Source organism: Mirounga angustirostris, unplaced genomic scaffold (assembly GCF_029215605.1).
Source record: "Mirounga angustirostris isolate CCGP_5_RB_7025 unplaced genomic scaffold, mMirAng1.0.hap1 SCAF_9, whole genome shotgun sequence".
Classification (NCBI taxonomy): Eukaryota; Metazoa; Chordata; class Mammalia; order Carnivora; family Phocidae; genus Mirounga; species Mirounga angustirostris.
The window spans coordinates 84,498,489-84,570,577 of NW_026991717.1; the positions used below are offsets into that span (position 1 = coordinate 84,498,489).

At 36.8% G+C, this 72,089-nt stretch overlaps 1 protein-coding gene across 17 annotated transcripts; it reads right to left on the reverse strand.

The window, feature by feature from the left end:
- Window positions 1-27,781: 27,781 nt before the first annotated feature.
- MBIP (MAP3K12 binding inhibitory protein 1) lies at window positions 27,782-50,619 on the reverse strand. Of its 17 annotated transcripts, XM_054513677.2 has the most exons (11): window positions 50,423-50,549; window positions 48,704-48,810; window positions 46,588-46,707; window positions 45,902-45,965; window positions 44,594-44,818; window positions 44,410-44,506; window positions 41,622-41,687; window positions 41,227-41,379; window positions 37,087-37,184; window positions 31,322-31,360; window positions 27,782-29,618 (listed from the first exon to the last, which is right to left on the reverse strand). In XM_054513677.2, the coding sequence occupies exons 3-11, from the start codon at window positions 46,602-46,604 to the stop codon at window positions 29,511-29,513; spliced, it is 867 nt and encodes a 288-aa protein (XP_054369652.1). In that variant the 5' UTR covers window positions 46,605-46,707; window positions 48,704-48,810; window positions 50,423-50,549; the 3' UTR covers window positions 27,782-29,510. The 17 variants fall into 17 exon arrangements, 16 of the variants coding, with proteins under 16 accessions (XP_054369652.1, XP_064427032.1, XP_054369653.1 ...); XM_064570962.1 differs by lacking the exons at window positions 45,902-45,965; window positions 48,704-48,810 and adding an exon at window positions 30,399-30,441 and having other exon boundaries at window positions 27,782-29,615; window positions 44,594-44,839; window positions 50,423-50,619; XM_054513678.2 differs by lacking the exon at window positions 48,704-48,810 and having other exon boundaries at window positions 50,468-50,607.
- Between the last annotated feature and the right edge of the window lie 21,470 nt (window positions 50,620-72,089).

A 72,089-nucleotide genomic window follows, 5' to 3' on the forward strand; every position in this document is an offset into this window, starting at 1 on the left:
AACAATGGTCTGCAGTCGGTCCTATGCCTCAGTGAGAAACAACAATGCAGGCCTCTTGACGAATGCTGGCGTTGCGAGTGGAATCTTGCAGTTCAACATGTCTGCTGAACAGAAGTTGGAAAAAGAAAAGATCATCTTGTAAACAATTAATTAATGTTTGTCATGAATTATCATTTTTACTTCCTTCTCAAGAGGCTCAAAGGGAATAAAAAGGCATTTTTGCAGGTGGTGGCATTCAAAGTAAGGGCAATCAAAGGTTTGAGAGCTGAGGCACAGCACTCTGAGTCTCTAAGGGTGAATGGTGCCAGGATTAGAGCACAGCGGGGGGCTGAGGGCTTCAGGTGTGAAGCTTAATGTTTGTGATCAGCAAAAAAAGTCTTGAATTTATCTAAACTGCTCTTCTGCTAACAGTACTTCTAGCACATAAATGTTCTGAAACTGACAAGTGTTCTCATTGCTCTTCTAATGCAAACATGATCTGCATTTGAAAGATTCATCCCTTTTGCCTAATTTAGAATGTGCATCACAAAGAGCGTTAGATGATGACCCCACAAAGAGATACACACACACACACACACACACTCTTCAGACGTGCATGCCTCATGTGAATACACACATGCAAACCGCCTCTTTCTTGCCTGGATCTTCTCTGAAGCTCCCAGCAAGGATCCTGCAGGATTTTCTGTCTATTCCTAAACCAGAAGTTGAAAACTAGAAGACTCAGTAGCCATCTGACCAGTGAGTTCCTGTGAATACTCTACAGGAATAATTCCTTTTCATTTGGTTTGGATAACTGCCTAGAATTTATTATGCTGCATTTTAATTTGCAGTCCTTCTCCTGCCTTCCCCCCACCCCTTCTATCAGTAGCGAGACATAGAAGGGTATCCAATATGTAGAAATTTTAAACACACACACACACACACACACAACCAATGATATTAAAATTTCATAAAGAATTCTAAGGAATGTTGGCAACCCCTAGAACCAGTAACCAAGGCAGGTGCTGTGGCTGGTTAGAAGGTTGCTAATGTCCCTGCAAATGTACCTGATTGCTTAATGAGTCCTCTCTATAACCGCTGCTGAACTCTAATACCCAATTTTCTCTCTCTGTATCATCGATAGATGCCACCTACTTGAAGAGCTCCAAATGATAAGACATGATTTAGTGAAAATTAGTCATAAGCAAAACTTGGAAGGACCAAGATGGATTTGAGATTCTTGAGCTAATTTTAACTTCAGCTTCCAAAATTATTCACCATTCCATAGTACCCACCCATTTTCTTTTCTGCATTTACATTTCATATTGCTTTTAGTACTCACTTACCATAGTCTGATAAACAGGTTCTTCGGACATCAAATCTCCTCTTTCTTACTGGAGGAACTGAGATGTCTAAGTTGACAAAGGGAAATGTAAGAACATGCTTGCCTCAGCTCCTTTGGAGCTAACAAAGCCTAGTGCCACTCTGAGCTTTGTGGCCACCATCCGAGACCGTGTCATGGTGTTTTCCCTTGAATCCAGGCATGTGATACAAACCTGTGGACTTAAATTTAGGAAAGGACCAATCTGGAATATTATCAGGTAAAAGACATGAAAGGAGTTTAAGAAGGTTTAGAAGAGAAAGGGACCTAGAAAGAAAACCAACACAACGTCTAAGACAGAATGGAGGTGAGGAGCCCCTTTCCTGAAATTTCTGGCAACTTCTGGTTTAATTTAATTTTGAAGAGTAAGGAAAATGACTTACCAGAAAAAGTAGATTAATTTATCATAATTATCACAGTTATTCAAACTCAGAAGTCTCCAAAGTATTGAGTTTGGCTCCACACTTTTTGTAAAGATGTTAAAATACCATTAAAAGCCTAATGCCAACTGCTTTAGAAACACATATAAAAATAGTGCAAATAGAAGTGCCTGGCTGCCTCGGTCAATGTAACTCTTGAGTCAGCATGCAATTCCTGATCTCAGGGTTGTGAGTTCGAGTCCCACATTGGGCATAGAGTTTACTTTAAAAAAAATCGTGCAAATAAACTAGAAATGATTGTGCTTAAACTGAAAAGAGAGTTCATGACCCCCATTACCTGGTATGGAAAGGAACACCTCAGGCTGACAGGTACTTGGGATTATTCCTAAGTCCCAGGATCCTGGACTTTTATCAGGGTCTATGGCTCTGCCTAGTGGCCTGGCCCATGCCCACACTGTCACTCTGAACCCATCTAATCTCCCCTGGCCCCTTGCTGAATGATGATCTGGACGTGGCACTATCTCCAAGACAGATAATTTGTTTGGGGAGAGGAAGCCCACCTTTATTCCGTGCTTGCCTCACGTGAAGCTTGATGTCACATGCTACCATTCATTCTGACCACTTTGTATGGTTGAGATGGCACTCTCTAGGGCTTAGTTGGAGGGGGTGGTGCAGCCAAAAAGAGTGAAAAATTTAAAGTCTGTGTGGCTTTTATTGGTATTGGATCAGTAATCTAGATCTAACGAGAAAGTGTTTTACTGTAGGATGTTTTTACAAAATTAAGAGCATTTAGCTTTAAAATAAATGGCATTGACAATCCAACTATTTAAAAAACTGTGCAAAGAAGTATTAGTCTAATTCCCTCTCCCAGCCAGAAATGACAAAAATAGATGGCAGTGGCTTTTCATACTCCTTTTTTTTTCAAAGTAAACAAATAGATTCCCCCAGGTGTTTAGCTGCAAGTTGCACTAACCCAGAGCAATATAGGTTGAAGGAGTATTCCTAGGAATATATCTACTTCCTTCTATAGCAGAAAAAGAGGGGTTTTGAAATAAAATCTTCCTTTAAATTGCTAATGAGTGCCACCCCCAACCACCCAAGAATGAGTTGATGGTGAATTAAAAATTACCACTTGAATGGCTCTCCTGGTTGGATCTGTCTTTTCCAAAGGGATTGACCTTTCTAGGACTCCTGTCTTCCTGAGAGGTCCCACCTACCTTGTTACTATTTTAAGGAGATCTGTGAAAGACTCCTTCTTTTGCTTCCCTACCCCCACCCCCATTATGCCACCACTGTGTGCTAGTGCTTGAAATTAATCAAGGGCCCCTTCTGGGAAAGAGATTCCTCTTTGAGAGAAACGGAACTGGACACTTCTCTGCCTTCCCGCGTCCTCTCGCCTTACCAGGCCCTGCTCCCCAAAGCTCCCCAGACAAAGCCCCAGAATTCTGGGGGAAGCTGCTAGAAGCCACAGACCTGTCTTTGCCAGACAGCTGCTGTTTGAACCCAGCTCTGACCGTAAAATCAAAAGTGGGTCCGAGGGAAGCGGTAAACACTGTGCAATGAGCCTTTTGAAGGCAGCTGATGCCTCATTTGGGGTGACATGTTGTGGCTGATGAGTGTGGATGATGTGGGGTTTTCGATAAGTGCCTCATCAGTATCCTCATCATGCCCGTGTTGCTCCGCCGCGGCGTGTGCCCTGACTTGATTGTAATTGCCCGAATCTGCTCCCGCTGCTCAGGCGCGCACAGTAATATGCAATAAAACAGCAAGAAGTGAATGTTAACCATCTGAGTTCTGACACGGCGGCTCTGCAGTTCAAGATCTCCATTAAGGACCAAAAAAAAAAAAAAGGCCTGTAAGAAAAGAAGGAATCGAAAAATTCCCAGGGTCTGCTTCTGTGATCAAAGGGAAAGTCCAGAAATTAAGGTGTTTAGCTTTCCTAGTCCTCACAGGTAAAGGCTAACAGATAGCTTGCTGGTATTTATAATTTAATTATTTTGACATCCCAGGTGCCCCTGCTTTGGCACATTCGCCCTAAGAGTGTGCAGTGCTGTTGCCTTTTCCCAAGTGTCCACATGGTCTACTTTCTTCGTGGGGGGGAGCCCTAGTCTCTCAGTGCCTGGGTATGCGGTGGGTTGTTTCAGATGCTGAATTCCTCAGACCCAATCTTCAGCAACTAGAAGAGGCAGACACCTGAAACAGTGCTTAAGCAAATCACCCATGGCTGACTGGCTTGGTTGTCAACATCACTAGCATGTAGAGTGACTGAAGTTGTCCCGTCTTGCTACCATTTCCACAAACCAGTGGAGACCTCATTCAGGACTTTGAGATGAAACTCTGATAGTGCCCCAGGCACCTGGGAAACCCACCTCTCGGAAGGTTAGATGAGCCCCAGGACTGCATTTAGTTTTCAATTGTAAGAAAGCCTCTGTCTGAAAAGGAGACATTGGTCAAGTGTGTGTGGAGTGAGCACCTTTCCTTTCTCAGATGAAGTGGGGGTGGTTGTATTTATTTTTAAAGAAATAAGTTAATTTTCATAGCTAAGTAAAAGATACCATTTTCAGTCTGAATTTTAGCATAGGTCTAATGATAAATATGCACACTTGAAAATGTTATTGGCATATTATAAACCTACTTTTTTTAGCCTTTTCTTCTACCCTGGAATGAACCACAATTGCTTGTCATTTGGGAGTAAAAGCTACTATCCAACCTCTTGTCTACTTAGAAGCATTTCTTAAAGCAACTCAAAGAAGATGTCATATTCTTTGCAGTTTCCTGTTAATTGAGTCCTTTGGAAGCCAGTGACAGTGCTAACTTCAGAATGAGATTTTAATTACATATGGAAACCTTTACCATTGTTTTTCATTTTAAACACAGTAGGGTTTGCTCAAAAGCATTTTTTTTCTCCCCATTTCCAGTAACACTGTCTTTTCAGAACTTTACAAATACTGTTTGTTCAAACTGGGTTTTCTCCTTGCTTTAAAAAAAAAAGCCTCACATCTGAAATTAATGAATTCAGCCGGCACTCTCACTTGCAAGCTCTATACAGATGGAGTTTCATTAACTGTTTGAATATCTGTATCAGTAACTGCTCAAGAGAAACAATTCCTGCCCACATGGATAATTAATAGAGCACTTCACAAGAAAAGACCATCTCTTACTGAAACTACCTGGCCCTTGCTTAGCAAATCTGTCAGGTTTCACTTTTTCCTGCCTATGCCAGTCCTTCCTAAAAGCAGCCGGAAAGCTCCTCTTCATTCGGAATGACTAACCGATTCCCTACAACTGCTACAGCAGCCCACCAGCTCTTGGGTATATTCCTGGTAGGTTCTGCTTGGGTCTGCACAGAGAGAATGTAATTACCTTGCCGCTGGTACCCTCAGTAATGCTGTAGGAGGCCGCCTTCTCTCCACCCGAAGGACATGCCCTCGCCTGCTGCTTGCCAGACCCTCTCTCTGATAATGGCTTCATCCATCTTTTATTATAAGGCAAGACTTAACCCTGAGTTTTTGGTTCAAATTCCCATGTAGGATCATTGCAGTCCAGCTCTTAAACATCCCCTTCCGCCCATCCTACCCTGCAAATTCAGGTAGAGAATTTCCATTTATTTCCTGCCTTCCCCAGGTGTGCAGTGTTAGCCGCACTGTGCTTTCTCACAGCTGCTGCTATTTATCCAAGGAGTGGCTGAATTTCAGGTGGGTGATTCCAGGACAGAGTTCTGGCTCTTCCAACTAACTTGGCATTCTATTGCAGTTTATAAAAGATATTCCCTTAACAGGTGACATACAAATAAAAGAGCTTTAGGGTTTTTAAACTCTTAAAGACAGACACATTAAATGAATATAATTCTAAAACAAGGTTTTTTTTTTTAAGATTTCATTTATTTGAGAGAGAGAATGAGCACAAGCAGGGTAGGAGGGAGGCAGAGGGAGAAGCAGGCTCCCCACTGAGAAGGAAGCTCTATGCGGGGCTCGATCCCAGGATCACGACCTGAGCCCAAGGCAGATGCTTAACCGACTGAGTTCCCCGGGAGCCCTTAAAACAAGGTTTAAAGAAGCTAATAGAGGGGCGCCCGGGGGGCTCAGTTGGTTCAGCCACTGTCTTCGGCTCAGGTCATGATCCCGGGGTCCTGGGATCGAGTCCTGCATCGGGTTCTTGCTCAGCGAGGAGCCTGCTTCTCCCTCTGCCTGACACTCCCCCTGCTTGTGCTCTCTCTCTCTCTGTCAAATAAATAAAATCTTTAAAAAAATAAAAAAATAAAGCTAAAAGAATAGTTATTAGAGAAGCAAGAATGGGAAAATGAGTAAATATATAATTTCCAGTGAAAATGAGTACCCTAAAGAAGGATGCTACAGGGAAGAAGTTAAAGCAGGAAATGTTATCAAATATATCAAATGTTACTTGGGCACTAGCAAATTTCTTCACAGAAACTGATGTTTGTGTTATTTTTTTTAGAAACTGATAATAAAGAATTTGCAAATAAGTGATTTATAAAATATTTTGCAGAGGGCGTTTATAAGGTTCTGTCCTTAACCAATATCAGTTGGTTAATATGATAACCCAAAGAAATGGTAAATTGAAAAGAAACTACATAGAACTTTCTAGATACAGAATATGTCTGAGTTTTAAAATGCTTATTCCTTCCAAGTATTGCATGTATGCGTGTGCTTACATAGTGTGTGTGTTCACATAAATCTAAGGTAAGAGTTTGCAAGAGAGTTTGCTCCCAAAAGTAGTTTTCTACTATGGCAATTAAGAAAAAATAGTGAAAGGAGGAAAGTGAATTTTGAAATACAAAAACGCTTTTGTTAAATGGCAGGTTTAATCAGTAAGAATGCATAAGTCAGCTTTTAGATGGTGTGTCTTAGAGAACTTGATTGGATTCAGGCTGGTAAGTTCCGGCTGTGAATTCTACATAAGTTGAAGGATGTGCAAAAACTGCAGCATCAACAGTTCATTTCAGAACTGTTCTAGAAAAAAAAAAACCTGCAGTAACATTTCAGCATTAATAGATGGGGTTGCCATGGGCACCAGAGAGCAGCTCAGGATCCGGACTACTCCCTGAGGTTACTTGTGGGGGATGGGCATAAGCAGGAGGCACAATATATGGGGTCTGGCATCATCAGCTGAACGGTAGTTTGTTCATTCCATGAGCCTCTACAAATGCTGTGTACTGTTGGTCAGGGGAAGAGAATGGCTCGGCTCACTATGCTTGTAATATGCTGGTAAAGTGAGAAATAATTGATGCCCTTGAAGTTACAAAGAGAGAAACTGAGGTTCCTTGCCCAGGTAATGTGAGAATCACTTGGTGATTGGATTCAGTTGCCCAGGTCTTAGTTCCACTCCCAAGTGCTGTAGCTTAGGGAAGTGACTGGCCAAGTGTCCTTCCTGATTGCAGGTTAGCTCAGGTCAGAATTAGCCCCAGGCTGTAAATATGGACAGAATCCGATAAGCTTATGCGCCCTGTGCCAAAACCAGCAAGAGTCAGGGAAGGATTTGGATTGCTCCAGAGTCAAATCTGAAATTTGAGTTTATTCAAGAAGAGGCTTAGGGTGGTCTGAATAAATCACCCCTCCTGATGGTTGGGACTTCCCACCACAGCCTTGGTCGACCCCAGATGGCCAGAAATATAATGTGTGTTCAGATTAGAACCACAATCCTGGCGTTGAAAAGAGCAGTTTAACTTACTATATTCGATTACATGAACATATAGAAGGAGCTTTCTTGATTAATGGTAAATTCATAAGAGAGAGTGTTAGTATTAGCATCATCAGGAGAGTGTCTTAAAGACAATGAAAATGGTGCTTGTTATCTGTGCAGCAGAGAAAATGAGCAAATATGGAAGTTGATGACTAAGATATTCCCATCTTTCCAAAACTTGGGTCAAAAGAAATTAGGCAAGGATCTGATTTTTATTCCTTTCTTTTAGCCAATAAGAATTTTTTTTAAAGAAAAAGAAATCCATGGAATAAACTAGAAATGTGCCTCTAGACAGACAAAGGGAATGCAAAATTAAATTCTTGATGTGAAAGGGAAGGCACAATGAAGCCTTCTAGATGAGATACCTTTGGAGAAAATTTCAATTTCACTGTTTTCTTTTCTTGCTTGCTTGCTTTATTTTTTTCACAGATATGCTCTGTGGAACACCTGAAAGCCTTTTTATTATTTCTTATTTTTTTTCTTTTACTATGTGGTATACATTCATTTTTTTTTATCTCCCTTCCAGTGTTGAAGCAGTTCCCATTTTTCTAGTTTTGTTTCTGACACCTAGCTGTGACCAACAATACCTTCCATTGAATCTTTTCTTTCACCTGCTCAGTTTTTCTTATTTTCCTCATCTCTCCTTTCCCTTCACCTCCTCCTTACCTCTTATTAACTCTTGCAGTTCCAGGTATAGTGTGACTCTAGTAAAGATACACTTCTCTCTCTCTCTCTCTTTTTTTTTTTTTTTTGCAAGCCTAACCTATTTTTCTACATACACCCAAATTTCTATCCATGATTCTAATTAACTAGATTTATGGATTTGGTCTTTTTAGCAAACAGGGAATTCCTCTATTAATTTATCATATATTACATAGTTTTGATTTTGTTATGAGGGTGTTTGTAAGATACTTTTTTTCCTTAGAAGAATAGAGCATATTGTAGTCTGGGCATAGAACAGCTCCATAAAATATTGTATAACCTTGCTAAGTCACTGACTTCTAATAATACTGGATTGTGATATGATTTGAAATTGACATGATGTCCTCTGTCATTTTTTTCATACGGTTTTTCTTATGCGAAGATGATGAGTATCCCATTGAGTGTCACTTATGTCAGGAAAACAGATCTTTAGGAAGCTAACCTTATGAGAGATGAACTAAAATTTTAAATTGCCAGATAATTTTAATATCTTAAGCTTTTCTTCCAGACACATAAATGGCTATGATATTTGGATACATTTATAATTTCTCACCATTAAAATCCCAAATTTATGAAGGAGAGTTATCTCATTTACAGTACCTTCCCTGTTTGTGAATATTTGCTTTTTTGTTGTATTCTTCCACAAGTTTATATTTTGATGTTTATTTTTCTATACAACACTCTGAAACATAAGGAAAAAAAATGTTCTTAAAAACCAGGGAGTTTGCTTGTGGATATGGAAGTTGTACGTTTCTTAAATAATATAAAGTCAGAAAAAAAATAAAAATAAAGTCAGAGATGTAAAATCCCAGTGTGATTATTTATCAGAAAAGAAGTTTTCCTTTACATCTACCCAGAGAGGTTTTTTTTTTAAACTTTGACTAAATATTCAGTTTGTATAACACAAGAGTCTGCGAGTTGAGGAGCTTATTGAAGCATTGATGAATGTGGCAGTATATTTTGTATGAATCAACAATGAAATTTTTTACACATTTAACTTGGAAATTTCTTTTTTGGTGGTCTTTTCCACTTGGAAGTAAGGCTTAAGGAGAGCACTTTTATTTTTTTCTCTTCCAAGGCAAAATTTGTTTTTAATACAACATAGAAGTGAATCTTTATTTTTTTAAAACATTTATAGAGGTAAAGCCATCAGTGAATGGAAACTTTGAAAAACTTAGGGAAAAACTTTCTGGATGTATCCCAGTGACAAAGGAAGGTTATTTTTGTGACAATACAGTCATTAATTACACCCAATTTACTTTAGGTCATTAAGTAGAGCAAATTTAACATAAATGAAATAATTCATCTTAAGCAAAAGACTATAATCAGAATTAAATTGAAATGTGAAATATTTAGGAAATCCTAGAAACTACTTAATGTAGGATTTTAAAAAACATTTTGAAAGTTACATTTTCCAAATTCAGAAAATGCATTAATTCAGCAGGCTCATGTACCCCTAAAAATCATGGATTTCAGAACTGATCTCCACCACACAATTCTAAAGTACTCACAAAGCCAAAAATAGTCATGCATCCAGAATATTTTTCATCCATCTCATATGATTTTTTTGATCCAAGTGTCATATTTAACATCAAAGTATGTATTTTTAAAAACTTATTAGAAAGTTATGGCAAATTATCTTTTTGTCTTAGGAACAGTTTCTTTTTTCATTTTAGTATTCCTGTATTTTCTTAGTTGTCACTTAAAGCATCAACTTTCATTTTCATCAGTTGGACTTAAAAAATAATATTTTTATTTCCACCACATTCCGGGAGGGATTTTTAGCAGAAATGAATAGCAGAGCCTGTGAGTTTGGAACATGGCTTTTCTTTTATTCATGAATTCGGAGGTATTGTTCCAGTAAAATATGCTTTCAGGATTGCTGAGGGTATCATATTCTCTTAATAGGCAACAGTAATTTTCTCCATCTACATTATGTCTCTCTGTGTCAGTCTAATAATTATATGCTATCTGTTTTGTGTCATTTCCTCCGGGATTCCCTGTCTACTGTGCACCACTTTTGACTGTTTCACTTCATTCAGTGTACTCTCTAATTGCCATATCAAAGGTTTACTTGAACTCATTTTTAAGTATAATGCATTTGACCATAAAATCATGCATTTGCAGTTGAGTATGCATTTATATCAAACTTATAGCTTAAATTTCACTGAGGAGAAAAGCCTCATATTTTAATGCAGGTTTTAAATGCAGATTTACTATAAAATAAGTGAATAATAATGCCAGGTTATTTTGGAAAGTGTTCTTTTATGCAGTCGCTGCATTTAATACAGTCACAAAATGGCTGCCCAACAGGTGGTCTTTTCAGAATGTTAAGCCACAACAATCAGAACAAAAAGGACACCAGAATCTAATGTTCTTCAGAATTTAAAAAGCTGTTCACTTTCTTTTGTTAATTTTCAGATTTAGCCATGTTCATTATTGTTGAGCCCCAAATGCAGGACATTCTTTTTTGACATTTTGCCCTAAATAGACACTGACCGAGGCTGACTCTCCAGCTAGCTGTTTTGTCACAAGCAAGCGGAAACTAGTTGTGAACAATGAGTGTGCATTCTTGGTACTTAAATGGCTAAGGAAAGGACCAGTTTTGACATGCTGCAAATCTGGCAAAACCTGGGTTAACAAAAGTGTGTTTGACAAAAGATAAAGTTTCTTTTCCTATATTTTCCCCAGAAGTAAGTATTTAATTATGTCCTAACACATTTTCTTCTTCTTTGCCTGGAGGATTATATGCCTTAGTGACAAGCTCATTCACCCTCTGAGGTTATCGTGTGGCATTATGGACCATACCATTCAAAAACCTTCTTAGGAAGAAACTATTCTTTAACCAATAATTATTCATGTAAGGGAAAAGGATTACAAAAATACATAATTTCATTGTGGAGTTAGCATTACACTGTGGTTTTAGCATTTTATAAGGTAAAGTTATTGGAACTTCACAGAAGATTGATAAATATTGCAATTTATTTTTCTAAGCAAAAGATGAAGCTATATTAAATACAAGAAGAAAAACATTTCAAAGGATTTGCATTTATAAATACTCAAGTGAATAAAAGAAAATAATTTTTATACTTAAATGTGAGACTTAAAGTACACCTTAGAGGAAGTTGTTGAACATCTTATCTTTCCCTGTAAAACCTGTAGCCTTTCAAATTGAAGTTTTAAATATTAATATGTACAGAACATGGCATTGCTCTTATTGCCAAAAAGCTAAATAATCCTTCACTTAGAGAAAGAGGCTAGTTACAGGTGTTCACGAGAAGGACATAAATATAGATCTTATGAATAAATCGAATTAATATATATTTAATAAATTTCCATTCATCTGCAATAAATACATAGGAAAGTTAAAATAACCAAAGTGTTTTTGTCTGGGTAGTGTCACAGAAAGAAAGAAGCAATAAAAAAAAAAACAACCTTGCGTTTCAGGGTTTTGTTTAAAAATACAACCTAGAAAATGTCATGGGCTGCTCTAGATTGAGCCAAGTCACCCTTACCTTCTGCATCAGTTGTACTATTTAAAGAACACTGATGTGCAGAATGGTGAACAGTGTTTAGAATTCTGACTTGTCTGCATAGTCATCAAAAATTGCATTACATCTGGTAGAGTTTTTAAAAACCTCTTTACGTTATTGTATCTTAATCCTTGACACTCAGTAATGCATTATAAGTAGAACTTTCAATTTTCAAGGTACACAGGCTTTAAAAAATGGGAGTTTGTTGTGTTGCTCATAGCTTTTATTAGACTGACCTAAACAACTTTAATTCTTTAAGGATTCCAAGGCTTTCTGGTTTAGAGAATGTCAGCCTAAAATTCTGATTTTTAAAGTAGACCTAAGTTTCCCCATGTATGTTTGGACTGATCTCAGAGAAAATCTGGTGAGAAGAGGGTTATGCCCGGACGGAAAATGGCTTGTATTGTGTCCATGGCTTATATCACTTCTACCCACATTCCTTTACCCAGAACTCAGTTGCATGGTCCCTACCTAACTGCAAGGAGTCTGAAAAATGTCGTCTTCCCTTATGCCCAGAGGAATAAAATGATATTGGTAAATCTCTAACAGATCTCAGCCACTGTGATCTTTAGCAAAAGATTAGAGGTCATTTGCTTTTTCTCCCAATCACTTGGGGATACACATTTCACATTTCCAAGCTTAGCCTTTTTGTGCATACATCTTAAGTGTCTTGACATCTCTGGTCTGTCTCATAGACTGAGTTGATTATTATCACTTGAGGAGAAAAAATTAAAACACTCAGTTCTTCCAAAGCATTTTTAAGTGATCTGGATTTTAGGGAAACACCTTTAATTAGCATCTTAGTGGCATAAAGAAAAAAGTGTCCTGCTATTTACCTAATAAACACTGACTCTTAAACTTAGATTTATCCAAACGTCAAGTCTAAACACAGAAAAAAAAACTATGTGTATATATATATGTATATATATATATATATAAATCTGTGTAAGTCCATTTCTAAAAAAAAAAAGTGAAATGTTCTGAATAGACATTGTGGCATTTCAGTGGTACTAATTATAAGTCAAAGCAAGACTATAAAGGTGTGAGGTTCAACATTACTAAAGTAGGTAAAAATCTATTAACTGAAAAAAGTTAGAATCACTACTATCTGTGAACTATTCCAGTAGACTATGGCTCTCTGGATTATCAAGTATATGTCTCTTTACTTATTTTTAACAGGTGATTATAATTTTTTATCTTCTGGTTTGAAAGTATGAGAAGTATAAGTCTTCAGTGTGAAATTTAATATCATGTAGCATTGGAGATGACCTTTTATTATGTTCTTGGAAAGTTTACAGTATATTGTAGAACTAGAACACTGTGCCATAATTAATTTGGGTAGCTAGTCCAGACGCATAGACAGAAGTAATTCACTTGCACTTATGAAACTGATTGGTAGAGAGAATCTATTTTACTGCTGAGACCAAATAGATTTTTCATGATATTGTTATGCTAAGTTGAACATCACACCTTTTATGTTCTCTCCATTTGGCCTTGAATAAACATCAGTACAAAATTAATCTAAATGGTTTGCAAGTGGTCATGAGCGGTTGCCCATCTGCTTTGGACAGAATTATACAAAATCAATTACATGGACATAAAAGCCAAACAACTGTAGGTGAATCAACAACAAAATAAAATGAACTCGTAAGTTTTGTTCATCATATATAACCCCTTTAGTAACCAAAGATGGGTAAATTATACTCATTAACCTTGAAAAATTAGGTGATTTGTACATAATAGGTTTGAAACAATACCCTTCTATTCCCAGTTATGATGAGTATTTTGTCTGTGACACAGCATAGTTTAATAGGAGGTCTACAAAGAGGATTGTTCTGATACGGTTTGTTCCTTCCCAGAGTGATTGCTCCATAAAATTAGCTTGTATTTTTTTTTCATTTTAGAACTCAAGCTAAAAATCCAGTTGCCTAGATAAAAGTGAACATTGGCTATCTAAGGAGTAAAGTATGTATTTCATGTAAAGAAATCAGCACTGGGGTACCTGGGTGGCTCAGTCGGTTAAGTGTCTGACTTGATTTCGGCTTGGGTCATGAGATGAAGCCCCACATCGGGTTCCCCGCTGAGTGTGGAGCCTGCTTGAGATTCTCTCTCCCTCTCGCACTGTACTTCCACCCCTCTCTCTATAAAAAGGTAAAAGAGGAAGGAAGGGGGGGAGAGAAGGGAAGGGGAAAAAAGAATTCAGCACTGAACTTGTGGGCAGGGGCTTACCTTGAAAGAGGTCAAAGGAAACACTGTTTAAGCTTTCAATTAGATATTGTCGAGAAAGTCTTAAAGTATTTATCACTGCTATGAAAAACCTATCAATGAAGAAAACTTGCATGTTGGTATGAAGTTAGGCAAAATCTGAAACATTTAACTTTTCTGAGACTGTTCTTCCATAAAAGTAAACTTTACTAAGATTACTTTTCTAGCCATGAGACTGTTGCAGAGATCATTATTAGGGAGCCCCGAGGGACAGATTTTGGGTCCTGATTCTCTCTTCTCTATAATATGAAACACTTCAGTATCACTACATGTTGGTTGCCCCCTCCCCTGCCAGGGAAGCCTCCCGTTCACAAGATCTGGACTGAATATTCCAGTAGCCATCTTCTCAGAATGCTTTGGTAGGAAGCCATTGGTTACAAGTTCTCCCAACTGAGAGAGGCCTATGCATTAAAAAACAGGGTTGTATTACAGAAAGAGAGTATTATGTTGGCATAGGAAGAATGATTTGATTGCTTGACTGATTAAACTGAAATAGACTGTAAGTTGATAGTAATACTATGATGGTTAGTTCTGTGTCAACTTGACTGGACTAAGGCATACCCAGATAGCTGGTAAAACATTTCTAGGTCTATCTCTGAGGGTGTTTCTGAAAGAGATTAGCATTTAAATTGGTAGACAGTAAAGATCATCTTCACCTTTGTTCGGTGGCATCATCCATTCTCTTGAGGAGTTAAAAGATAGAGGAAGGGCAAATTTATTTTCTGTTGAGCTAGGAAATCCATCTTCTCCTGCCCTTGGACATAATAGCTCCTGGTTCTCAGTCTTTTGGGTTTGGAGAAGGACTATACCACTGACTTTCCTAGCCTCTAGCTTGCAGAGGTCAGATCATTGGACCTCAATCTCCATAATCATGTGAGCCAGTCCCTTTGAATAAGTCCCTACCTGTCTGTCTATTTATCCTATTGGCTCTGTTTCTCTGGAGAACCCTGACTAATACACATGCCTAAGATACCTCATCAGATGTTACCGGCTTGGACAAGAAATGCTTTTCTGTGCTGCACTTCTACTTAATAATGACCACAGAAAAACTATTCTCTTTCCATGTCTATCTTTTGTCACTATTTTTCATTTGTTTCATGCTAACTTGTTTTGAGTATTTACTCTATCCTAAAAGCTTTGCCTCTTTCATATGCTTCATACCCTACTCCCTCCCACACTTTCTTCTAAAGTGAGATGTGATACAAATCTAGCATACTCAAAGCCTTAAACTTTTAGTGTGTTCTGACAATATGTCTGGGCAGTCTTTCTAATTTCCATTTGCCATCTTTCTGCATTTTTTTTTTTTTTACCAGCATCTGCACACATCTTGATTTCTTAATCACCCTGGGTTATTGCTTACCATTGTTATGTTTTCAGAGCTCTTCATGCATCAGGAATAATCCAGAGGACTTAAACTTGGCACTGGGGGAGTTAAAACACTTGAGGAGTAGTGTATGTTCTTAATTAATACAGAAAGAAGAATCACTTATAATTTATTAAAAAATATCCAATGCTGATCCAAATAATATTTTGGAGTAAATGGGTATGTAGTGAACAGTCTTCCATGGTTCCTCATTCACTGATTCTTCCTGCTGGTGTGAGGGCTGTTCAAAATAGCACTTCACTTTTTGGTTTATTTATTAAGATCCTGCACTCAACTATAAGAAATTAGCCTCCTAGAGGTGAATCACTTCCTACACAGCAAAGGAGAAATCTGTTCCTATAGCAAAGAAGAAAAACCTGCATCCATTCCTGAGACAGACAATAAAGAAAAGATCAAATAGATTTATTGCATAGCCTATTCCAAGTGTGAAGTAGGGCAGCCTGATGTTTAAGTAATGTGGACGATAGTATCTGAAAGGGTGATCTCGTTACTACCCATTAGACAAGGGGTATGTCCGAGATGGGAACATGATGGGTTTTTTTGTGAACTTTTAAACTCAAAGCTCTTTAGTAATTGAAAAATGAAATAGCTCAAGGAAAAGTGTTTTTCCCTACATAGTATATTCTGAAAGCTAATAGCATAACCGCACTGGAAGAGACATTGAGAGAGCTCTAGTCAAGCCCTGTGTCAGGTATGTTAAAATCATCCTGCTGCGAGTCAGTCTTGGCTTTAATTATCTGCCAAATGCTCTGGCAGTGGGAACGTTTCTCTTCCCTCCTGTTCTTATCCAGGGTACTGGCTATTGGTTTATTGAATTAGAATTTTCAAAGACTTTCCACTTCCATTTCCAGGTAGCTAATCCCAGTTTGACTCTTTGAGTTTCTCAGAAAAAAATATATTCCTCAATAAAGTCCACCCCGGGGACAAAGGTGTACTGATTTGCCCTTGACCTGCCTGCCTAAGTGGTTCTATCCACAAGCCCAAAGAAGAGGCCAGACGGGGTTAAGAGAATTACTAAATTTGGTCTTGCCTCTCTCCCCCTCCTTCTCGTCCATCTTTTTTCTTTGCTTCTTTGTTAATAATAATAGAAGGACACAAAAACATCTACCCATATTTAGAAGAGTATTAAAAAATTCAAATGAGTAAATTTGAAGATCTAATTGGCTTTATTCAATGATTCATGAATCGGGCAGCATCTCATCTGGCAAGGAGAAAGGAGCTCTGAGGAGCTGTACAAAATGGAAGGCTTTTATAGGCAGAAGGGGGGAAAGAGTGGATTGTTTCAGGCAAGGTCATTTTCTTTTAGGGGATGAAAAGGATCTATCAGGCAGATTACCTCACTAGTGCTGACCAGGAAATTCCACACTGACCAGTTAAGATTACATTCCTGGGAGGGACTGATACTGTAATTAGGTTAGGTGTTAAGTCTTGGTTTGCTGATGTGGAGCTCAGCACAAGTGACTCCATTTCATATTGGACCTGTTGTTTCTTTTTAACAAGAAAAGAGCTCCCACATAACTCACACCATGCCCCATGGAGAGGGGGTTTGTATACAGTTATATATGTAAAACTTTCACTGCATCATCACTTTGTTTGACTAAGCAGTTTTCTGCCTGTTCAGATATAGGCAGTAGAAAACTTGTTAAATAGGCTCTCCCCTCATCCCTACTTCTCATAACACTTCAACAATTATTCAAGAAACATTGAGTAGTGACTGTGGACAGAACATTCCATGGTATGTTGAATATACAGACCCTGTCCTCTTTACTTCAACAGATTCACCCACCTCCTGGCTAGCTAGCCTTCTCTTTGAGATATATTTACCCTGGGCCAGCATTCTCCCCTTGCATCCCCCTGTCAAAGTGTACCACATCTGTGTTCCATTCCCTGTAGTTTTTGGTAGGTGATTGGCCAATTAATGAGGTAAGTGGGTAATGACACAACCATGCACATTAATCCAGGATCTCTACCAAGTAATAGGGAAGATAATTTGACGAAGGAGACATTGCCTGTGTTCCTCAAATCTCAGGATGTGGGTGACCATTGGCTACTTAACTGGCCCCACATTACCCCGTGTCTTTGAAAGGGCATGAAGCAGTGCTTCAGAGTGACTGGATCTCTCTCCAAAAACAGTTGCTCTTCTAGAATTTTTGACACAAACCTGGATGAAAGTTTTTTTTTTTTTTTTGGTGACAGGAGACCCCTCTGTTCCCTTCTACTAAAAGTAGCTGGCTTTCAGGGGTCTGCATGCTGATCAAGCTTTCTTGGCCAAAAGCAAATACCAGGCTAGATGAGAGGGGTTGTATTAAATAAGTTAATAAGTGGATTTCTTTTCTGTAGCATTTCATCTTAATATTAGTACCTCAGCAGGAAGGCCATCTCTTGAATTCTGTAGTCCAGTAGAAAGTATGTTTGTGGTTGTACTTGTGGTAGTCCAAAAATTGCAAAGTTGATAATCCTCAGAGCTTTATATCTCTCCATTTGGGAAGCAAATTGCCTTTTTTTGCTCTTCTCAAAAGCGTTATTCCTCTATTTTATTTTTTCAGTTAATTATTTGCCTTTGCTCTAGCTGACCGTTTTCTTTCTTTATTCTATTTTTATTCAAGGTTACCTCAGCCTTTCCCCTACCTAGTTGCTGTCTAACATGGCTGTCCTATAAATATATTGGCAGCTTTTTGTAGAGGCAAGAACATGGGCTTGAGAGAGCATGAGGACAGGTTAACCAACTCTGTCTTTTATGGAGGACAGGACTCACCTTTCTGAGTCTCAAATCCCTGATCTGCAAATAGGGATAATAGTACAATAACGTCTCAGCTTATTGTAAAGATTAAATGAAATAATGCATGAGAAGGCCTTTATCCTTTGTGTGGTTTGAGGAAGCACTCAGAATTGTTAGTTCACGCCAGCTCTTTTTCTCTGTTCAGTAGTGGAAATTCACAGGACTGAATGCAATTGCAGATGTTTGCTCTACATATGCTAACATTAAAAAGTACATTTAAACACACCATGATAAAATATTTAAAACAGATCTACTATGGTTTCTTCAAAGGGGTCCTTTTCTGACATTTTTACTTTGAGGCCCACAGGTTAAGGTTATGACCCTGTTTATAATAATAACTTCTTAATGAAGTGTAATGTACCTAAGCATAGTAATCTCTTCTCCACGCTGTAGCCAAAAGCTAGGGTAATTTTTTCTAACATGCAAGTCTGATGGGGCCATCCGCCTGCTCCTCCCACTGGCTCTTTAAACTGATTTACCAGGCCCTTTGTACGTGGGCTCTTCTTACCTCTCACGGATCTCTCTCCCACTCTCCACTCCCCAGTGCATGACGCAGTGCTCTGCACAAGGTGGCTAAACAAGGACAGTGTGTTGAATGAGTAAGTAAACGAATGAATCAACAAAGAACAAGGTGGTTACATATTCTAGAGCTCTTATTAAACTATAGAATTCAACAGATGGCCTTCTTGCTGCTGCAGAAAAAAGGTTTATTTGTTAAAAATATATATATTTGACTGCTTTCAAAGAAAGGATCTAATTGGGAAGTACCACCGTGTTTGAATTTTTTTTTAAAGGTAATTTTCCCCCCATGGGAATTTTCTATCTTGTCAGTTATGTGTCTGGTGTATTTTCTGGAGGAGAAACTTCTACATTTATAGCAAAGAGTTAGCTTTAAATGGAAATCAATGACATTAACATATGTGTATATGCATTGGATGTGTAAGAATAGTTAAGAGTGGAGAGAGAGAAGAGCCTAGTTTCCCCAAGTGTTTTCATGGAAAGCTTTGAACTCTTCAAATCAGTGGAAAAGAAATGTGCTGAAAAATAAAATTCTTTGACCACAAATTAAATCTTCCTTTATCTCCGAACTGCTTACATGGAGATGATTTTCCAGAGGAGGGAGACAGACAGTAAATGTGATATTTAAGTAAATTATGTAGTTGGTTAGAAGAAACTGAGTGTTATGAGGAAAGAAAAAAAAAATAGTGCAGGTGAGAGGAATCTGGAGTCTGGGGGGAGAGGGAAGACATGATATACTTGGGTCGGGGTAGAACCCATTGTGGGGTTGCTAGATTTAGAATAAAAAAAACCAGGATTTCTAGTTAAATGTAAATTTCAGATAAACAATAATTTTTTAAATATACAGTTGTCCCATGCAGTATTTGGGACGTACTTACACTGAGATGCTATTCATTGCTTATCTGAAATTCTGAAATTCAAATGTAACTGGTGCCTTATAGGTTTGCTGGCACAACTGCCTCCCCCCCATTATTTTTTTATTTTATTTTTTTAAGAATATTGTTTGGTTTTTTTTTTTTTAAGATTTTATTTATTTATTTGAGAGAGAGAGTATAAGCTGGGGAGAGAAGCAGAGGGAGAGGGAGAAGCAGACTCCCCACTGAGCGGGGAGCCCGATGTGGGGCTCGATCCCAGGACCCTGGGATGATGACCTGAGCTGAAGGCAGACGCTTAACCGACTGAGCCACCCAGGCGCCCCCCTCCCCCCCATTATTAAGAGTGAGATTTGAGCAAAGATATGAAGGGGATATGGGGCAGCAGTCTAGGGCAAGATAGGTGGGAGTATGGCAGGTGCATTCCCGGCAGCAAGGAGCTGAGGAGTAATAACAAGATGAGAAAGAAGGGAGTGGGCAGACCATGGGACCTTATAGGCCTTTGGAAAGATTTTGCTGTCTCTCTTGAGTGAACTAAGTAAAAATCCATTGTAGGGTTTTTAGCAAAGACGTGATGTGAACTGACTTATTTTAAAGGATCACTCTGGCTGCTGTAAATAGAGAACAGAGGGGCAAGGGCCAGAAGCAAGGAGACCCCAGGAGGATTTTGGTGTACTCTAGAAGAATAGTGTGATTGTGGCTCAAACCGACGTGATAGTGATGTGGAAATGTTGGGGTTCCAAGCAAACAGTCAAGAAAGAATTCTTGAAGCGTCTTTCCGTGCAAAAGGTGGTTTTATTAAAGCACGGGGACAGGACCCATGAGCATGGGTGGGTGGGGGGCATGGTGGTGATGACAGGTGACTGATTATATACTTTGAAATTGGGAGGGGGTTTGGGATAGCGTAAGTCTCTAAGGAATTTTGGAAGCAAGGTTTCTAGGACCTTGAGGGGGCTAGCTGTTGTTAGGAAAAGGTCATTTCCTGTCACCTATCCATCACTTTTCAAATATTGAGGTAAGGGTGATAGATTTAAAACATTTCTTCATTTTTTAATCCTTCTGAAATCCAGGGAAGTGGGAAGAGTTGTTTTCCTTACACAAGGTCCCTTCTAGTGAGATTTTTCTCAAATTTGTCATTGAGGATCTCATTCTAGATAATCCTGGTTTTTTTTTCTTTTTCTCTTCTTTTCTTTCTTTTTTTTTTTTGTAATCTTGTTCTTTTTAAATTTGACTTTGGCTCTTTCAGAATCAGGATATAAATAGAATTTAAAGTCACATAAGTGTCTAGGCCAAGGCCTACTGGATTCTGAGTTTATATGAAATATATAGCAATTTCTAATAGGAGAGGTGATAGGACCATTTGAAAAAAGGAACATTTTGAACCTAATATATCTAAGGTCCTGAGATTTCAAGGACCTAACAACTGGGTCTAGCTTGGAGAAGATAAGATCTAAAAGATGTTATATTTTAATTTATTCACAAGAGAGATCCAACTTTTTTTTTTTTTACAGTTTTTTAAATGGGTTTTTACAGTATCAAATAATTTTAAGTTACATGAAAGTTTGTTAAATAGCTCCAAAAGCATTGGATTAGGAATGAAGTAATTTGGTTTTAATCCTGATTATTTTACTAGTTAGCTGTGAAGTCTTTGGGCAAGTCTTTAACTTTTGACACATCCCAGTTCTCACATTTAAAAAATGAGGAATTAATTTTGCAGCTGTTTACCCCTTCCTAGAGTAAGAATGAGATATAATTCAGATTAACATATGAGAAAGCACTTTGAAAGCATAAAGTACTCTACAAATTCAAGGGATTATTTCCCTATTGTCAGCAGTATTATTTAATCCAAGAAGAATTCCTTCTAATCATCGACATAAAACATAAAATTTGGCTATTGGCAAAACATAAAACAGGGATGTACTTGTATTTCTTGAAAGAAGATAGTGTTCTTTCAGTAATGGTGTTTCATTGATGAAATGAGCAAGAGTTTAAATATTGAGTGATGGCTAATTTCTGTTACATTTCCCATTTGAAATTTTAGATTTGTAGTTATTTTGCTGAGAGCAAGAAATTATCAGGAAGACTCTATTGGGGGAATAGGCACCTCCCAACGTTGATCTTGTCTCCCAGTAGCAGATAGCTAGTGTAGTCTGTTGGGAACACTAAAAACAAATTAGTCGATCAATTTATTAACACAGAGATTTAAATTTTGCATATATATCATTGTCTGCGTATTCCTGAGCTTTACATAATACTTGTCCTTTGGTTTGTTTGTATTTGTCTTTTCAGTTAAAAGTAGAGAATATTTGGCATGTGGGTGCTCAATAGTTTTAATTGAGCTTAAGTAGTCTAGGCCAGGTATGGAAATGTAATTCCCCTTGCCAGTGATTGGTTTAGGAAGGCACAGGTGATATGGTTTTGGCCAATGAGATGTAAGAGGGGGTCTCATAAGAAAAGAGATACCTGAGAAGAAGTGTCGACATTGTCCCACAATGCTTCTTTTGCTGTCGTACTGCAGAAGATGTGACACCTGGAAGTATGGCAGCCATGTTGTCACCATGAAGACTTGGAGGTGACAGCAGAAAGATGGGAAGAATCTAGGTCTTCAGTGACAGTTACTGAACTAGTGAATTAACCAACCTTGATTTTTTTTTTCTTTATGTGTAATAGTAAACACTTTCATTGTTTAAGCCAGTTGAGTAGAAGTTTTCTGTAATTTGTGTACAAAACTCTTGATTATGTTAGTTATGCTTCTTGAGCATTTCCAGGTACCCTTAGTTTTCTTGAAAAGGAGCAACTAGGGCTGTTGTCAGTGCTGTGGATAAGGGCATACATTGGTTAAGGCTTGAGGGCAGAGACTGCATCTGTTTTATGTATCTGTGTGTACCCAGCTCCATTGTAGTGCTTCTTATTCAATAAATGTTAAGTGAATAAATTTTCCATAATTCCTTTTTTGTTGTTTTTCCATCCTGGTACACTGGACTGATAGCTTCAGGCAACAGACTAAGGTTAACAGGATGCCCTTTCAATTCCCGTGTTCCAACTTTACCTTATAAAGGCAAATAAAGGTCAGAGGTCAGGACTTTTCAAGCATCAGTCATATTTTTTTCTCCAGATTTGTTAATTGGCATGAGAGTTCATCTATGCTTGTCTTTCTATTGAGATCAGGATTCCAAGAGCAAGAAGAAGAAAAAAAAGGCAGTGAATAGCAGTTATTTAATAGGCTGCCGCATGAAGGCTAAAGTTCTTTAGCAACAGTGAATTTCAAAGTGTACTTCCCATGCTATTAAGCCCTAAATGTTAAAATCAACTGAGATGGTACAGGAAAGAAACAGAATTGTCACAAACATGAACATATGTTTTATGCTTGGTTATACTTTTCTGTCAGCCTCTAGATATGTCTAGTTCTATCTGTAATATTTTTATTTATAAATAATCTGCATCCCTTTAAAAAAAATAAGATTCTAGTAAATCTCTGGGGTAGTTTGTTTTCCGAAGTTGGAAGCTATGCGCATGAAGAGCTACCACTCCAGAGGCTGCATTGCAAAAGTCAGGGTATCATCCAAGAAATAAAAACAGAAGAAACAATTTAGATGTCCCTCATGAAGTTCCCCAAATGAAGGACACAATCTAGTTTATTTATACATTTGAAATGTTAAATTGTAGTTAAAATAGGCAAAGTAAAAAAAAAAAAAATAGGCAAAGTATAGTTACAAAAATCAATGTGGTTAAAACTCAAAAACAATGTTCAGTGAAAAGTAGTTAAGTACCAAGCATGATACAATTAATGTAATATGTTAAAAACGGAACAATAGTAAAAAATGCTTAAGAATGATGCACAGGAACTTCAGGATTATGGTTCCCTCTGATAAAAAGAGACAGAGAGAGAGGAGGAAGGGGAGGACTAAGGAGGAAGGGAGGGGCAGTTGGGTTTTTATAACTGTACTTGGTCTGTTCCTTTAAAAATAAAAACTTGGGGCGCCTGGGTGGCTCAGTTGGTTAGGCGACTGCCTTCGGCTCAGGTCATGATCCTGGAGTCCCTGGATCGAGTCCCGCATCGGGCTCCCTGCTCGGCAGAGAGTCTGCTTCTCCCTCTGACCCTCCCGACCCTCCCCCTCTCATGTGCTCTCTCTCTCAGTCTCTCTCTCTCAAATAAATAAATAAAATCTTTAAAAAAAAATAAAAATAAAAATAAAAATAAAAACTTGAAATATATATGGCAAGTGTTAGCATCTGTTAAAACTGGGTGGTTGTCTGATATTTATTATTGCCTATACTCTTCTATATGTTTGAAATAGTTCATACTTTAAAAGAAAGAGCTAATTCCACAATTCTAGAGTGGCAAAATCTATTTATAACCCCTTCTGTTCGATAATATAAACTTATATCAATATTCATTGCTTTTAATTTTGAGAAAACTTGGAAAAAAATTGTTTCCTAGTGATTTATAGCAGTGTAAAGGTCATCCTAGAAAGGCCATTTAAAGACACGAAAATAGTACTCATAGTAATAAATTCCTCTGACAGCTCTGTGCTTACCAAGAGCTGCAAGTTCTAAGAGCTACATTTGAAGCATTTTGTCCTATAAGGAATGGGTTGTTTTTGAAATGATCCCAACTTTTTATACAGGGAAAGCAGTGTGCCAGCTACTTAAATTACTTTTTTAAAAAGCAGAAGCATGCGAACATTTTGCAATTTAGGGATTTTCTGTTTTATTCATTCCTTTTGACTAAAGTTTCCTAGAAGTGTGTGAGAAAGTGATCTCATAGGTCTTAAATTTCTTGGAACCATTTTTAAAAATTAAATCTTTGAAAGTAATTTTAGCTTGCCTATGTATATGATTTTTTTTTTTACTTTGGTACTATTATAAAAAATTAATGTTAGGCATATATGAATTTTATAAAGATCTTCAGATTTTAAAAATGCACCTTAACTTTCAATATACCAGGAAAAATAGTCATTGCCATTCACCATCTGGGTCCAGTGAATCTTAAAATTAAAATAAAAAATATGTATATTTAATTCATTTTATGAGTAATTTACCAAGTATAAAGGGGTAGTTCAGTTAGAAACAATAAAAATTTAAGCATTGTAAACACAATTTTTATTTCATATATTTTGGCTTTGAAGATATATATATATATATATATATGCACACACATATTTTAGAGTTACATAAATATGAAACAGGCAATGTCAGTTGAATGTGACCAACTGCTCATCACTTGCTGTGTGTGAACCTGGAACATATCCATCTTATAAATAGTAACTCTAGATTCCAAATACATTTCTGTTAGGTTCAAGCTTATCTCTACTTCTGGTTCTTCTTGCACTTGCATCCTGAAAATGCAAAACTGATGACACGATTTTGTTGAAGAAGGATGGCAATTATTGGAAAACATTTTAATTTTTAGATTTATAAGCAGTGACAATGACTAATCCAATAATTTTTTCATTTCCACATCACTTACTTCTTTTCAATCACCTTTGTATACATAATTGCTTCAGCGTTTTTCAACTTAGGAACTATAAAGTAAATTTTGGTGCATAAACAGCATAAAAAGTGAAAGAATACAGCCACACACCACCCATTTAGCAAAATTAAATGGTGCAGGTCCTTGTAAAATTTGCATGATGAAGCCCATCCTGTTGAATAAGTGGATGAGAATACCAGATTTTCTAATTGTCCTTAGAAATATATGGTTTACTCCTCCATTCTTAAGTTTCAGAGAACTGATTTAGAATCATGGTCTGAGATTTTGCTTGCATGGTCAATCCCATCAGCATCATTAGGGTCCAGAGTACTGCCCTCTGTCTCTTTGCATTTACCTTCTGATTCCTCTAATAATTGTAGAAATTCTTCTGTTAATTTCCTTCTACTTGCCATTGTAGTCAAAACAAAGAATTCTAAACTATTAACCATAATCACCAAAAGCCTTTAAAAAAAAAACAAACCCAAAACAACAAATTCTAAAAATGCTGTCTCTCCAAACTTTTATATCTTCTTGAAAGATAATGCAGTACTTTGGGCAATGCTATATGAAAACTAAAGGATGATCATTTATTTTACTATTACATACTATTACATTCTTCTAGGGGATTCCATCATTTTTCCATTTCCTTACTATTTTAGTCTTTTAAAGCCTAGTTGGAAATAATCGATTAGTAATGATTAAATAATTCCTGGGATGATGAAATAACATATTTCAAAAGATGTAGGAAGAATTAAATCACTGAGATCCCATCATGTATCTTAGAGTTATAAAAGGGTCCAGTGGACCTATATGGGAATTGAAAGATAAAAGTTTTATTCTCTTTTTAAAAAGCACATTTTCTCTTTATCCCTTGGAGAATATTAAGACTAAAAGTCATGAAATAATCAATCTTTATAAAGTTAGGACTGCTCAGAAAAAGAAACCCAGAGCTAAAATTTTGTTCAATGGGCCCATGTAGTATCTGAGATAAAGTCATGGGGGGGGGGGGGGAGTATTTCTTAGAGAACTAAAAACTATTTTATAAAGGCCTAGATCAGAGATCAGAGATCAGCAGGGGCAGAGTTTCAGCCCATGCTTTCTTTGCTGAAAGTGCTCCTCATTCCTCAAAGGACTGGGTGCATGTGGCGCTCTTTGTTCTAGAATATCCTAACACTCAGGCCACAGGTAATTGGTCCAGGGGTTGACAGTTTTGAATACAAATTCCTCTTTTTTCAGATTTTGAATCATAATAAACAAACATGGGGCACTGGAGCTAAAGAGAGAGGTCAGAGATAGCAGTACCACAGACCCCAAAGTCTTAAGCAAGACTAGATTGCAAAGCAGCAGAAAAGACATTTTCAGAGAAATCAAGCTACAAGCAGAATGAAGTAGATATTCAGAATCCAGACAACGTGACCCAGTGAGGGGGAGATGGTGACAAAACCTGGCTGAACTTTCTGCAATTTGAATTTTTATAATTCTTTATAATACCCCTTTGTGTAAGTTAGAGTTGGGTTTCTGTTTCTTGAAAATGACAGATCCCTAAAACAGAAATTAGTGCCAGCAGTGTGTTTGCAAGTAATAAACTCTGAGTGCAAATGAAGAACTAGCTGTGGAGTCAAGGCAGAGGGAGGGGGTAAAGGCAGGAGTGACAGAAAGGATTCCCTATTCCATGGAAAACTGGTAGAATGGAGGTAAGAGATGGCAAAATAACTAAACAATTGTCTAAAATCTCTTGGCACCCAAACCACATGTCAAGAAAGGCAAAGCTTCAGATTTAAAAGTTGTCAAATGTTGAAATGTAGGAGTGGGTTAATTCCCTGTGGACATGATTAAAATGCAGTGGTGAAAAGTTTTCTATACCAGGTTGTCTAGCTAAAAGCAGACAGGGAAAGGCAGGAATTATGTATGTTTCTTAAAGGGAAGTCTTCTACTGAGACTGTTGAAGATGAGGTTCAGATACTCCCTAGGAATTTGGAAAAGCTCAGGGCTCAGGAGCCTAACAACTGAAGGTATCTAGCAGTAGCTAGAATAGTCTGGGAAACCTAGCCCTTTTCTGCAGGATAAACATGTTGATTACTATCACCCCTAGTAAATCACTTCCTTAGACTGGAATGTAATCTGTGGAGGGAAGGGATTTTTAGGGGTAGACTGTGGAAGAAGTGCTTTCTGTTCTGCAGCCTTTTCCCACTTTTCTCCTTTATTCTCTTGAGGACAGGGCCATTAAGAACAATGGGTCTAGGAAGAGCTGAATTAACAAAAATCCTGAGGGAATGGTCATTAGGTAGCCTGGTAATTAAGGAAGCAAGCTTACCCCCACAGAAATTCCTGGCATTGCCTTTTAGTCAAGGATGTACTCAAGAAAGACAGTGATTGAAAGCTCACTAAAATTCTGGGGTAGTTATCATCAGAAGAACCTTAGTCTTGAACAAGTACCTATACCAACTCACAGCAACATAGTGTTTAGTCCTAGTCTCTTCTGGAGGCTCTGACTCAAGTAGAAAGGATGCTGGCCCCAGACAATACTTACTAAAGTGGAGAGAGGTCGACTTGAATGTCCTTCACGCCTGAAGAACAAGGGGAAAAGGAAATCCTTCTAATGGACAGATCTGGGACCGTCAGGCATGATTTAGGAACTTATTCTGCTGCCAAGAGGGTCAAAAAACAGACTCAGGGTCTTTATTATTTAGGGGCAGACTAGTGACCAGTATTTGATCCTTTTTTTCTAGGTTTTTTCCCTACCTCTAAGTCAACCTCTTTTTCTAATTGATCATTTTCATTGACGTTTTTCCTATTGTATTTTTGGCGTGGTGGTAGTAAAATGTGCCAGTAAACCCAGAGGAGGTCATTCTGGCAGGGTGGTGATTATGGTAACCAGATGGGGACTGAGCAGCAGCCGCTTGTAGCTGCACCTAGAATACTGGATCACGTTAGGCAAGACTATATATCTTGAAGGATGAGTTGTTCTACAGAAAAGAGTAAGATGTTAGTGGAACTGACCTAGTTAGTCCACATCCATTTCTTGGGAATGATTCCAAAGCCCCCATTTTTTACCAGGTGACACCACTTTCAAGGCTTCCACAAATAGTTGTGCAAGGATGTGTGCATACTGCATATTTCTATGAGGCGGTCCTGCCCCATCATCCTGGCCACAGCTGACTTGAGACCACTGATCACACTGAGTGAGCCTCAGTCTCAGGAGCTGAACTAAGAGATACCAAGAGGTAAGGAGCAGTCAGTGGAGTTGTGAGGTTCTACAGAATTGGGTTCAGAGTCTGCATCATGGCAACTCAAAGGCATGAATGCCAAGACTATGGAGACAGGGCTAATATGTTACCCTGTATGGAGGAGCAGTAATGAAGAGGCCTTCAGAGAAATCAGTTCACAGAGAATAAAGCAGACACATAGATGCTTAGGTGTAAGAGAAAAAGAACAAGGGAGAGAGACAGGGAAAGAGGGACAGAGGAAGAGGGTGAGCAGAAAAGAAGGAAGGTAGGGGATAGAGACAGAACTAGACATAGAAACAGCCAGAGGCAACTGCAGACACAGAGAAAGTTATGAACTGTTGGTGACCTCCTAGACACCACAATGTCCAGCTATACTTCTTGCAATTAAATTCCAGATTTTGGATTCTTTTTTAACAACTTCTTGTTTACAGGCTATTTTAGGTAGATTTCTGATTCTTGCAGCCAAACAATTCTTGACCTAAATATCTGCTCCTTGATTGTAGCTGCATCTTATTAAATGTTTAATTTGCAACTATGGAAATACATATACTGCCTAACATAACTGGGAGGCTTTCGGGAGAGGGACTGTTTGTAACATTTAAAGACTTCCAAAAACAGACTTCGTTTTATACAGTAATAATAGCTAACATTTACTGAGCACTTCCCTTGGGCCAATTTCAAAAGCTGTGCATGAATGATCTCACCTATTCATGACAACTCTAGGTTTTATTACTATCAATCCCATTCTGCAGATATAGAAATTAAGGCACAAAGACATTAGCTTGCTTAAGGACACACAGCCAGTAAGGGAATAAAGGTGGGATCTATTGTTTATTTGCATTAAAATTGACATTAGGAAAAAAAAAAGTATGCATTCATTTAAAATTCATTTCAGTTGATAAATTTTTGTTGAATGCCTCTTATGTACAAAGTATGGATTTAAACTAATAAACTGGTTAATGGTGATGTTACAAATATAAAGTCCTTTTAAATAATCACTATTCAAAATAAATCTTCCTTTCTGTGGTACATACACACACACACAAATATGTGCTTTCAAATTAAGTTTTTCAATTTCCAAAATACCTCCTTTAAAACAGAAGGGAATACATTCTGACAATGCTGTTTTTAATGCCTTAATCATTTCAAACTTCACTGGAATATCTGAAGATAACTTTGTGCAGGCTGGACTCATGTGAAAAGAAACCTTAACTTCAGAGGGAAGTCTACACTGATGAATACATATCCATTTAATTAACTGCAGTGTAAGTTACATGTATATAAAAAAGTCAAATGACAAGAATGAGAGGAGTTTTTCACGGAAGGTGGTGAGTAGCCAGGGATTCTGCTTCTCTTGATTTTCTGAGCAGGGTTTGTTTGAGGGCACTAATTTTTTCATCAAGTTCAGCCAGTGAATAGTTCTGCTGTAAACAACAAGAATACAGGTTGCTGAATATGACTCTGAAGTATCTTAATGCAGATAAAGTGCTAAATGAACTATAACTATTTAAAATATGGTAAATGTCTTTTTTTTCCTTCATGAGAATAATTTTTAAATTGAACTATATATGTTGACTATATCATAAATTTAAAGGCATAAAATAGGGGCGCCTGGGTGGCTCAGTTGGTTAAGCGACTGCCTTCGGCTCAGGTCATGATCCTGGAGTCCTGGGATCGAGTCCCGCGTTGGGCTCCCTGCTCGGCGAGGAGCCTGCTTCTCCCTCTAACCCTCCCCCGTCTCATGTACTCTCTCTCTCACTCATTCTCGCTCTCTCAAATAAATAAATAAATCTTTAAAAAAAAAAAAAGGCATAAAATAATAAGGCTTAAATATTTCTTACTTTCTTTCTCTTTCCTAATGACAAAGCTTTCCTGGACCTCTTATACTTTGAAAGGATTGTAAAAACTTTTTCTTTAACCTACTATTCTCATAATAGTAAAAAAATTAAACTTTAGGATTAGCTTAACTGCTGGAAATTCTCTTTTGATGGGTCAACTGCAATCAACTACCTCTCCTGGAAAAAATGGATGCTTTCAAAAATTTACTCAAAATTTTACAATTAAAAAATAAGTAGTATGCTACTCTTAAAAAATAAATCAAAGGGGCGCCTTGGTGGCTTAGTCAGTTAAGTGTCTGCTTTTGGGCTCAGGTCATGATCTCAGAGTTCTGGGATGGAGTCCTGCATGAGGCAGGACTTGCTCACCGGGCAGCCTGCTTCTCAGTCTCCCCCTGCTTGTGCTCTCTCTCTGTTAAATAAATAAGTAAAATCTTTAAAGAAAAAAAAAAAAAAAATCAAAAAAAATTTTAAAGTTTTCTCCAACTTAAATTTTACATTACTGCCATTAATAGCTACCAGAACCTCACTAATTAAGATTCAACTAATTAATATAGTAGTACTATGGACAGTGGTGGGCTGAAGTCAACCTCTGCCAAACACCCTTTTTTGATTTAGATGCTGCTAATTAGTAGTGTCAGCAAAGTGGGGAGGGGGTGGGGTGCCTGGCTGGCTCAGTAGGTATAGAATGCAGCTCTTTATCTTGGGGTCCTGAGCTCAACCCCGCAGTTGGGCATAGAGATTACTTAAAAGGTGGAGAGGGTGGGCTGGGGCGTCTGAGTCGCTCAGTCGGTTAAAGGTCAGACTCGGTTTCAGCTTAGGTCGTGATTTCAAGGTTGTGATTTCAGGGTCGTGAGATCAAACCCCAGGGGCATAGGGCTCTGGGCTCTGTGCTCAGCGGTGGGGGGGACGGGGAGGGGGTGTCTGCTTGAGATTCTCTCTCCCTCCCCTTCTGCCCCTCCTTGTGTGCTCTCTCTCAAATAAATAAATAAATCTTTAAAAAAAGGGGGGGTAAATTATCTGAGCATTTATTATTTTTCAGCATTTTGTAACTGATATATTTTGCTACAAGTAACAGCTAGACACTTTTATATTTGACCCCTCTGATTCCATGCCCTTGAAATAAAATTATTTCTTTAATTCAAATTCATAAATTTATACTGCCCTTTTTTTTCAGTCCTAAATGCCAGGGTATGATCTAAAAGCAACCAGAGTAGTAACTTTTATTGATAAGAGAGGTATAAAACTAATTAAACTACTTCAGAAGCCGCAATGAAAATTCAGTAACTTACTTGAGGTGGTTGAACTTTTCTTCTTTTTCCAGAAAAGCTCTAGATTAAAAGTAAAAAAAGTAATCAATGCTTAGAAAATTGAAACAATTTTCCTTTATAGAATACTAAACAAAATACGGAGAACCCTGGCAGAAACACAGCCCACAACTCTCCCCAAACACTAGCTGCCACTGACATCTGTCTTCTTGTATCTTGGAGGGTACCTTCCAAACAATGATATTAATAGTACACAGTAGTAACATCGAAGCAACATGCTCCTCCTGGCTCCTTCCCAGCTTCTAATGAGGGTAATTATGGAAGGAGATGCTCTGGGGTTTTTTTACTTAGTTTCCTTTTTTACAGCCTTTCATCCCAGAATACTGAACAAGTGAAGTGAAGCAGCATTAGACAGGAAAACACAATTTAGAGTGCCAGGCCAAGGGGTGAAAAGACACACATGCACACAGACCGCTGACTGACTAATGATCACTGTTGCTATCTGTGCAAGTGTGCCTCTCCACGGGACTCACGGGAATACTGATCGTACCCCACTGGTCTTGTCAGTGACTGGAATGGGCATGGGCCCAGTTCTGGCCAATGGGTAAGAGGTCTGCTGGGGATTAGGGGGAGAGCTTCTGGAAAAAACTTCCTCACTTCTAAGAGAAAGCCCTCAAAGGAGGCAGTTCCTCTGGACACTGCTGTATCCAAATAGGACCCCTGAAAGTAGCTGTCTTGCCATCTGCCTGGGGAAAAAGCCAACACCAAGCAGAACTGAGAGGGAAAGGTCCCAATTCTTTGACAACCATGATTTAGCCAATGAATCCATTACTGTGAAGGGTGTACTATGCTGAACTTGTGACTTTATAAGATAACTTGCGCACTGTTTAAGCCAATTTGAGTTTAAATGTCTACAACTTAAGCTGACAACATTCTCAGACATGCTGCTGAGCCTTTTAAACCCTGACCAAATGAATTTTTTTAGATTTTGTTCTTAGTCTCACAGAACCCCAAACTTCTGAATGGCAAATTAGTATATTGGTACATTTGACAAAGAAACTGTCACTGTAGGTGGCAAAAATGTTCTCATGAACATTTCTGACCACTGAGATTTAGAAGAGAAGGTAAAAATTCACATTTCCCTTTGTGTCAGAAGGTGTTTCAAAGAATTTCAAGGTGTGCCTCTTATCAGTCGTTACTGTAAGTGGGAAATCAGTAAGTGTTGGAATTATTAAATATGGGGGGAAGGGTGCTTATATAAACAGGTTCCTTCCTTTGCCAAACTGAGCTGGATAGCTGTGATGGGGCCCATAGGAAGGTAAAGGCTTAATGTTTAATTTTGGTGAGAAGACTCCTCAGTCTTCTACCTTCCCAAGAGGTGCCTTTTTACACGTACCTGATTAAAATATACTTCCCCCTGTAAAAACATTAATTAAATAAAATGTACTTCCCCTTGTTTGCCTAAGAATTTAGTCTATATTGATAGTTTCCATGTCACTGAACAATCAGATTATTACTATATCACAAAACCAAAGTAAAAAGTATCAGAATGAGGAGAATAAGGACATCAATGATTCAGGAACTTGAAAACAGCAAAATGGGATCTTTGGGGGCTTATTTGAGGTGTAGTGTCTTAAATATTTCTTCCCCTTTGAGTCCCATCCCACCACCTTGATTCGGATCTTCATTTCTCCCCAGTATGGACAATGATATGTTTCCTAAACTCTCTTCCTTGATTCTAATCTCTCTCCAACTCAGACTTCATAATGCCACCAGACAGGAACCTAAATTATAGGTTTCTCTTTCTCAAAAACTTAATTGTGCACTAGTGATACCAGCATTGCAAACTGGTTAGTGTGGCCTTTAAGGCCCTCCAAATACGTTTGCAATTTAATTTTGCAGCCAGATCCAGCTGCCACCTCATGTGTCAGACCCACCATGCACGTGGACACGTACATGGCCTGTGCACATGCAGCTGACTCCCCTCTCCCTATTCTTTACAACCAGGAGTTACCATTATAGACTAGAGTGCCTACTACGGTCTATATGTTCAAAGATGAACAAGACACAGTGCCTGCCCTTCGGAGGTTCTATATGTGTGGAAAAACAGATGTGTAAACGTATGATTATAAGTGATAAGTGCTATAAAATGAACAAGGTGCTATAAAAATGTACTTGTGAAGCATATTTACTGTTTCAAGGGTCATAATTTAAAATCAGTAATTCTTTGTAAATACTCATAAAGATTGTATGTCTTAAATAGTTTATTAAGTGATGCCCTTAAAAATTTTAAAACATGACCACATTCAAATCTTTCCATGTTGAATGTGAACAGTAAAGATCTTTCCAACTATTACATTAAAAGGTGCAACAAAATACTAATCTTTGTTATAATTCCTGCTTTATATACATTTTTTTGGAGTTTTATGTCTGTTTCATAACTGAAAAGAACTTCACATAGTCTTTTTTTGTTCTATGAACCAAATACAATTTCCATATTTTTCTGTTAGCTTTTCCCTTTTCATATGCTGTGCTTCAGTGTTACCCATGATAACAAATCTCTATTCAACTACGAGTCTTCCCTGTGTTTAGAATTCACCTACATGTAAATCTGAATTAAACACATTTCATTTAAAATCTTTTCAGAGTTCAGAATTCAGTTTCTACAAAAATTCAATCCTTAAGAAATTTAATGGGCTCAAATTTCCCTTACGAACTTTAGAAGCTAGAAGACTATACAGCATATGTAGTCTTTTCTGTACACCTTTGAAAGATATGTAAAGATATGTAATTGCCATGTGTGTCCTCCCAGCACGAGGATGGTGAGAGTGATAAATAACATGCTATGTCCTCTGCAGGGTGTGTGTGTAACTCCTCTCATATGCACAGACATTCCTAGCTCTGGATCTATTGCAAGCAAGGAGTGCAGCTCCTAAAGATGGCACATTCATTCTATTATGGATGGGTGAGTGAGTGTGAGATCTTCTTTCCCTTTGGGCCTGTGCCATATTTATTCATAGACCTTGAGGGCAGAGTTAATCTGAATGTTTAAACCTTTTCAGTGTTTTGTGCTTCCTTGTAGCTCACTATTAACTTGGACATGTCATTTACAATACTAATCCAGAAGTGATCCTTCTAATCAAATATATATTGTTTAATAGAATTAGAAATATTTTTTTGAAGTACCAGTTTTATCACAGGTATGGCAACCTAACACATCCAGGCCAATTCTATTTACATTTGTAATGCTTCCTGCTGCTGAACAGTCTACCAAGTTGTAGACTTTAGGCCTCTGATAGTCTTAGTGTTCTTCCCCATTCTGTGTTTTAACTATCACCTCTACAAGACTCTCCCAGTTATACAAGTCCTACTCTTGAAAAGCCTACCTGACGGTTCTATCTGCATATCCTGACAGGACTTTAAATTCATATTTTCTCCCCAAGTATCTCCCCCTTCAGATTTTATTTCTGTCCATGATGGTATATAATTTTTCCAATCAGGAAGTGGACTCACCCTTGCTCTATGTCTCTTTCCACAGCCAATCAATTATCAGTATTTGTCAACTTTATTTCCTATCATCTCTTGTGTTAATCTTTTCTATTCTCACTCTCTTGTCCTTTGTTTAGGATATCACTTCACTCTAAGCTAGTATAATACTGTCTCCTTAATCTTAGTCTCTCCCTTCTCATTTACCTTCCAGAACAGTATTAGATAAATCTTCTAAATAATTTGCACAAGTTACCTCCCTGCTAAAGTGCTTTCAACAGCATTTAAACTTTAAATACTTTATACTTCCGGGTATAGTGTTTAAGGTCCTCTATAATCTGACTATTCTACCTCTTTAACCAAACACTGTAAACATTCTATGCTATTTATAAGAGATCCCCCAAAACAAGATTATGATTTGAAGGGCTGTTCTTTCGTTAACCAAGTTCAATAATAGGTAGATGTTAAGCTTTATAAGTCAAAATCAAAGAGATTAATGAAGGAGCAAGATCTCTCTGGAGGTATCTAATATTAAGATACTCTCTTGTAAGATCAATTCTATGTTAACAAGGACTATATTAACAAAGTATGAAATTGAAATAGAAAAATAACCTGCTAGGGATTACTTAATGAAGGCAGCTTGAATGGGAACAACATACAGTAACACTGTTACAGGAAAAAGCATAAAATCTTTATCAAGTTTTCTAGGAAGATACATTCAAAGAATAATCCTAGAATTGGAAAGACCTTTGTAATTATTTAGTACAACCAAGAAATCTTCTAAATTAGACAACTGAAAGCCAAAGGAACTTTGTGACTTACCTACATTTATACAGCTACTTCATACATGGTTTCTGAAACTAAATAAATGCTAATAGTTACTGAGGTTTTACCATGTGCTAGGCAGTGTGTTAGGTGCTTGACTGGTATTATCTCACTTAATCCTTGCTTCAGCCCTTAGAACTTTAGTAAACCTCATTTTACATTTGAGGGGAATAAATCACTAAAACTCTTTCTCTAAATTTTTGATCTTTGGGTTTCACTGCTCACATTTGTTATGTAACCTGCCTTCTTCATCTGGAAATACTTCTTTTCTGTACCTTACTCTAATACCCAATTTGCCACTTCGGAAAAACTAAGTGCTATACCTAAAATAATTTTAATTATATTTTTACCAGTGACTTGTAATGATTCATGCTAACATGAGTTATTTTACATAGTTTTTCAGATAGCAGTTTTAGTAAAATTTTCACTAAAAATTTAGTAAACTGGGCGCCTGGGTGGCTCAGTTGGTTAAGCAGCTGCCTTCAGCTCAGGTCATGATCCCAGGGTCCTGGGATAGAGCCCCACATCAGGCTACTTGCTCAGCTGGGAGCCTGCTTCTCCCCTGCCTGCCATTCCCCCTGCTTGTGCTTGCTCTCTGGCTCTCTCTGTGTCAAATAAATAAAATCTTAAAAAAAAAATTTTTTAATTAAAAATTTACTGAATTAAAAAATTTTGTTCACTTTACATTATTTAGTTATGGTGCTGCTTAAAAAAAAAGAAAACCAAAAATAAGTAAAAATTTAAAAATACGCCCCCCCAAAAAGAAAACCAAACCTCAGAAAAGGCAGGTGTTATGTATAATCACCCCAAAAGACTGAGGAAAATAACACAATGACCTCAGGATCACTTGTCTAAAACCTGCTAATATGACAAAATAGAGACTTATCAGCACAAAATTGTTTCTTAATGTTCTTGGAAAAGGGGATAAGAATGAATGAATAAATAAGTGCTAGAGTTGAGGAATTAGACAAATATTGACTAGTCTTTCAAAAAGTTTGTTGGTTAAGGTAAAGAAAAAGGGTGGCAGATGGAGGTGTTTGTTTGTCTAGTATGGAGGAGAAATGCAAACATGTATGAGCTGAAGGAAGGAGTCTGTGGACAGGGAGGGATTAAAGAACCAGAAAGGATAACTGACAGAGCAGGGTCCCAGAGGAAGCCTTTGTTCTACAAGATAGCATGGTCATAGTGACAGGATTGACAACTACATAGGCTGATTTATTATGCCATGGAAATGGCTCAAGTTCGAGAATTTGGGTGATATATAATAAAAGTACCCCCTTTAAAATAATTATGAGTCTTATAAATATAATACTCGGAATCAGTTTTTTAAAAAAACTAGTTAACTCCCTACATAGGACTATGTTCATCGTTGAATTATTAAAACAGTGTTTCGCCTGTAGCAGATAAATGAGTGAACTGTGATAACGATGAAGCATCGTAAAATAAACTATTATATTTTTAAAGACACTTATACTTACTATAGATTGAAAATATTCAGGAGAGATTCCTTCCAGTTCAAGGATTTTATCCTCAAGTTTTTTAATTCTTTGGTAAATGTCTCTTGGCACTGGACCACCTAAATACATTAAAAAAAAATTCTGAGATACTATTGAATAATTCTTCTTACAAATTTTATTCTTAAAATACCATGCAGGGGCACCTGCATGGCTCAGTCTGTTAAGCAGATGACTCTTGATTTTGGCTCAGGTCATGATCTCAGGATCCTCGGATCGAGCCCCGTGTCAGGCTCCCTGCTCAGCCAGGAGTCCGCTTCAGGATTCTCTCTCTCCTTCTGCCCCTCCCACTGCTCTCTCTCAAAAAAACAAAAACAAACAAACAAAAACATGCAAAGAAGATACGCAGAGGAATGGGAAATATTTAAGCTTGAGAAGATAATGAACAAGAGTAAAATAAAATGAAATCCTTAGCTCACATTTTCAATATTATACATTATGGGGTATATTATTCTATTGTACCGCTCCTCAAGCCCCATTTATGCTTCCTGTTTTGCCAGGAGTTTTATTTTATGTTAAATTCATTACAAGCTACTGAAGAGTTCCTGTACAGAACAATTTGTACTTCTGATAGAATATGATAGTTCCTTGGGAGGAGAAAAATGCACAGGGACACCTAACAGTTCAATTCAGTGACTGCAGCATGTCTTTATCACTTTCTTCAATTTATATTTCTCCTTACATGCCACATTTCCTCCTTTAACCTAAAAGAATAGTAAAGAGGAGCTTTATCATAATTCTTAATTAACAAACTTTCTGTGGAGGGGGAAGGTAAATTAAGGTTATTCAAATTTCAAGGTTATGATTATATTCCAAATCCCTTATTTCTTGCACCGCAATGTGACCATTCTGTCTAGACCCCCACCAACTCTGTATGGATACTACAACCTTCAAATTGGTCTCCTTGTTTCTGCCTTGCTCCCATAGTCTATTCTCAACACAGCAGTGACCCTTTTAAAATGTAAAAGTCAGATAGTGTCATTTCTCTGCTCAAAACCTTCTAGTACCTTTGCATCTCACTCAGGTTAAAAACCAGAGCTTTTACAGTAGTATCCAAGGTCCTACACAATTTGGACATTCTCTCCACACCCTTATCATTCTAGCCACTTGATTCCTTTTTTCTGTTATTCAAGTAGGCCACGTACTCTCACCTGTGGTTCCTCTGCCTCCATATTCACAAGGCTTGGTCTCACCACCTTTAGGTCTGGGCTCAAAAGTTACCTTATCAGCAAGGCCTTTTCTGACCACCCTTTAAAAAATACCAGTGTTACAACCACCCCCCTCCCCCGCAATCCCTATCCTTTCTCTAATTTTTTTCCAAACCATTACTACTACTGGATAGTCCTATATTTTGTTTATTTATTGCCCATTTCTCCACTTTAATGTAAGCTCCAGGAGGGCATAATTTTGTTTTGCTCATTGCATATGGCTGTGCAGCTTGTGCACTGCACAAACCTAGGAACCATCAGTTCACAAACTACACAGGTGCTCGATATTTACTAACTGAATGAATACATAATTAGATAATCATTATTCAATTAAAGCATATGGGCAAATTTTCATATCAAAAGTATCAACTTGTTAAATACGAAAAATCTAGAAGTAGGTTTCTTTTTTGAGAATGTTTACCTTAGAGTCTGGGTCATTTTTGCTCTTGAGTAAGGTAAAATGAGTAACTTATTCATCTTGCTGCCCTCTTTACCTAGAATGCCCTATGGCTCACCTCTGTATCTTTCAAGAGCCAGTTCAAGCTTCACTGATTCAGTGAAGCACTGCCTGAAATCTCTTCACATGGAGGCTCCTTGTGCCCCACCATACGCTTCCTTCATAGCATAACATTCCACTTCAATATTATTCTTTCTTCCAGATTATAAAGGTCTTGAAGCTAGGGACCGCAACTGTATCATTTTAGTATCCCTTGTGTCTAAAATAGCACTTGGCATATAGTAGGCATTCAAAAGATATTTTTCATAATTAACCACCTGATATTATTAGACTTTTTTATATACAGAGAGAGAGAGCCCATGCAAGCCAGGGGAGGGGAGAGGCAGAAAGAGAGATGTGGCTGGGGAAGGGGGATCCCAAGCAGGTTCCATGCCCGGTGTGCAGAACCTGACGGGGCTCAATCTCACAACCCTGAGATCATGACCTAAGCCAAAAATCAAGAGTCGGACGCTTAACTGACTGAGTCACCCAGGCACCCTGATACTATTAGACTTAATAAGCCAATCCATCCTTTTTTCAGTGTTTTTTTTTTTTTAATCCATTTAGTTATGGGGGAGAGGATTAATTTTTAATGCTAATCTCTTATTACCCTTGAAGTTTTACTCAGTCTCATCTTCTTTTACTTCCACTCAGCAAATACTCCAGCTAGACTGGACTCAGAAATTCCCCAACCAGATTTGTGTGCCTTAGTGCTTTTTGCAGATGGTATTCCCTCTTTTTGGAATAATTTGCTCCTGCCTGCTGACAAATTCCTACTAATCTTTCAAGGATGCAAATGTCACTTCACCAGGGATACCATCTCTTGACTTCCCCTGAAAGAGCTGAACACTAACTTTGTGTACCCACTGTACTTTGCATATGATCTGAAAAGGTGAAATGAGCTCATTTAAAAACTCCTGAATACCTGTTTTGTGCCAGACACTGCACTAAGCACAAAGTTAATGAACATGAGTTTGCTCTCGCAGACGTTACTACCTATCAAGGGGAACAGACATTAAACAAACACAACTGTGATAACTGCTATAAAGGAGGGCAGGGAGTACCAGGTACTACTGAGACTACATGAAAGGGGAGTCCATACCATACCAGTCTGGGATCAGGAGGGGAAAGTGTGGGCAGGAGAGAAAGCCTTGGTGAAGGCCCTAGGACAGCAAAATGAGTGGGAGTTGGGAAGCCCAGAGATGGGGCTGGAACTATAGATGTAGATCATGCTACTTAAAATTAAAATCCCCTCCCATCCCAAGCTCCTTTCTCTTCTCTTGGTCAAGCTGCTTTTTATCTGTAGTTCTTCTTGTGTAGCATATAATTTATATACTAGAATTTTTGTTCACATGCATTCTCAGTGCCTAGAATAGCACCTGGCTTATAGTAGGAACTTAATACCTATTTGTGGAATAAATGAATAAATACTAAGTTTGGTATGCACATAAGGGTAACAGGAAACCATGAAAGAATTTTTAGCTGGGGAGTAGCAAGATCAGTAAGATCAGAACTTCAGGAAAAGCAGTTTGGCCACTGGTACAGAATTGGTCTCGAGGAAGAAATCTAGGGGCAAAGCAACCAGCTGATATCCTTCCATCAGTCCAAGGCAGTGAACACAGTGACTTCAACTGGAGTAGTAGCTGTGGAAGTAGAAAGAAATAGGTAGATCTGGGAGATATTTAGAAGACAGAATCAACAGGATCTGGTGACTAAATGGGGAGGGAGACTCAGGCTTTGCAGCCAGTTAAGACTGAGGTTTGATTTCTACTTGTCATTACTACCTTGGGCATGTTGCTTGAGCTCTCTGAACTCAGTTTCTGTATCTGACAGTAACAGCACCAACAACTCACAAGGGTACTGAGGGTACTGTTAAGTATTAAGTTAGTTGACATGTATCAATACTTTGAGAGTGACTGGCACTTAGTATTATTCGATAAATGTTAGTTCACTTCCCCTGTGGCATTTACGGATTTATATGCTTATTCTGACTGAAAGATCCTTGAGGACTAAGATCACACTTAGCAATACTTTGTACCTAGCACAGTGGGTGAGAAGAATGAGACACAGTCGTGGTTAAGTTACGAAATTGGTGGCAGGAAAAAGATTACATTAATTTTCAGCTGTGACTTAAACTGAGAATGTCAGGACCTATTTGGAATCTATTCCCATTCTACTAACAGTCTCAAGCTGGTGAGAAGTGTAAGAGGAGGAAGAAGAGCATAAACACATGAACTGTGGATTCCTTGAGAGTAGGGACTATGCTTATTCATTTTTGTACCAACCAGAACAATGTTTTGTACATGGCAGATGCTCAATGAAAATTCTGTAACTAAATAAATTGGAGTTTAACTACTGACAAAGGTACATTTATGGGGCACCGCCCAGCATTCCGCTTACCTGTCTGCAATCTCAAGTGAGCCTCAATATTTTGTAGTCGTTCTTCGACAGCCTGATTACCACAATCTCGGAGCAAGCTGTTAGGTTTATGACCTGACCCTTGAATTCCTTCAGGTCTAGTCTGTGGTCCATATGTATTCACAACTCTAGAAACTAAATTAAGAAACTTTTGAAATATAAATTTAATAGGCTTAAAAGTCAGAAATTCTATCTCCCTAACAGTACTTCATATTTTTATAAAATCCATCTGACCATCAAGCCAAGTACAAAGGCAAGACTTTTTATTTTGTTTTAAAATAAACAAAATTTAGATAGGAAGTGATTTCTACTTCATTTTGCTTATCATCTAGAATAAGCTTCTGACAATGGGATGAAGATATGTAGTGGATACTTACCTTTTACATGACTTTTAAATCCCGGGTAAGGAGTAAAAACGGCATCAGTTCTTGCACAACTGTTTTCTAAGGAGAATTTAGATGAGTATAAGTTTAAGTATATTCTTAACTTTAAATGTATGAGATTTTGATAAATTTCCAATAATTCATATTAACATACTACTAATAAGAGAATTATTTTAAATAATAGTAATTAAATCACCATCTCATACAGGATAAAATATAGCGAACTTTCCCCTCTAAAATTTGTAATCTTTAATCTTATCTAATTTTCAGATTTGTATATAGAAAAGTCCTTAGCATTAAGTGGCATAATTTAATTTTTAAAAAATACTAATATCCCCCCCAAACCATCTGAGTCTTTGGAGAAAATACTTTATATTTTATAGAGAGCATTTTATTTCTAAGCCAAAGAGACATTATTCCCTTTATTTCATCATAGAAATAAATAGAACTCATTACTTTTACTGAAAAACCTTTTTTAAAAAATTCAACATTTTAGTATTATTTATTGATCAAACTAAGGATCTAATAAAAAGGATTAATTATACATTTAACACATTTTTATTTCAGAACTCCACACAAAAGAGATCTTGAAACCTCAAGAATAACACATACTTTTCCACTTTATTTAGGTTTCCAGTGCTCATTTTAAAAAATCTCTAACAAAAGCTATCTATCCCTTTCCAGACCACTCTTCAAAAAATGCAATTTTAGGAAAAATAAGTTGTAAAAATTTGTTCCAATTTTTTTCTAAGTTGAAAAGTATAATTTTTTTTTTTTCAAATTAGGTATCAACAAATAAATTACAAACCCAGGGGGAAAAGTGGAATAATGCTAACATAATATAAAAATGTTTCAAATATTATAAAATATTTAAAATGACATTAAGTAAAACTATGTATTGCAGTAAATTTCTTGAAAAATTCCCAATTTATAATAAAAAATAGATGGTAAAAGAGATACTGAAAGAAAAATTTTTTTCCCTATGGAATTTAAAAAAAAATCTATTGTTTATACTTAAGTCAGACTGACAGGTATCAAAGGAATACACTAACATATTACAATATATTCATATTTTTTTCAGTCTAAGTTTCCTTAATAGTTCTGCTGACAAATCAAATTATGTGAATATAATTCCAAATTCATCTTTTATATATAGATACTAAACAGAATCATTTTCTTTTTCTTTCCTTTTTCTTTTGAGACACATCAATATACGTTTAAAGGGCCATCACTTCTCCATTCTCTTTTTACCATCTCATGGGGCTAAGGGTTAAAAAAAGAAGCTATCATCCATTCCAGAGTTATATTCCAAGTATATAGATTAACTGACCCATCAGTGAGAAATTCAGCATGGTGTGAAGACAGTGAATGTATGAGTGCTAGTCCCTGTCCACAGCAATTCTTGCTAGCACTGTTTTGAGCCAGCAAGGGACTGAATGGGCCAAGGAATCCTGCTGAGCATTTCAATTCTTGTCAATTTCTATCCCCTGGTGGTTTATAATAATAGAGTTAGCAGGGAGAACAGAGGAATAACATTAGTGACACATGTGCTTGCTCCCTCAACAAACCCTTTCTCACGGGTTGCTTGCGGTTGGATGGATTGTAGTACCTGAGATTATGCCACTACTGTATCTGTTCTAAAAAGCTAACAGGAAAATATACTAAGTCTAGAGAGGTGCATGTATAATGTTAACAGGAGAAAAGGCTGAATTTAGGACCCACTTGAGCCTGTATTATTTCATTATTAAGAGAATCAGTGTACCAATATAAGAGTCAATTCTAGGTTCATCTGACAGTTCTGTGTTCATAATAATTAGCTAAGAGATGTTAGAGGCAACAAGAAAAATGTTCATTCCAATTAGGAACTCTTCTCCATAATTTTTTCTAAGAACTACTTGTTCTGATTATTACTATGATGCCTGAGTAAGATCTATGCCAGTGTTTTGCAGTATTCTGTATTCTGCAGCATACCTGCAGATCTGTAAATACACTATAGCATCAAGTAGAGGAAAAGGAGAATCTGATGAAAAACAGCAAATGTGTACATTATGAGAGAAAGGAAAAAAGCATAAGACACCACAGTCTTGATGACAGATTGCTTTTATCATGACAGAAAACATTTCAAAAAGCTCAGGAGTAGTGAGAAAACTGCTCCCTCTTGAGGAGTATTAACTTTACTAAGTTTACTTATATATTAATACAATTTCAAAAGTACACTTACAGGCTCGAAATTTATATAACTTAGTTCCTTCTTATTAGTGAGACTGAAAAATGCTGCCACCCATACTTCATCTTCATTTCCCAAAGAAACTTTAAAAAAGAATCTTCACCTGTGGTAAATATTAGCCCTTTTATGTCTGCATTTATTAGATTTTTGCTAACCAAAATGAAACCCATTTTTAAAATTTTTTTTTGAAAATTTTTATTTTATTATTTTTTTATTTGAGAGAGCGAGCGAGAGAGCACAAGATGGGATAGAGTCAGAGGGAGAAGCAGACTCCCTGCCGAGCAGGGAGCCCATTGCGGCACTCGTTCCCGGGACTCCGGGATCATGACCTGAGCTGAAGGCAGCCGCCTAACCAACTGAGCCACCCAGGCACCCTGAAGCCCATTTTTGCAATGTAGTCTTATTAAATAGAATTTCTGCTGCCTGTTTCTAAATAAACCTGTTAAATAAATTGTGATTTAATGTTACTCATTTTTAAAAACAAATGAAAAATCAGAGCAACTCTAAAAACTGTGCTTAAAATCCTATGAAAACTAACTTCTTCCAGGTAGTTACCTTGATTACAATCAATAACATTGCAAAATTCCCTGACGTTGTTTTCATTGATTTCAGCTTGCTTTCTTTCAATAAATGCAGATATTCGTCTGTCAATCTATAAACAATAACGCATGTTTTAACAATTTGAGCATAAGATTTAAAATAATACTCTTCCCCCCCGCCCCCAATAAAACCTTCTTACTTCTGCTTTTCCAGCCTTTATTTGAACTACTTCTGGATCAAAATGGATCTGTGTCTTTTTCACATCTCCTAAATCACAATCTTTGTGCTTTTCTTCCTCTTGTAGGTCACTAATGGGAAATTTGGCATTTACTTCATTCTTGTTCCCCGTTTCTGTTTTTTCTATCTCTCCAACAACAGTTGTATTCTCCTCTTTAATCAGAGGCTGAAGTTTTGCTAAAAAAGGCTGAGAAGAACACAATTCCATCTGCAGAGGTTCAAACTAATCAAAATTAATTACACATTTAACATTTATATAAATTTCTGCTAAGTAAACACATTATTTAATATCAATTAACTACATATAAAATGTTGGCATATCAGGATACATAGATCTGATCACATGTAAGTGTTTGCTGTTCTCTGCTATTGTGACATTATCATTTGGTATAAATCTGTTAAAAAAAAAAAAAGAAAGAAAACCTGAGGAAATTTAAAATTTTCTTTGAGGGAATCATTCTGTCACTCATCTTCTATTTTGTGCCAAATCAAAGCCTCAGCCTCTGGCACCAATGCCACTTAATTAACATGTCATTCAAATGCCTCCTCAGAACACTAAGGCTTAGTATTTTTCCTCCTTAACATGAGAGCCAGTGCTCTCACTCAGCAAAGCCCTGCATTATCACTGTATCACTGGAGATTCTCCACTTGAAACTGCAGTTGGCCAAAGTGAATGAGAGAGCATAGACATGAAATATATAGGTGTTATGCTGAGTGAACACTCAGGCTTTTCCTGACATGGCAAGATATCTTCTTAGGTCATGAAATTAAATTTTTAAAAAGAAAGTGAACAAGGAAAAAAAAAAACTACCAAGATCCACAGCTGAAAAGAGATATATGCCTATCACTATACTAGAGGGGGTTAAAAAAAAACAACAAAAAACAACCCTATTGTATAATGTAAATTATACTACTCACCTCCCTCCCCCATTAATCAGGCCTCAACTGAGTTCTGTCGCTCATTATTTCTGTCCTTTAATATTAGGGTTAACTATTTCAACATGAAACAATTAAAATTTCCCGTAAAGTCACTGAACAGAGGGCTGAAAATTAATGTTTATTCCATTAATCAAAGCACACCCATACTTGTCAATGTTCCAGTTATTTTTTCATACCTGTACTTTTGCTTCCGTTATTTATTATACCAGGTACTCTTCTGAAACCTTGTAACATCTTAATAGCAGTAAAATGACCAATCCAAATAGTTCTTCCACTTACCTTTTGACACTCTGTATTTTATACTTTGATTAGAGATAAACTGCAAACTTACAATTATAATTGCAGAGATGTTCAATTGGAAACCAGCAAGGTCATAATACTGTTCAATTACTGAACTGAAATATTAAAAAAATATAGCAGTACTATTATAAATAATTCAGTGTTGATTTCTAATATAGAGGATGAATTATTTCAAAGTGTTAAGAAAAAGAAAAGATAAAATAGTGACTGGCTACTTACTAAGATGAGACATTAATGTCACAGAAATTACTTTCTTTTTAAAAACTAAGCTGAAACTGTTTAATTGCAATAGACACTCCAGGATGTGTCATGCTGGGATAATGCCACTTCTTGAACCACTGAAAGCACTCCATGAGCCTCCAAACTCACCCAAGGCATGGAATCATTATCATAGCATGACACACACCTGCCGTGTCTTATTGCTTAATTATAACCCACCATAGATGCAACTGTATTGAATTTTCAGTGCAAGTCTAGAATTGAATAGAATTGCATTCATTCAGTTTTCATACCACATCAGCCTATTGAACTATATTCCTGAGACTGTCCAGATCACTATATAAACTAACAGATTTGGATCTAAAGTGGCTGAAGTAACCTTTTATTGATAACACTATTAATACAGTGGTAAGAACTGACAAATACTCTAGCTTATAATTTAACTATCATTAATTTCTATTCTCAATACTGACTTAACATTTTTAACAAGAAATTTACCTGTAAATATAAAACATGATGCTCAAGTGCACTAAAGAGCAAAGCGGGCTGGAATGCCGAGAGGCTCTGGAGCTTGTTCCAATCGATTGTAATTTTCACCACATCATCTCTGAGGTTAAGCTTCAAAGGGGCAAACCAGCAACATCACAAAAATTACACGATTAAGCTGTGTATATGGGATGTCACAAAAATAATATTTCTTTAGAGTAACATGCCTATTCAGCTCAAAGTTATCAGATTTTTAATGATACATTAAAATGCTCTACCTAGTTACCATTTTAAAAGGCCAAGAAAGATGTAATTTTCATAGAAAAAAAAACAATGATATCTCATTCTAATTCTATTCTTGGGTCTGTGTAATGGGACCATCTTACAGGTGAAACCATCCACGAAAGATGGAAAGATGAGGCTTTTTTGATACTTCATTATCTAAAACCTTTGGATGAGGGCCAAGTATTTCTAGCTCAGACCACTAAACAGAAGGGGCAGGCACATTTAAGAAAGTTCTGATATAAACATTTCTTTTTGTTAAATATGTACACAAAGACATAACTGATATATATCACTCTTCTGATGTTTTCTGAATCACATTTTTATCGTTTCCAACTTTAACCAATTTTAAAATAATTTAAAAATCAACATTATTCATACATATTATAAAGCCTAGGGATAAATGGCAACGTGTTTATATACTTCAAATAAAAAACTGTAATCTAGCTGTGGAAATCTGAAAGTGAAAAACAAATAGTCTTCCACAATAGTGAAATAAATGGTCAGAGACTGAATGGAATGGCTAGATCTTTCGCTAACTAGTATTTTCTAATACTTGTGAGGGCTTGTCATATAAAACTTCTTATAAGTTGGCTATGTGTGACCTATTAGAATAAATTATATACAGAAAACTACCAAGAACCCAAATATAAAATTAATATCAAAATCAGTGAAAATTTTAGAGGGAAAGCCTCCGTCTCTAGGCTTCCAAGTGAATAAAAGTGAACCTCCATAAACTTTTCTAGGTATATGTGTTTATAGCATACTATAAAGATATATTGCACGGTAGAATTAAGTTTATTTTTTTTTCAGAAATCATTCATTAAAAGTCATGTTTTCTACAAAATAAAGGCAAGTATTACATTAGTTCAAATACAGATGTTATGAGTTGTGATTATAATAAAACAAAAAGATGAATCACTGTACAAAGAACCAGAGATCCAAAGTTACCAAAAAAGGCACTATACTGAATACTATATGACAAAAATTTACCACCCTTTACATGAAACAAGAAACATTAAAAATCTATATCCGATGAGTATAAAGAAATAGGAAGTCTTGGATAGGCTGCACTGGCAAAGATTAGTTTATAATCACTAAGGTTTTACATTAAGAATACTGCATTAATCTTAGTTTATATTAATGCCCATAAAAATTTCATTAGACAACAACTTATGTATGGAAGTAAACTATTACTGTACTTCTACAGTCCTCTAAGACTGTTAAAATCAGTTGATAACAAATTTATGAATAGAGTTTAGGGATAACACAGACAAATCCTCAACCAAAGTAAAGCATCAAATTTTTTGAGAAAATAATAACTTACAGAAAATAAATCTTAATGTTGGGATCATATTCTTTCAATTTAACATAATTATGTAAGACTTTCAAGCACAATTAAAGATACTTGGTTTTTTTAAGAAAACCACATAATAATGATATTAATGAACTTTAAAATTATCCCAATATATCCAACTATTTATTCAACAAATTCCCTATTAGTAATATGAGTTCTATGCATTTTTACCCTTTATACTTGTAATTGTAAACCATTCACTCAAAAATGTAGTAGTCTGACATTAATAAGGACTATTTAAATATGCGTTTTCAGTAAAAACTTAAATTAATATGAAAATCCAAGCTAACAATAAATAATGCTTCAACTTGGTAAAATGAGCCATGCAGAGGCAAGCAATAAGGTTAAAACCAGTAAATTTGAAATCTGGGATACTTTTTAACATTCAATTTTATGTTTCCTATTGAGGAGAGCCAACAATATAATGATACTATGCAGAATGAAATTAAACGTATGGAAACTTTTTTTTTTTTTTTTTTTGAAACTTACATTTAAAAAAACATCCTGTAAACTTGTTGCAAAAGTAAATAGTGATTTTCCTCCAGGGGCAATTTTATAAGTATTGTGGCTTTCATTCTTATCTTTTAACAATACATCTCAAAATATAAAGAGTAACATCAAAATGGTTAGTATTTAATCGATGAGACACTGATTTAATTTTTTGACACTTATATAGATGGCTCCTTCACTGTGTCATGTAATCTTTCCAAATATTTACTCCAAACATTTTTGACAGGTGACATAATCACAAAATATGTATTAAAATTTGTAAATGAGTTTTAAAAATTCAGTATGCAATATATTTCAAAAGAAATGTTTATTTAATGTTACTTTAAAAAATATCTTACCACTGAAAATAAAACTTCTGTAAATTATAGGTGAGCATAAACTTTTTTCATCCTGACATTAAAATACAAATAAACCTTAAAACTCCAATGTCCAGGACATAAAACGTTCTTAAACCGTTAAACCATTACAGCTGTTGGGTGATAAGACTAAAATATTAATGTCCCCAGGTCTTTAAAAAATTTTAGTAAGTCCATGGCAAACAAATGAGTTCAAAAGTTACAACTTTTAGCAGATTCTATTAATAATTGTTCTGTTACACCAAACAAAATGTTAACTTAGAGTAATGCTTTTTTTAAGTCACGACAAACATATAGGATTTTAAAAATACTGAAATAACCTTTTAAAAAATTTATTCTCCATCCACCCACGGCTTTTCAAAATACTTTTTTTACAAATCAGACAAATGTTCTGCTTTCATAAAGGAAGTTAACATTATCTTTGACATAAAAGTCTGCTGTGCCTACTACATGCACTAGTACCAACCCCATAACCAACTTTTAGAGCTGGAAAATATTCCAAGATACAAGAGAAAAGATTTTCTTTTTAAAAGCAAACAAACTTATTTTCAAGTTGTTTCTCATTTATAGTATGCTTTGCATTTTACTTCATGAAACGAAGTAGTGAGTTGATTGGAATAGAATGTATTAGGAGTACTTTTATTTAAATCCAATTTATTATGACATTTCTGCAGAAGCTGTTTATCAGCCAGTTAAATTAGTTAATAATTAAATGACGATTAAACAACAGTTCTGATGCAAACTGTATCAACCATGGATAACTCATCCAACTTTATGCAAGAAGTATTTACATTAATTCCTTTTATTTTCCTCCCCATATGAAAGGGTAAGAGATGCACACAACAACCAGAAGGGAAAAAAAGAAAGAAACCAAGTGACTCCTAAAAGCAAATCACCCAAAAAAGGCGGGGAGAGCTTTTCCAAAATTCTCAGGCCGTTACAAACCTATCAATTTCTATAATGAATTCACTGAAGGAAAGAGGATCGTGAGCGCCAGGCACCTTCCAAACCCACAAAGCTTTTTACACGTCATTCTCTCCAAGCCTGTTCTTCTCGGAGCGGGTTTTTCACTTACACTACGCTCTCTCACTCTTGGGGAGAAGAGTTGCAAGGAAATCTGATCTGCAACCCATCCTGAACTAAGCCCGTACGGCCATCCTCACTCCGACCGCAGACTGCTGGGCTCGGGCTCCTCCTCCCGCCTCAGCTAGTCTGTCCTTATCCCCGGCAGCCCTCCGCAGCCCCCCGGCAGCCCTCCGCAGCCCCCCACCTCCGCTAGAGGAAAAAAGGGGGGAGGGGCCGGATAGTTCCCATACCCCTATTCCCACAGATCACCACTCACTTGTCCCACCAGGCTATGCAGAGAGCGAAAGAATTCGCAGAGCACCTCTTGGGAGAGATTAGGGCTGCAGCTCCGCTCCAGACTCCTGTCACCATTGCTCGAGCGACTAAGCTCAACGGCAGCAGCCATGACACCTTCGCAGGCTACCCCCGCCACCACGAAGTTGTGCTCACAACGCCCCCTCCTGCTTTCGTCGCTGGCAGATGACGTAAAAAACACAGCGTCTCATTTAGACCGGGCCTTTGAGGACCACCTCTCGTTATGACTGACAAGGCGGTGCACCAATCAGGTGCAGCTATATCGTCACGCCAAGGACCAGGAGCGGGTAATTGCTGACCTGAGCGAGGCTGTGTACAGCGTTTGGGATGGTGATTGGGGAGGTGGTGTACTGAGGGTTAGCATCCGAAGCCTATCTTGATTTTTAGATGTTGCTTATGAGTGTTGGTAAGAGGAAACTTATAGTTAAATGTTAGAGTTTTAGAAGTTAAATTTTTAAATTAAAATTTTTAACATGGCGCTGTGTAGTGGTTTGAGGAAAGATTGCTGGTCGGGGATGCAGCAGTATCCACACCTGCTTGTAAACTTTGGAAAACTCTTTCACATAGAATTGTCATACTTAGAACATTTCACCTTTACAGGGTTGTTTAAAACTTACATAAATTAACGTCACTAATTTTTCATGTGAGGAGCGGAGGATATGAAAGAACAATAAAATGCCCTACTCTTCCTCGCGTACTATCAAGGGAATGACATTAATTACTTTAAATCTGCAAAATAATTATGTTAAGTTTTAAAACGTACATCAGTTGCTATTCGTATCTGGGTGATACTGTAGAGACACTCGCCCTAAAGCTTTCAAAGAAGTCAGACACTGTCAATACGATTCTCACCGTTTAACCCAAGTAAGTAATTGCATGCGACACAGTATTTGAAACTAGAAGGAAGACATAAATCCGAAGTGAAATTTGACAACGTATTATTCATCAGATTTATTAAAAGATATTTGAAGGACTTTTATAGTCCCAAGTCTAAAAAGTTTTGTTGTCCAATTGAAAAAAAATAGAAGAATTTTAAATGTTAAGCTCTATTCCAAAACAAAACCCATCAGTTCATAGATAAGGGATGAGGTATTTAAAATTCTTAACCCTAATAGTCTAATGCATTTACAGTAGAGGAAGCAAAGGTGGAAACTTGCACAATACGTATTCTTCAGTTTTAGAGTAGGCTGAATGAAAGGAGCAGAATAAGCATCAAGGAACTGGAATAGGGGCAGTAGAGATAAAAGAACGCCTTTGACCTGTCCCTAGGGAGCCTCTTAATTAGGCTTTCATTTCCAAAGATCACCAGGCTTGACAGGGTCTTGAGAAATCTTGTCTGTTCCCTTCCTCACAGCAACATATACAATTTATAATCCCGCCTATGTCTAGAAACATGCAGAAAAAGATTTCCCAATATGTAATCCCAAATTGAGCAACCTTCTCACTCAAGGCACTCATCTCCATATCTAACTAAAATTCATGATTCTTTGCAGTGCTAGCAAATTTTCTTTGCCTCTGGTTCTCTTTTTAGAGGAGAATAATTAAAACAGTAACTAGAATTTTTTTTGTAACAAATCAGCAACCAGTTTCAGATCATTTGTTTTCATCTAGGTGTGAAGGTTTTTTTGTTTTTGTTTTTTACCTTTTTTTTTTTTTTTTTTTTTTTTTACCAATATTCAGGACACTGGTAGGAAACAGTTGGGGACGTGCTTTGTATATTATAAGAAGACCATCTTTAATAAGGCACTGCTCATTCCTGTCTATGCCATCACTGATTTTGAAATTTCAAGTGTTACTTGTTCCCTTGAGCCTCTATTATAGAAATGATGGCCATTTGATTTTTATATAAGTTCTCTATGTAATTCTGTGTTTTGATATCCAGACTTCCACTTATATCTTCGTATTGCTTACTGAGATAATACTTGGAATTTAACTCTTTTATGCATTATTTCTACTTTCTAGGGACCTTTCTTACTTCTTCCTGATGCTTATTACCTTCATTTTAGAAAATTTCTTATTTTCTTCTATTTGTCTTAAATAGAAGAGTTCATAGGCTGAAAAGATGTGGATTTCCTTGGGCTAACTTTAAATAGAAATATGTAGATAGTAATGTATAACAAAAATATGATGAAAGCTATAACATTTAGAAAGGAAATAAAGGAAATAATTTTCCCCTTATAGAAGACTAATTATAGTTTATAAAGTGGGTTCCTGAAAAATCTGCTACCTGGCAGAAATGATTCAAAGTGTTGGTCTTAGCATTACCAACAAAATTAGAAATACTGTCCTGCAAGTTTATGATAAGAATTAACTGAGAGGAGGGGCGCCTGGGTGGCTCAGTTGATTAAGCGACTGCCTTCGGCTCAGGTCATGATCCTGGAGTCCCTGGATCGAGTCCTGCATCGGGCTCCCTGCTCGGCAGGGAGTCTGCTTCTCCCTCTGACCCTCCTCCCTCTCATGCTTTCTGTCTCTCATTCTCTCTCTCTCAAATAAATAAATAAAATCTTAAAAAAAAAAAGAATTAACTGAGAGGATAGAAAGTATAAATGAAATCTGGGCTATCTATCTTATCAACAAAAATGTCCTTTATTGGGCGCCTGGGTGGCTCAGTCATTAAGCATCTGCCTTCGGCTCAGGTCATGGTCCCAGGGTCCTGGGATCGAGTCCCACATCGGGCTCCCTGCTCCTTGGGAAGCCTGCTTCTCCCTCTCCCACTTCCCTCTGCTTGTGTTCCCTCTCTCACTGTGTCTCTCTCTGTCAAATAAATAAATAAAATCTTTAAAAAAAAAATGTCCTTTATGAAGAGCCTAAAGGCACAACTCCACTACATAATCCAGTGCACAGCAAAATGCCTGTAGTATTAATAGTGCTCAACAGATGTTTGTTCAATGTATATATTACAAATTTTAACTAATTCAGCAAAGGAAAAATAAATGTTACTTATCTTCTCTGGCTCCCCATCACCTGATGGATAAGTGTAAGTTCCTTAGAATGGCATCTTAGGCTCTTCTCATGATCTGGCCTTTGCCTAAATTTTCAGCCTCATTTTCTGCCACAAACCATCTGGTGCTTAATGCTCCTGAAACTGTTCTTAGTTCTTCAAAATTTTACTATTTTTTGCCTCTGTGTTTTTTTGTTTTTGTTTTTGTTTGTTTGCTTGTTTGTTTTTTAATTTATGCCCTTGCCTCTGGTCAGCTTGTAAAACTCCTATTCCTCCTTCAAACTACAGCTCAGAAATCTCTGGGAAGTTTTTCCTTAATTCTTCTCATAAAGAGTTTATCTTTTCTGCTAAACTACTACAAATTGTATATACTTTCCATTATTGTACTTATCATATTGATATTGAAATTTCCTTGACTCTGAGTCTGTCTCCCCATTGAACTATGAACATTTATATGTAACATGTTCGTGTATTTAAGGTTTGCTATAGTACCTGGCATACAGCAATTACTCAGTATATGCTTGTTGAGCTGAATTTATTTGCCTGTCTAGGGTGAACAGATATGTAAAATGGAAACAAAAACAAGTTTCTGCCCTTGAGAGGAAATTGTAACACATGGTAAGAATGATATACAAATCCATTTCAAATAACAAAGCATGTCTGTTATCCTCTTCTGGAATAATACCAGATTCAAAGTGCCCAAATTTTTCTCAATGAATAAATATAGCTAGCCTCCATAACCATTCTCATGAATGATAGCCATACCAATTAATTGTACCTTCTGTATGCTAGACACTCTGATCAGCATGAGAGATATAATGATATAATGATACAACTGATATAATGTGAGAATGATCATTTTAGATGTATAAAGCAATACAACCAGTTAGTTCCTGTGGGGAGGTGTTTGGATTCAGTGTCAGGAAAAGCTCTAAACATTTGATGTATAACATGGATTGAGGCTCAAATGATGAGTATAAATTTCTCAATTTAAATAAAGCATGAGCAGCAACTTGAACATGCTTAATGTGTTTAGGGGGGATACACTGAATAGAGAAGTATGGCTAAGCCAGCATTTCCCAAAGTTTATTCTGCTGAATACTAGTCCTGTAAGATGCTTCTTTTAACAAAAGTTTCCATGGCCAAATAAGTTGGAGTAATATCAACTAATTGTGTTACCATGTCATGAAATGGATCATAACATTCCACTTTCTATTAGCAAGGAGCTCACACTACAATCAAGTCCAAGGACACAACTAAACAAATACTACAGTCCCATCTTTGAGGATATGTTTACTGGGACCCTCCATACCAATTTCTGAGTCAGTCAGGGTTTAGTTAGAAAACAGAAACCATACCTGTTATTTGAACAGAGAAAATGTTAATAAAAATTGTTATTAGGGTAAATTGTTAACTCAAGAGATAATAAGAAAACAATAATATATCACAAAGTTAGCAAATTCAGGAAGCAGCTAACCCCTCTAGGGCTGGGGGAACAAAGGGAAGAGTTTGGAATTATTAAAATTTAGGAGCTTTGAGGCACATCCCTGTGGAGTCCCTCAGAGAAGGGGGTGGTGCTCAGCTGGGATTGATGTCTTAAGAGGTGAGGGGTCATGATGAGGCTGATTTGGAAAGTGTTTAAAACTGCAAAGGGAACATCCAAGCACTGCAGAACAACACTACGCAGTCTAACATACATGCAACTGAGATCCCTAAAGGAAAATAGAGATTGGGGCAGAAGAAACATTTCGAGAGGTGATGGCTGAGAAATTTCCATAAGTAATGAAAACATCAAACAACGGATCCAAGAAACCCAGAGAACTTCAGTAGTAGTTGTATACTGCTGTGTAACAAATTACCCCCAGATTTAGTGGCTTAAAACAACAAAAATTTCTTGTCTCCTAGTTTCTGTGGGTCAGAAATTTAGGAGTGGCTTTGCTTGGTGGTTTTACCACCCACTGTGGAGAAAGCCAGCAAGGCAGAAGCCATAGTGCCTTTTAGGACCTAGTCTTTCAAGTCACACACTGTCACTTCCATCTGGTTCTGTTTGTCAGTAGCAAGTTATGATGATTGGCCCATACTCAAGAGGAGGGAAATTAGGTTCCACACCTCCATTTCAAATATGAAGGAGAAATAAAGACTTTTTTATGTAAACAAAACGAAGATACTTGATTATCAGCAGACTGCACTATAAGAAATGTTAAAGGAAGTCTTTCGGGCAAAAGGACCATGATACCAGAAAGAAATTTGTATCTACACAATGAAATAAAGATCTTAAGAAATAGTTAAATTAAAATGACATATAAAAGACATTCTTTCCTGGGGTGTCTGGGTGGCTAAGTCAGTTACATGTCCCAACTGATTGCAGCTCAGGTCTTGATCTCAGGGTCGTGAGTTTGGGCCCCTTGTTGAGCTCCACGCTGGGTGTGGAGCCTACTTAAAAAAAAAAAAAAAAAAAAGGATAATTTTTCCTTATTTTTACTTGTTCTAAAGATAGCTAACTGTCTAAAACAAAAATAGTGGCAAATTCATTGTGGGGTTGTAGCATATATAAAAGGAATGTGTGACAGCAATAGCACGAAAATTGGGAGGGAGGAATTTTAAGTGTACACTTGTAAGGTTTCTACCTTGTATGTGGAGCAATATAATATTTGAAATAGCCTGTGGTGGGCGCCTGGGTGGCTCAGTCGTTAAGCGTCTGCCTTCGGCTCAGGTCATGATCCCAGGGTCCTGGGATCGAGCCCCGCATCGGGCTCCTTGCCCAGCCGGGAGCCTGCTTCTCCCTCTCCCACTCTCCTTGCTTGTGTTCCCTCTCTCGCTGTCTCTCTCTCTGTCATATAAATAAATAAATAAAATCTTTTAAAAAAAGTAAAAAAATAAAGTTAATATGGAAAAATAAACAGACAAGAATAGTCAGGAAAATCTACATATGTTATGCTCCCTCAAAAAATTATTATTGAACCTTACGCAGTCATTTATCTTTTAAAGAAACAAAAAAAATGTATTTTATATTAATCCACATATTCATCCTTTCTGCTGCTCTTTATTCCTTTGTGTGGATCCAAATTTTGATCTGGTATCATTTCCCGCTTGCTTGAAGAGCTTCCTTTAACTTTTCCTGAGTGAAGAGAATCTGTTGGTAATGACTTCTCTTCAGTTTTTGTTTTTCTGAAAAACTGTTTTGCTTTCAATTTTTAATATATTTACTGGGCGAAGAAATCTGAGGTTTTTTTTTTCTTTCAGTACTTTAGAGATGTGTCTCCATTATTTTTTTGGCTTGCATGGTTTGTTGAGAAGTCTGATGTATATGTGTCTTTTTTCCTTTGGCTGCTTTTTTTTTTTTAAGATTTTATTTATTTGACAGAGAGAGACACAGTGAGAGGGAACACAAGCAGGGGGAGTGGCAGAGGGAGAAGCAGGCTTCCCGCGGAGCAGGGAGCCTGATGCGGGGCTCAATCCCAGACCCCAGGACTACAACCCGAGCCAAAGGCAGACACCCAACCACTGAGTCACCCAGGCGCCCCTCCTTTGGCTGCTTTTAACATTTTTCTTTTTGTAGCTGGTTTTCAGCAATTTTGTTTATGCTGTGCCTTGGCATAGTTTTCTTTATTTTTATTTCAATTGGAGTTCATTGAGCTTCCTGGATCTGTGGGTTTATAGTTTTCATCAATTTTAGAAAATTTAACTTTTATTCTTTCAATATTTTTTCTGTCACCTCCTGTCTCTATTTTCCTTTTGGGACTCCAGTTATATATCTGTTAGGCCACCTGGTATTATCCCAGAAGTCTATTCATTTATTTTCCAGTCTTTTTCTCTTGGTGCTACATTTTGGATAATTTCTGTTGCTCTCTTCAAGTTCACTGGTATTATCTTCTGAAGTGTTTAATTTGTTTTAAATTCCATTCAGTGTACTTTTCATTTTTTATATTGTACTTCTCTGAAATTTCCATTTGAATCGTTGTTATATCTTCCATATCTCTTCTCATCATGGTCATGTTTGCCCATATTTTCTTGAACATATAGAGTATATTTATATTAGCTATTTTAAATATCTTTGTTATTTATATCACTTATTTCTGGGTCTGTTTCTACTGATTCATTTTTGTTATGGTTATGGGTCATATTTTCCTGATTTTTTGATTGCCAGACATTATAAATTTTACATTGTTGCTTTATGGATTTTGAAGCATTCATTTAAATAGGGTTTTATTTTGATATACAGTTGAGTTACATGTAATGGGTTAGATACTTGGTTTTAAGCTTTGTCTTGGAATGTTTAGAGTAGCCTTAGGGCAGGGCTAAATTAGCCCCACAATGAAGGTGATACCCATTCTGAGTGTTCTAGTTAATGTTCTTTGTATTGCAAGAGCTTTTCACTCTTTTTGGTGAAAACAAAGTATTCTTATCCCTTTCCTTCTATGAACACTGGGAACTGTTTTGCCTATTAGTTTCCAGCCTTGACTACTTCCCTCTCACATACACCTGAATCAGCCAAAGACACGAGACCCCTCTGCAGATCTCCAGAACTCTCTCTGCAGAGCTCCCTTTTCTCTGGTACTCTGTTCCACCAACTCTCACTGCCTTGACTCCCCAAACTCTGTTTGCTGTCTCCTCAACCCAGTGAGACAACCAGACTTTATCTGCATTCTACCTTCCTGACCTGCAGACTGGAAACTGTCTCTAGGCAGTAAACTGGTGCAATTATTGGGCTCAACTTGTTCTTTTTCTTTCTCGCAGGGATCACGGTCCTATACTTCCTATTATCCAATAGCTAAAAACAGTTGCTTTTTTTTTTTTTTCTGTTTTAGCACCCCCCCCCCCAGTTGTTTAAGTGGGAGGATAAATCTGGACCCTATTACTCCATCTTGGTCAGATGGAGAGGTCTGTCACTTTTATTAGGCCTTTTGATTCCCTTACGGGTCATGCAGTGGTTTGACACTCGGTACAGGTAACACCCTTCAGAATCGAGAAAGCCAAATTTGTGCTAAGGCATTAGTACCAGCAAGGCTACGTTTTCATTGTAGGGAGAGGGTGTTGGGCAAAGCACAGACAATTCCCAGATGTCCCTGACAATGGTGCGACCTCTAATTTTCCACTGTTTTTAAAAGTTCATTCTCTGACTGATTTAACACCCCTTAAAGAGTGGTTCTGTTTGTTCAAGAACTACAATTACAAGTCCACTTCTCAAAAGATCTTAAAGATCTGCGGGTGTTAAACTTTCTATATTCTCATATGTCTGAAAAATCTTTATTTTGTCATCACTCTTGAGTGATAGTTTGACTTGTCAAAGGTTTCTAGGTTCAAAGTTTTTTTTGTTATTATTTTTCCTCAGTACCTTGAAAGTATTTTTCTGGGTTTTGTTTTTTTCCTACTACTAATGTTACTGGTGAGAAATAGGATGACAATATTTTCTCATTTTTTATAGCATTCAGTATTTTTTCTTTGGAAGCTTGACAATACACTTTACTTTTCACAAGTTTCACCATGAATTTAGATATGTTTTTATTGTTTTGTTTTGTTTTTAAGATTTTTTAAAATTTATTTGTCAGAGAGACACAGTGAGAGAGGGAACACAAACAAGGGGAGTGGGAGGGGGAGAAGCAGGCTTCCTGCTGAGCAGGGAGCCCAATGTGGGCTCGATTCCAGTACCCTGGGATCATGACCTGAGCCGGCGGCAGATGCTTAATGACTGAGCCACCCAGGCACCCCTAGATACAAGTTTTTTGAACTTAATTTTGATCAACATTTGATAAGTATTTTAAATTTGTACACATGGGTCTTTTAAAAAGAATTCTGCCAAATTGTTAGTCATTTTATTTTAAGACATTGCCCACCTACCATTCTCTCTATTTTCCCTCCTGAAAATATGTAACCTAGTGTCATTTCTCTTATATATATTACATTTTTCTTTTATCTTCGTGCTGGGAGCTTTCCCCAGTTCTATCTTCCTACTTATTAATTTCCTTTCATGTATTTTCCCTGCCATTTAGCCCATTCTCTGAGTTTTTAAAATATAAAATACAGTTTTTCTTTCTTTTTTTTTTTTTAACACTTTTTATGTCTAAGCTGTTTGGTTATTTTTCTTAACTACTAGGTTATTGTGTGTGTTTCATCACCTATTTTTATTTGTTTTTGATTTCCTCTTTTATCTCTTTGAAGATTTAAAGTGTATTCATTTAATATTTCTAAACCAGATTTCTATATTCTGTCAAGCATTTGCTGGTCAGTTTCTTCCTTGGATTGTGTGGGGATAATCCCACTGACTTCATAGAGTTGAATGAAATTAGATAATATAAAAAAATTCACAAAACAGTGGTAGCACTTTTTTCATCCCTTGACTATGTTCTGTTCTTTGATTCTCGTTGATATTCCCATCCTTACCTCTTCTATTTTCAACCATCTATTTCTTTAAAAAGAAAGAAATTAAAAGTACACGTCATTCATTCCTTCTCCCAGTTGTTTTCTTCTTCCCTTTGATCTTCCCTAGTTGGAGATTCTATAATCTCTATAATCCAAGATCAGAAAGTGTCTCTTGGTATATCTCCTGGTTGACTAGCAGCAGTTTTTCTTATATTCTACATTTATTTAAGGGAAGCCTAAACCTACTTCCTGTGTTGATAAATTGGCTCACCAAACCTAGTTGTTGAAGTGATGACTCTTCATTTCCTTTCTCAATTGTGTAATTATCTTTATTAAATTAATGCATGTGAAATGCTAGCACACTGTGCCATGCACATAGTGAGTTCTCAGTAAAGTTAGTGATCATTATTTTAACTTCTTTATCTTTTTGAAAAGAGAATGATGATTAAAATTGATGAGATTCTTTAAATATCTTATTATACTAAGATAGCTACTAACTGTTTTCTTTCTTCACCAGAGAACATAATGAGAAGACAAAATGAAAACTGATTTGAGGGCTTCTGTCTTTAACATTTAAGGGAGATGCAAGGAAAATTTTTTATAACTTTTAAGGATTATAAAAATAGGATTGTTCCCAAAGGCAGTAACATTGACTACATAAAATCAAATCCCTTCTGACCCTGTGGCTGCTTCTAGTATTTGTACTAGTAAATGTAATCTCGTCATCTATTCTAAGAAATTATTCTAAAACACACAAAGTTTTGAGCATAAAGATATCCAAACTACCTTTCTTTTTTTTCCCAAAATACTTTTTATTTATACGTGTTTAAAAACTAGAAATATCTTGTGAATTTATTCAGATGATACTTAAAGACTCAAACAAAATGGGAACATGCTTGTTATAATGTCAAAAGAAAAATGTAATATGATAAATTGTAAAGATTGTTAACTCAAACACTAGAATAATGCACAGAAAAAAGACTGAAAGGAAATTCACCAGAATATTAACCACGATTGGTTTAGAGTGATCTTTTTCTGTATACTTTCCTAACAATTTTTCCTATAATTTTCTACAATGACCAAATTGCTTGAAAAATCAAGGAAATAGGAAAAAAAATCAATGGTCTAATATTAGCTGCATGACTTAACTTACAAGTTGTTCAAATCAATTGAGATAGAGTATGTGAAAGCATGTTGTAAACTATAAACTGAAGTAGTAAGCTAAATTATTGTTATTATCAATAACTGAAGAGTAATATAATTCATCTTTTGAGCTCTTCTTATGGGGAGCTCTCTTTTCAACCAATTTCATCTAATTTATTTTTGTCAATACAAATGGGGTTCCAAAACACTTGGAAAATCTCCCTAAGGATAATAAATTATATATTTTTTTGTTATTGCTTTGAACTATTACTGTGATAATAATGAATAAAACTCTTTAAACTTGTTTTACCTCCTGCTCTTTACCCAGGCAGTGGCAGTATCTCCCTAAAAAAAAAAAAGAAGAAGAAAAGATAAAACTATTGACATTTAAAATCTACAACTTTCTCTAAAAGGTGAGTTAGTTAAATCATGGGCAAAGAAAATACCAAATTTACAGGAACAAATGTATGCTTATTAAGCAACACATTAACTGCAAGTGATTTCATATGTAGATTATCTATAATTTGAATGCAATTTTCTAAATTTTTTTAATGTGAGTAGTTTCAAAAGTTCTTTGGTGTTTAATAACGTGCTATTATTAAGACAGTTGTTAAAATGCAGATGTTTTGTTTAGTGTCTGACCCTCTCAAGATACTGCCTAGGAGAATGTTATTACTTAAAATTGAACTATTTTTGGGCCTCCCGGCTTCCTTCCTCCTTAGTATCAGTAATGTGACTGATGTTTTGGTCGACAATCGAGATCCAGCTGTGAACAGGCCAGATACAGATCCATCCTTGGGTTGTATGGAGTCTATTCACACAAGTATTTAGTGTCTAGTGTGTACCCAACCCTATCCTGAGAAGTTTAGGGTTCCCAAAGGAAAAGATACTCTCTATATACTGAAGAGCTTTTGAGTTCTCATCCTCTAGCATGGTATTTTCCTGACTGCTACATAATAGCTTATTTTTACTTTACCTGACTTCTGAAAGAGAAGAATTGAGAATAACAAGAATCAGTCGGCTTATTTTCATCTAAGACTAGGAACCCATCTAAAGTGAGGAAAATCCAGGTGTCAGAAGATTGATTTAAAGTAAAAGATACTAATTCTGCCATAGAGTTTTAGAATTGTGTTGTATTCAATCATATCATTTTTGAATAAGCTAATGCTGTTGTGCCATATTTTCTTATGGTCATTTCAGATATGCAGACATATGGGATATACATGACTAGCTAATGAGCAGCATAAGTGAATGTGATAATAGCTAAATCAGTAGAGGCTGTTCTTTAATTTGTGTAGATTTAATGTCATCAGAAAGGATCTCCCATTTATTTTTTAAAAATAATTTATAAGGCTTATAGTATGGGATTTCTCACCTACAAAATCTCACAATGGAAAAGTAAATGTTATTTATGTAATATCAATTTTATAACATCTTACATTTAATATTTGTATAGTTTTATGAAAATTAGGACAGAAGTTTACCATAAGAGGACACTTCTGTGGACATTTTGACATAAATAAAACCATTCTAAAACAGGTTTACTAATCATACAACTATTTCAGGGCGCCTGGGTGGCTCAGTTGGTTAAGCGACTGCCTTCGGCTCAGGTCATGATCCTGGAGTCCCGGGATCGAGTCCCGCATCGGGCTCCCTGCTCGGCAGGGAGTCTGCTTCTCCCTCTCCCACTCCCTGTTTGTGTTCCCTCTCTCGCTGTGTCTTTCTCTGTCAAATAAATAAATAAAATCTTTAAAAAAAAATCATACAACTATTTCAGAAGTCATGTCAGAATGTGATTTTAGAATAGGAAAGTTTAGAATATAATTCTAATTCATTTTTTATGGGTTAAGAATATGAGAGAAATGTCATGTAACACATTATTTGGAGGAGAGAAGGCTTGATTATTGGGAAGTGAGAAACTCCATTTTGCATTTATTAAACCCTATCTTTCTGCCATGCCAAACCTGACCTTTAGTCACCACCCTACCCTTATATGTTTCACTCATCCTTTTCCTGTTCTGTAGAGAATTTTGTTCAAATAGTATTCTTGGAGAAGGTCATACGACTATCTGTTCCTCTGGCCCAATGCAAAATCAATCTAACCTACTCCAAATGGGTTCTCATTGCTGCTTCACAATCTTGATATTGATCTCCCATTTATTCCCCAGCACACTTCCCTCAGCAGGTGCTTCAGATCTTTCTGCTCACACATCTAATTCACTACTTACCCTTTCCATTCTCACCAGATAATATCCATCCTACTTTCCTGAGAAATTTACAGATACCTAGTGCTCTTTCATTTTTCCTTTTCTCTACTTTAAAGCAGCAAACTTTGAGTATCAACCATGTGGCAGGCTCTTGTGCTTATTCCTGGCACATAGTAGGTGCTCAATAAGTGTTAAAATGAATGTATGTGTTGATGAAAAGATAGGTTTAGAGGCTGAGATACTTTAGGTAGAGGAGAAGGAAAGAAAAGAAGAGCACATTAGGTATTGTGATCCTAGATGTTCTTTCTTAGTAAAGAAGGATGGTTTCCTATCTCAAAGAAAGAGGTGTTTTTTTATTTCCAGGGCTAGACTCTTCATACCATTCCTTTCTTCTTCCTCTATGAAGGTGATTCGACTCCCTCAACGGAGGACAACTTCGCTATATATATACACCCCCCCGAAACCCATCACCATCATCAACAACTAAAATTCTGACCCTGCTGACCGTAACCATCCCATTTTCATACTTCCCTTTTGCTTAAGTGCTCTGCAATTACAACAGTATACTCATTTCCTTGTCACCTGTATTGTCCTCCTCATTCATTTTTTCTGTTTTCTTATTCTCATCTACACCAACTAAAATCTCACCTATTTTTTTTTTAATCTCACCTATTTTTTAAGACTCACCTCTCACACTAAGCTTTCCCTGGCCCCTGTCACTGGAAGCTTTCTTGAGGGGGCCAGCATTGTCTGTGCTGCTCCTATGACATATATCCTAACCTGCCTTCTACTTCTATGCAATGCCATGGGTTTCATTTCTCTAACATAGTCATGGCTCAGTAGATATTGGTTGAATGAGTATTGGTAAATTGAATACCTTAAATGGGGATGGCAAAAGAAAAAATGGTTAATCTTTTTGCAGAATAAACTTTTTTCTTTAATCACTCTAATAATTCTTTTTAAATGCTCTTTCTATCCATGTCTTGCCACTCCAATGAATGAGGTTGTCAGCAATTTGGCTAGTTTCAGTTTTTAGCTAGCAGGATGTTATTAGAAATGGTGATGTGATATATTCTTGGTTCCCTGCCTTTATTGTGGGAGGAAACTAATGCCTTATATCATGTGTATTACTAAAGTCTAGATTTCTCCAATGAAACTTAAAGGGAATTGTGAGCCACCTTTGAAAGACTGGTTTCTGAACCAATTCCAAGCTGGATTTTTAAGACTACAAATGGGAATTTCTAGTTTGCTCTCAAATGGTTGTGACATTCTTCATTTTCTCATGTTTTTCAGCTGGTACTGGTTATCATTGCACTTTATCAAATAGCATCCCCATTTCAATTGAGAATGAAGAGGTTCTTAGATAAAAAACTTGTAAAAATCAGGTACAATAATAAAGTCATGGATGATTCTTGGTATTTGCTAAAATGAAATGCTGCATCTAAGTGCAATATAAGTGCGACATCTTAGCCATACGAGATCATTATCATAAAGTAATCATCATGATTTAAAAAACTCTGACTGAATCATTATTCTTTCCAAAAGATCCAAATTCTAAGAATACTTCTCAGAAGCTCTCAAACTTAATATGGAGCAGGAAATATTGCAATGAGTCCTCAAGAGTGAGAAATAAAAAAACAGTTGTTCTGTTCTTTCATTGTGCTTTTTAAATTTCATTATTCGTAACTATATAGTACTTATGTGTGGTGAAGAATGTAGTCATAGGGGAATGTATTTGTCAGCATATTAGTATATAAAAAAGCATAAAAGTAAAAACAAAACAAGCATACTCAGTAGGTCCTCATCTTTCATATTTGAAACTTTGGCTTTTCCTTTTTGAAACAAATCTAAGAAAACAATAAATAAAATTTTTAAAGTGTACATTTATGCCATAACTAGGTAAAAGAAACTTTTATGTAGATGAATAAAGCTAGATCTGTGATTTCTTATTTTGACTGCCTGGACAATACCAATAGCAAAGTAATGCCCAAAATATGCATATCATTTTGTAGCTGTAGCTACAAGGACACAAATGGTATTTAATATTCAATCAGAAATATTACATATATAAAAGTTAAAGAACTCTAACACTAAATTTTGTGATGGTTGAGATTTTTAGTGGAGTCTACGGTCAGTAAAAAATTTCAAAATTGCAGAATAATTTACAGAGTTTGAAAGTACAATGGATGTCAAAGAGGAGAAAGAAAAGAAATTGTAAACAACTCAGTAAGACGTTTGAAGGATCTTTTGAGCTTGATTCTTCACCCACCAGATTAAAAAATGAAATGCCTAATCTTATATATTTATGGATTATATTTAAGATGCTTTAATTTAGTCATTCAGTTTTTCAGTCTTCTCATATCTTGACATTCTGAGTCCCATATTGACCTAAGAAAGCTATAACATGAGGCAGCATAGGCTATGCTTCAGTGGTAAACCTTAGTGGCTTAAAACAAGTTTGTTTCTTGCTCCTGTTACATGTATATCATTAGTTGGCTGAGGGCTCTGCTGTACATCATCCTCATTTAGAGACCCTGGCTGAGGAAGGGGGTCTACCTCCATTCTTTCACAATTACTGCAGGAAGGAAAAAGTAAAATGGAAAATAGCACAAAATATTAAAGCTTCTCCCTAAGTGATACTTGTTACTTCTGATCACATTAATTGACTAATGCAAAGGATATGGCTGTGCTAACTTCAAATGGGGTCAAGAATGATATTCCCCTCATGTGCTCAGAAGGAGAAAAGCCAGAAATATTCTATGCACTAAGAAGTTCCACGTCCACCTAGAAAAAGGTTAGAGATAGCAACTCTTTTAACTCATTCTCTGTTCAAGCCAGATTGGAGTGTTGCTTCCTTTTCTAGTTGCAGAACTAGAAGGATATCAATGGATGGTAACTTCCTTCAAGGATGAAATATAAGAGAATGTTATATGGAGCATTAGGGTAAACTCTTTTATTCTTCTCTCATTTGTTCATGGACTTATGGTCTTCTTTTGCCCCCAAGGAAGCTATAATTTGGTGGGGAACATAGGTCTAGGCCCCATGAAACAACTGAGGATGAGGCAGACTATCATATCATTCTAGTGAATGGTGATAGGCCACATAATAAAATCAAAAAGGTTGATGAAATTAAGTGAAAGATCCGTGTTGAGTGAGTTAAAATTTCCTTGAAGAAGGTATACCATTAGATGGACATGAAATATTAGGTTTAGGTAGAAAAGAAAAAAAGAAAGAAAGAAAGAGAGGGAGGGAGGGAGGAAGGAAGGAAGGAAGGAAGGAAGGAAGGAAGGAAGGAAGGAAGGAAGGAAGGAAGGAAGGAAGGAAGGAAGGAAGGAAGAAAGAAAAAGAAAGGAAAAAGAAAGGAAGAAAGAAGGTATTTCTAATAAGAAACATAGCAACTAAGAAGTCAGAAATGGGAATGAGCAAGGAAGAAGCAGAGATGAGATTTGCTCAACTGGAGTAAAGGGTAAAATAAAAAGTTGAAGTGGCACATTAGAGTTAGTTTTCTGTGAACTTGAACACCAGTCCAAAATATTTATATTTGACCTGGTGGGAAATAGTAAGAAACTGTGGATTCAACCAAAACCAGAATAAAAGAGTGTTTTATAGGAGTTTTAAGGGCACATCTGAAGAAGAAATTCCTAAGAGATTATGTTTTATTACAAAAATTTTTTTGAGAAAGCTGAAGACTGGGTTTCTTTTAGACCTTAAGGAGTTTCAATTTGGTTGGTGAGATAGACCATGCCTTTGAGATAAAGGTAGTCTTTGGTTAAAATTTTCACGTGTAAATTTAGTCACTGATGAAAATGCTTTCCCTAGAAATAGTTAAGAAAAATAAACTCAAATTCAATTATCCAAAAAAGTTTTGGTTATTCTACCTGGAGATAAGAGGTTGATTTAATTTATGTTACAATGATTAAGAAACCCACACATATATTATAAAGTATAAATATGTACATATGCTACCTAATAAGAGAGCATATTGTGTTTTCAAATCATGAAAAGATAAAAATTCATTTTGTCCTCTTAATTAAAACATGAACCATGGTTTCATAGAGAAAGCATGGTCTTTGGAAGAAGTCATATCCAAAGTCTACAACTTGATAGAGAAGTAGAGAAGGTTAAACTACTCTATCTTCTAGAGCCTCAATTTCCCCAACTATAAAGTGGAAATAATAGGGGTACCTAGCTGGCTTAGTTGGTAGAGCATGTGATTCTTGATTTGGGGTTGTGAGTTCGAGCCCCATGTGTGGGTAGAGTTTACTTTTTAAAAAATCTTTTTTATTTTAATTTTTTATTTTTAAATTTTTTAAAGATTTTATTTATTTATTTGACAGAGAGAGACACAGCGAGAGAGGGAACACAAGCAGGGGGAGTGGGAGAGGGAGAAGCAGGCTTCCCACTGAGCAGGGAGGGAGCCCGATGCGGAACTCGATCCCAGGACCCCAGGACCATGACCCGAGCTGAAGGCAGACACTTAATGACTGAGCCACCCAGGTGCCCCTAAAAAATCTTTTTTTAAAGATTTTATTTATTTATTTGTCAGATTGAGAGAGCGCGCACAAGCAGGGGGAGCGGCAGGCAGAGGGAGAAGCAGGCTCCCTGCTGAGCAAGGAACCCCATGCGGGACTCCATCCCGGGACCCTGGGATCATCACTTGAGCTGAAGGCAGATGCTTAACCAACTGAGCCACCCAGGAGTCCCTAAAAAATTTTTTTACTAAATGAATAAAGTGGCAACAATAATTATATCTACCTCAGAGTTGTCATTAAATGATGAAACATATATAAAGTACCTGGCATGTAATAGGTATGGTAGCAGTAATGGCAATGATTATCTATAAGCAAATACTAAATATCATTGAATTGAGTTAAATTTAAGGAAAATTTCCTGTCTTCATGTATTTGTAAAAATTATAAAATTAATAAATCTTAATTTATTAATGATTTATTAACTAAACTTTACCTCATTATTATTATTTTTATTCTAGAAATAAGTAAAAAGAAGAAATAGAAGAAAATAAATTTTAGGTCAGAGAATGCAATGTTATATTTCTAAAGCATTCATGATCCTTGATGGGTTTGTTCCAGTTAGCAGATGTTCTCTCTTCCTACACCAAAGGCAGACACTTTCATCAGTGACTACCCCCCAAAACCGTTTGTGGTAAGCAGTGCACTCCTCTATTTTTCAGATGAGGAAGCTATAGAAAATAAGTAGCACTCAAGACATTAGTTGAAAAAGCAGTACTTTAATTCATGACATTTGGTTTATATCACTGTGTTGACTTTGTTGTTCCCCAGTGGTTTTATAGTACCTTGCCTTTTAGAGGAAAATGTGGTTATGAGTGTGTCAGATCTTCAAACTGTATCACAAGGACCACATTTAGTCAATCTAAGGTCCCTGAGGATCTAATCACTTCCCAAAATTGTACTCCTGGTTCTTTCCCATATCTGTACCATATATTGAGTATAAGAAATCTGAGAGTATAGTGATAAATAAAATAAAAATGAAGAAATAAAATGGAAATTCATATTTAATAGCCTTAAGGTGGTAATCATGGAATTTTAATTTGAAATTGTCTTATTAAATTTTAATTTGAAAATGTGCTACGTATAGGCTGATAGGGCCTTTGGCTTAATGGAGTATTAAGGTCTGATACTTTCTCTAACTGGGTAGATCAGAGCAGTGTGATACTAATGTTCTTAGTCTAAGCAGTTATGAAGAAATGAACAGTGGTAATCATTCTCCTGAATATTTATTTTGGTGGCCCCTTAAGAGATCATCCAGAGTTTCTGCTTTACTGGAGAATTATCTACCCCATTACCACTTTGGCATCACTGATCACAGATCTTAAAATGGAGTGTGTATGTTTGTGTGAGTGTGGTGTGTGTGTGTGTGTAGAAAAAAAAATCACTTAAGGTGACAAAGTAGATACTTTGTTGCTCAATTAGACCAGGTAAGTATTTCAGCCTGCATGTGAAGGGACATTTGGACAAATGCATTTGACAAACCACTGAGGAAAACAGACCTCTGTTATTAGACATGAGTGCTCTATGCTGTACAAACAAACAAACACATCCACCCCTTCTAAAAAAATAAAATAAAGAGAAAAGGAAAGGGGAAAAACAGCACAGCTTAAATGATAGGTTTTGTAAATGTTCTGCTGTTTTACAGTTTTTCAATGGAAACCACAGTTTCCTTTTTTCTTCTTTCTACTTTTATACACACAGCCTAGAAGATGGACATTTGGCAAGCCATAATGGACTGCTCCTTTCCCAGGTATCTCCTGCTTGTTTCCTTTATCTGTGAATAGGAAATGGCTTAAAGGCACCTGTATGATGAAGGTCCCAGGGGCAGCTGCCTGACTAGTGAATGCCTGATTATGCGTTAACATGCTTTGTCAGATATTGGCAGAATCTGTTCTCTTCTTTTGCCTTTTCAGCAAGGGTACCATTGACAGCCTGGCTACCCATTTATAGAAATGTTGTCCATCAAACTGTGAGGAAGGACAATAGTGTTTTTCTGTGGCCAGTGACTGTGGGAAACTTTTCTTTGGCTATTCAGGCAATTTTTGTAGCTTGCTCTGAAGAGGAGAGACTGATGAGTGCAAAAAGTACAATTAAGCAAAGCCAGACTTCAATGGAAGGCTCTAGTGTAGTCTGCTGTTCTCATTTTTTTTTTTTTTTTAATTTAGAGGGGGGAAAAACCCTATGGGTTTTCACGTTGCTGTGTGGCATTCAGCAGGGGGCTATTACAATCCTAAATTTTTTTTTCTAGACCACCTAATTCTAAGTTAAAATTAAATGTAATGAGAGCCACTTGGAGTTCTGAATATTTTAAAGCATAATTCCCACAGAAGGGATTCGACCTAAACTGCAGTGAGCATCAGTTGGCTAATTATAGCTGCATTTTATATTACAGCAGGTGTCAGATGCAGTCATCTCAATAAAGTCCACATAATACTCTGGGAAATAACAAAGACTTTTCTTTGAATGTGGGTACTAATTTCTGCTAGGTGTCATATGAGCCTTGATACTTCTTATTGGCATTAACAAGAGCACTGCAGCACTCAGAAATGCTTTTTGCTTGGGATGAATTGATACTGTAAAGCACTTACCAGTCAGACTTGGCAGATGTCAGTAGTTAATACTAATGTTGCAGAGGTCGGAATATAATGCAAAGAGTCTTATGTAAATACTCTTAGATGATGGGCTGGTTTTGAGAAGGCGCCTGAGCACTGCACCAACTCACTTAATGAAAGCTAAATAGATAGCAGTGGGGTATCTGCTTTTACTTGGGCTCCTGCTTTATTGCAAGTCCTTCAGAAGTGAAGGGCAGATGGTAAGGCAGTAAACTAGGTGAACAAAATACTCTGGACTTGGATAAGGACTTGTTATGTTCGCAGTACTTTCCTTGAACTTGTGTGGGTGATTCAAATACCAAAGTGATAGGACAAAAAGCGTGCCTGGAGATAAGGGCTCCTGTGCATATCCTGCGGATGAAAAATAAATCTAAGTTAGAAAATATGTCTGCAGCTGAAATACAATTAGACAATGGACTAGGCAAAAGGGATGTCACTTGAAATCACGACAGTTGTTCCGCACTGCTCCATTCTTTTAGGAGTTTTACAGTTTGTCCAATCTATTGTAGTCACATTGGATCACAGCAAATGAGATCAAAATGGAAGACCTATTAAAATCTTGTTATAAAATACCAAATAAGACAAATATAAACTCTTTATACACATTCCATTCTGGGATCAACACTGTTTATTTTAAACCTAATTCAGAGCTAAAAAGCAAAGGCAGTTGTCCTTAATTATATCTCCCAAATCAGCTTTGGGGTCTCATTTTGGCAGGTTACAGTTTATGTACATCTCACAGCAAATTCTGTAGGATGCTATCAGCAATTAGGGAGGACTTCAGGAGTTTAATATTCGTTTAACAGTGATTCAATGAATGAATGAACACTGGCGGGAGCATAGCACTGTTAAGCCCAGCAGTAAATCTAAGATGAGAAAGAGGACACATTGGGGTGCCTGGGTGGCTCAGTCAGCTAAGCATCTGCCTTCCACTCAGGTCATGATCTCAGGGTCCTGGGATCAAGCCCCGCATTGGGTTCCCTGCTCAGCAGGGAGTCTGCTTCTCTCTCCTGTTCATGTTCTTTCTCTCTCAATTAAATAAATAAAATCTTAAAAAAAAAAAAGTGGACACATTGTCCCCAGAGTGCTGACCATTAGTTCACAAAAGCAATATCCCTCATAGCTGTTTTGAAGATCTTTCTTTCTTTCTTCCTTTCTTTCCTTTCTTTCTTTCTTCCTTCCTCCTTTCCTTCCTTCCTTCCTTCCTTCCTTCCTTCTTTCTTTCCTTCTTTCCTTTTTGAGAGAGAGAGTGTGAGTGGAGAGGGGCAGAGGGAGAGGGAGAGAGAGAATCTTAAGCAGGTGCCACACCCAGCATGGAGCCCACACAGAGCTTGATCTCTCAACCCTGAGATCATGACCCGAGCTGTTGGACACTTAACCAACTAAGCTACTGAGGCACCCTCTTTTGAATATTTCTGTTAATTTTTATTCAGATCATATATTTTCATGGATTTTGACAAAGTCCAGGACCAAAATATGAAATAGTATGAAATGTTGCAGAGAAATCACCACAAAGGAGAACAAGTATCTGCTAATGGCAAATGTTTCCTTACAATCCTCAATAATGTTCAAGTGTTTTTAAAACTTAAGCCTCAGTATTCACTTTAAGTGAATAATAATTTTATTTTTTTCTTACATAAATGTAGTATTTCTTTATTATAGAAAATTTAGAAAACACATATAAGATACAGAAAACAAAATAATCCACAATTCTACTACAGTGACTCCAAAGCATTATTAGTATTTTGGTTTGTATCATGTTTACTCTTCATTCTGCATTTATATGCATATAAAATGTATATGTGCATTTTAAATAATGGAATTTTAAATAATGGGA

Coding starts and splice junctions, on each gene's coding strand:
- MBIP (XM_064570957.1), bottom strand. CDS start 50,551: ATGGCTGCTGCCGTTGAGCTTAGTCGCTCGAGCAATGGTGACAGGAGT. Junction 46,708..50,422: donor TGCATAGCCTGGTGGGACAA/GTGAGTGGTGAT, acceptor GCCCCTTTGAAG/CTTAACCTCAGAGATGATGT. Junction 31,361..37,086: donor CTGAATATTTTCAATCTATA/GTAAGTATAAGT, acceptor CTTTTAATCTAG/AGCTTTTCTGGAAAAAGAAG.